Source organism: Mytilus edulis, chromosome 2, assembly GCF_963676685.1.
Source record: "Mytilus edulis chromosome 2, xbMytEdul2.2, whole genome shotgun sequence".
In the NCBI taxonomy this organism is placed as follows: domain Eukaryota; kingdom Metazoa; phylum Mollusca; class Bivalvia; order Mytilida; family Mytilidae; genus Mytilus; species Mytilus edulis.
This window is the reverse complement of record NC_092345.1, coordinates 67,314,941-67,387,029: the sequence shown is the minus strand read 5'-3', so window position 1 is coordinate 67,387,029 and position 72,089 is coordinate 67,314,941. Positions and strand designations below refer to the sequence as shown.

At 34.2% G+C, this 72,089-nt stretch overlaps 2 protein-coding genes and 2 long non-coding RNA genes across 4 annotated transcripts; 3 read left to right on the top strand and 1 right to left on the bottom strand.

Moving 5' to 3' along the window:
- Window positions 1-3,311: 3,311 nt before the first annotated feature.
- LOC139510643 (uncharacterized) lies at window positions 3,312-10,858 on the top strand. Its single transcript, XM_071297193.1, has 6 exons — window positions 3,312-3,407; window positions 4,489-4,629; window positions 4,879-4,989; window positions 7,698-7,896; window positions 9,935-10,052; window positions 10,620-10,858. Exons 1-6 carry the CDS (start codon window positions 3,348-3,350, stop codon window positions 10,774-10,776), a joined length of 786 nt encoding a protein of 261 aa, XP_071153294.1. The 5' UTR covers window positions 3,312-3,347; the 3' UTR covers window positions 10,777-10,858.
- Window positions 10,859-23,487: 12,629 nt separating this feature from the next.
- LOC139510978 (uncharacterized) lies at window positions 23,488-29,010 on the top strand. The gene has a single exon (XM_071297539.1). It carries the CDS (start codon window positions 23,488-23,490, stop codon window positions 29,008-29,010), a length of 5,523 nt encoding a protein of 1,840 aa, XP_071153640.1.
- A 5,316-nt stretch (window positions 29,011-34,326) lies between these two features.
- LOC139512737 (uncharacterized) lies at window positions 34,327-50,381 on the bottom strand. Its single transcript, XR_011662327.1, has 3 exons — window positions 49,561-50,381; window positions 35,800-35,916; window positions 34,327-34,905 (listed from the first exon to the last, which is right to left on the bottom strand). It is a non-coding gene; the product is annotated as an uncharacterized lncRNA (long non-coding RNA).
- A 1,503-nt stretch (window positions 50,382-51,884) lies between these two features.
- On the top strand, window positions 51,885-55,479 carry LOC139512736 (uncharacterized). Its single transcript, XR_011662326.1, has 4 exons — window positions 51,885-51,937; window positions 52,866-52,916; window positions 53,324-53,377; window positions 54,408-55,479. It is a non-coding gene; the product is annotated as an uncharacterized lncRNA (long non-coding RNA).
- The last annotated feature ends 16,610 nt before the right edge of the window (window positions 55,480-72,089 follow it).

Below are 72,089 nucleotides of genomic sequence, written 5' to 3'. Positions count from 1 at the left end.
TCTTTTAATAGACTAATACTGCGTTCACACGTTATTCAAATTCGATTCGCATTTACTAATTTGAATTAGTTCAATTCGCATTGGAAACGTTTTACGTCCTAGGTAACGTAAATTCTAATACAAATTGAAATGAGCGTACAAATCGCTTTACTGTCCTAACGACTTTTAATTAATTAATTGATTTTAATTTAAATCGATTCACACATCAGTAAGTGTCCATACCACCGTTCAATTGGAATTATTGCGAATTAACTGATTCCAATTAAAGAAAACACATTTCTAATGCGAATTAGCTATTTCGAATTCGATTTGAATTAAAAAGAAAAGAGGAGTGTTTGAACGCGATTAACGAAATCGATTCGATTTGAATTACGTGTGAACGTGTCATGAGATCATACACGGTGTATCCCTGTTCTGTCTTGTTTGTCGAGAGAAACGCCAAATGCGTGCTTTTTTATCGGATACTTTGTAATTGAAACTGGCCTAATTTGTTATGACGACAAATTACAAACTTATGGTATCTCATTTTGCCCGTGTTTTAGTCTGATAAGTTGCGTGCTTTCTAATTTGAGAAACAATAAAGAAAGACTCAAAGTAATTTGTTTCGTAACTGAACATGATTTGTTTTCCTTACACTCATTGTAATGGTCTGTAAAAAGTCACGACTATGACTCAATACACTTAAATATGGAGCAAAATCTTAGAGGAGACCTCCATATAAGATTTGCCGAAGCTACCAACAGTTTAAAGTAAAACAAATTATGTACAGGTATACAAAATACTTTGAGTCTTTTTCTTAAATTTAAAAGCACAAGACTTATTATAAGACTTAAGAAACGGACAAAATGAAATGCTGGAAGTTTGTTATTTACCATCATCACAAAGTAGTAGGTGGCGGCGTTTGAATTACACAGTATCAGATCAAAGCCCAAATATATGCAAAATCATTGTTTTTAATAAATGCCTCTACCTCTTGATGAACAAAATCTGACAACTCGAGCAACACATTAAATTTCGATGAAAAAATATTCTTAAAGAAGAAGCTATCATTTTGTTGATTTCTATGATAGGAATTCATTTATTTATAAATCATACTGAAAATAATCGGCAAAAATAGTTTTTTAACCGGAGACTTGCATATGGAGCCTCGAAATCTGCAACACGGAAAACTAGGGAGCGGTATTGAGATACCAGAGCACTGCCAACGTCTGCATTGCTTGTTGTTAATAGTAATGGTCGATTCCTTTCGTGCAATACATTGTTTGGTACTAACAGTTCTTTTGATACTTGAACTTACCTTGATCTTTTTTCTCCGCTTCAAAACCGCCGCCCCATTTCAAACATTAGATTACAGATTGTGTTAGATTAATGACAATAAAGATCTAAGTTAAATCACTTGATAATTATAGTTAATACATATCAGTAGAAGAGGGGCGAAAGATACCAAAGCGACAGTCAAACTCATAGATCTAAACTAAACTGTCAACTAAAGAATAAGCATCACGAACCCCCATCAAATAGTGGGGATAATATCATGTGCTCCGGAAGGGTAAGCATATCCTGCTCCACATGTGGTACTTGCGTGTTGCTCATGTTAATACAAATCCGGTAAATAGTCTAATTCGGTATGTCACATTCGTGAAAAGAGAAAGGGATTCATTGATTGTAGTTATGACACAAGGATCATATCTGATATCAGATTGTTTGTGTTGAAAATAAGCGTTTTGTTACAATAAGCGATCAAAAATAAACAGTTTTAAAACCTTTTAATTTAAAACACATTATTTAAACGATATACTAGTATTTGAATAAGACCCTCAACATATTGCAATTACAAAAAAAATACTAGTAATTGTTCTACAAGTTCTGATGTACAACAATTTTGGTTTTGTTTTTAAATCAGACCTCAAATTTTCAACTGGAAATTTAGTTTGTTAACGTAAAATTTCATGTAGTGCTTATGAAAACATTACAGGCGTATTACAGATTTGAAAAGATCTTAAACTGGGACAACATATTGACAATCATGCGATTTCTTCGAAAAAGTAATGAAACGTCAGGATGTGTATACTTAAAACAATACTTAAGATATTATTAAATTATATCGCCCCCAAAATGTTCACATAGGAAATTCGATTTCGATATTTCTCCGAACCAATTAAGTTATCAAAATTCTTTGTATACTTTGAGAACTTTTCAGCATTTGGTGGGAAAATCCAGCAACTACGTGTGTAGGAGTCCTTTACCGCAGTATAAATACAGTTGCAGACCCAAATTTAATAGACAAAGTCGACAATTCTTTAAGGTAAGTGACAAAAATTATATCATTGATTGTTTTCTTTTATCGATTAGTTAAGCAAGGGAGAACTGATATTAGAGTATTAAAAGGTGAATAATATTTCTGATTTTAAAGAATTATAGTTTAATTAAGATTTTACAAAAATGAAAACATACTAACAGAAACCAATACTTGCAGTAATTACACCTTATGTAAGAATCCGGGGTTTTGATTGGTTAATAGCCAGTGTATTTTTCACCAATTTACTGTTATCAAATGAATATCGTTCATTTTTAACGCCGCCGGGGTATTTGCTAAAAGGATATGCTTTTTTTACCCTCTCTGCCGTGGTATTTGCCAAAAAATACTCTATCCGACTGGACGCTTGTAACGCCACGATCATCAATGCGTTTTAGTACATTAACATTCGGTGTAATTAAACAGATATATCATGTTATTGAGGGGTATTTGCGAAAAATACCAGTCTTGAGAATGAATTTCCCTCGCCTTACGGCTCGTGAAATTTAACATTCTCTCGACTGGTATTTTTCGCAAATACCTCTCCTTAACATGATATATCTGTTCAAAATAGCATGAAAAATATAAATTTAAATGCAGTTTATTATTTTTTTTTAATCAAAAATTCTTAGTTATTAAAACAAGTTCATAACTTGATGGGGTTGATTTTGCGATTGGCAAATTGTTTAGACATTGGTCTATTGTTTGAAACTTTCTGATGACTGAATATGTCTTTTTTATATTGTTGGGTTGCTGTCTAGTTTGAGTCAGCTCGCACTATGTTATTAAAATAGCCTTGATAAGATTTATTTGAGATGTGAACTACATAAATCACTTGGTCTTGCAACCAAGGCAAATTAATTGTCCACAAGAGAACAGGACTGCATGGTCCTCTTGGATTAGCTTTGACGGAGGGATTGCAATCTTAGTTTAAATGAACTTACAACATGATTTTATGACATGAAAATATGTTTACGCACTGTTTTTCATAAATCAATTCGTTTATTTCTTTTATAGAGTATTTTAGGTAAAGATTGAACTGAACATAACAATGTTTAGTATGAAGATATGTGTGATGTTGTTGGTGTCATTTGTTACAGCATTTGATTTGGTATGTAACTGTATAATGTAACACACATATGTCACAGATATATTCACCAGTAATTAAAACTATTGATTATTTTTCTGGCTCAACTGACCAATCGGTGCAATTACATAGTATGCATCTGTAGCCTTAATTAATTTATTTTAAAAATCCGAAATTAACATAAATATTCCTTCACGCACTTTATAGTTAAAAAATGTTTTAATCCATATATAATCAGCAATTCACTAAAATACTTTGAAATGATATGGAAACTTTAAATCTCATTCAGACTGAATATCCCCCCCCCCCCCCACCCCGAACATTACCATCACATGACATGTAGTATAACTTTACTTCAATGTCTGCATTTTGAAACGTACCTAGATTTTTTCATTCTTTTGCGAATTAATGTTTTTGATAGAATAATTGAACATGATTTAGATTTGCTACATTTCATAAAATATTTGAGGAACTTTTTCGTTCGTTGTATTTTGCATCACAAAAGTTTCAGATTAATGTATACATGGTGGCTATATGGTCATTTTTATAAATAAATTGTTTGCAAAAATATGAATTAATCGAAATAATAAGGATTTTATTTTCCAAGGCATAGATTACCTTAGCCGTATTTGGCACAACTTTCTTGTTCAATGCTCTTAAACTTTATACTCGTTTGGCTCTCTTATTTTTTTTAACTGAGCGTCACTAATGAGTCGTATGCCGTCGAAATGCGCGTCTGGAATATCAATTTTATAATCCTGGTACTTTTGATAACTATTGACATGAATGACGTATTTCAAAGATTTCATAAAAAAATTTCTTTTCTAAAGCGATTATAATTGGAGAGAGAAAGAAACCAACGGGACTTTCATACTCATAAGTCGAAAACAAACGGACAAACCTTTGCGATAAAAAAAACCGAGGATAACCATTGATTTTTTTTGTCGTGGGGTTGGCGTTACAATTGCGTTTTCTGAAACTTTTTTTTTCTCAAGTGTACTCTCTGCGATTTTGATTTTACTATTAGCATTGCAATGTAAATATTCAAAATGACAGATCTTATGTTGAGACAAATTTTTTATTTTAATATAATTTTTGTTTGCAGAAATTTGATTACCAGATCAGTGAAGGGAAAGCCAGATTTGTTGAAAATATAGAAACTAATCTAGGAAAGAATATAGTTAAAATTCATACTCCAGCACATAACGATGTTCTTGAATCATACCTCATGCAAGATTTCCAAAAGGTTTGTAATGAAAATTGGGTAGGTCAGACATATCATCGAACAATAAATATGAAAACACACGAAATTGAAAATCTGAAGAATAACATTTAATTGGTAGGATAAAATAAGATGCCAGATATATATCATTGTTGTTTAACACTTAATATCCGATGATCAGATGGTTATCTATATTTTAAAACATAATGAGATGAGAATGAGTACTGTATTCCGCATATATTACATAACGCTAAATTTATCTTTTAATTAAAGGGAAAGCAAATACGATGTCTTCCATCTTTACGTCAATGTAGACTGAGGGATATTGATAGAAAGACTTCCTCTGATGCTGGCAAAGTTACAGAGTCATTTGTACACAGCTGGGTATGCATTAGACTCATTTTAACATGGATATTATTATGAATATAATGAAAAGGACAAAGAAAACATCAAATTCTAGTATGCAAAGATTTACAGACAACACCATAGCTAATAGAAATAAAAACCGCAAACAACCCCGAAAACGTTACACAGAAATAAAAAAAAAATCCTAGTACTAATCTAATCAAAACCGGAATTTGGTTCGGAGTTGCTCCAGAAAGGTAAACTGTTTCAGCTCCGAATCAAGATAAGAAGACACATATTAAACAAATGTAAATAAATGATAAGGAGCTGAGATTTGATGAACAATCAAATATTAGCTGCAAAGTATAAATTACGAAGTATATTCAGTCAGCAAAGAAATTGAAATGATCAAACTCTTGATTGTTCAAATATTACCAGGATTATAAGTTAGTACGCCAAACGCGCGTTTCGTCTACATAAGACTCATCAGTGACGCTCATATCAAAATAGTTATAAAGCCAAACAAGAACAAAGTTGAAGAGCATTGAGGATCCAAAATTCCAAAAAGTTGTGCCAAATACGGCTAAGGTAATCTTTTCCTTGGACAAGAAAATCCTTAGTTTTTCGAAAAATTCAAAAACACAAATGTATCGAGTAATGTATTTTCATATGTTAATGGATGTTACGACAATTTAATTACAATGGAATATAAAGCAAAACGTATATCTGAATACAAAAGAAGTATTTTGCTTAAAATATTGAATAGCAACACTCCTAGTTATGTCTCGCGTACGACAGATAGTAGAGGGGCATTGTGTTTTCCAGTTTGTTGCGTCTTTCCATCAGTTCTTTGGCAGGTTAAAGTAAAGTTAAGTTAGTCTGTGATCATATTAACTCGAAACCTAGTTCCCTAGTTCATTATTAGGTGAACCGTTCAATATGTATGCCAAATATGAGGTTTTGAGCAATTTCTGACAGTTCACTGAAAGATTGAAAAAGAAGGACAAAAGATACCAGAGGGACAGTCAAACTCATAAATCGAAATAAACTGACAACGCCATGTCTAAAAATGAAAAAGACAAACAGACAAACAAAAGTACACATGACACACCATATAAAACTAAAGAATAAGCAACACGAACTCCACCAAAAACTTGGGGTGATCTGAGATGCTCCCGGGAAGGGTAAGCAGAATCTGCTCCACGTATGGCACCTGTCGTGTTGCCCATTTTATAACAAATAAGATAAATAGTGTAATTCGGTAGGTCACATTCATGAAAGGGAAGGGGGTTGTAGTTACAACGTAAGGAACATATCCGATATCATCTGTAAAACAGTTATTCTATAACGGTCAACCAACTCGTGATGGCGCCCGTAAAATTTACGAAGGGATGATTTCAACTTCACAATTTTGAACTCTTGGTTAAGTAGCTTCGTTGTGAGCAGCAACCCTCTATCAAGAAGTTCATGATAGGAAATACAAGCACAGAAATATCGTACTTGTATTGGAGTGTGATAATGCTAGTGAGCATGGTGTCTTACGGGTACATTTCCTAGGACCTTATATATTCAAGAGTTCCCTAACATAATTCACCTGATAGATTGTTGATTCTTACAATGGTTCTAAATGGTAAAGCTAAAGTGCTCTCTTCGAAAGTCATTACTTTGTACAGCGTTGCGAAAATTTCATGCTACTGATATGACTCCGGATATGTCCGGCATTTTGTCACAATCCCCTCCTCTCTTCTAGTTTATGAAATAACTGTTGCCGAATTATCACATTGTTTAAACTGGGAATCATGTAGACGAGGAATGACACTTGTAAAACAATATCTGCTTATCCTTATGACATAGGAATACACGACCAATTTTTGTCTTTAAAATGTTCATATTGCTTTCTTTCGCTTAAAGTTATTGCATGTTACCTTCCTATATGTTGATAGTTATCAAAGGTACCAGGATTATAATTTAGTACGCCAGACGCGCGTTTCGTCTACATAAGACTCATCAGTGACGCTCATATCAAAATATTTATTAAGCAAAACAAGTAAAAAGTTGGTTGAAATTGTCTTGTGTATTCTTTGTCATGAAAAAAAAGCCGATGTGTCGTTTGAAATTAGAAATGTTTCATTTGATAGTGTCTGCGGTCTGTTTTCTTATTACCACATTGATGTATAATAAATGCTTTTCAGTAGAGTACGTTTATTGGCGGGGACCACCACATCTCTAACATTTTCTTTTTTATTCAGCTGATATAATATTTTTTATGCCCCACCTACGATAGTAGAGGGGCATTATGTTTTCTGGTCTGTGCCTCCGTTCGTCCATCCGCTTCAGGTTAAAGTTTTTGGTCAAGGTAGTTTTTGAAGAAGTTGAAGTCCAATCAACTTGAAACTTAGTACATTTGTTCCCCATGATATGATCTTTCTAATTTTAATGCCAAATTATAGTTTTGACCCCAATTTCATGTTCCACTGAACATAGAAAATGATAGTGCGAAGTTCAGGTTAAAGTTTTTGGTCAAGGTAGTTTTTGATGAAGTTAAAGTTACATCAACTTAAAACTTAGTACACATGTTCTCTATGATATGATCTTTCTAATTTTAATTCCAATTAAAAGTTTTGACCCCAATTTTACGGTCCACTGAACATAGAAAATGATAGTGCGAGTGGGGCAGTCGTGTACTATGGACACACTCTTGTTGTTAATAAATTCCAATCAACTGATAAAGAGTTTTTTTGTTTCAGAACAAAGGCACAAATAGTATATCAAGCATAAATGCTACAGTGATAAGAGAGATGTATTATGTTGACGGCGAAGAAGTAGCAAACACTGTTTCACTTGGGGAGGACTTAAGGAAATTTTATGAAAGCTTTGAATACCCTCTTTACATGGAAAAGAATATACCAACTGACGCTGTAGTACTCAATATAACCAATACTTCTGGTATGTTTATATCACAATGTAACTGATAAAATTTAATTGGCACGTCAATATAATGACATAAGTATTGGAGGTTAATATCAACTTTCTTAAATACTTCTGATAATATGTTAAACTATAGACTATCATATATTTCAACCTCACAAATCCTTGAAACAAGATGTGTAAGTTATCGCGCTTTCCTTATTTTTTGTATTTCTGATCGTGGCTAACAAATCTAATAACAAGAATCAGTGCTGGTTTCTCTAATATATTATATTAGTTTTTTTCGTGTATTGTTTTTTGCATAAATTGTGCCGTCAGTTTTCGTGTTTGCATGGTTTCACATTTTTACATTCCTTTACCATGCGGGGGTTTTGCTAAATTTTTTAAAAGTATAATATACCGAACTCGAAAGTTAATTAGACTAGAGACTCTCAAGAGCCTGTGTCGCTCGCCTTGGTCTATTTGCATATTAAACAATGGACACAGATAAATTCATGACAAAATTGTGTTTTGGTGATCAGGATGTGTTTGTAGATCTTACTTTACTGGACATTGTTCTTGCTACAATTATCTATAATGGCCCAGTAATTACAGGGGGAAATATATTCTTAAAATTTACCAAAAAATACAAAAAATTATGAAAATTGTTTAAAAATGTCTATAAAGGGCAATAACTCCTTAAGGGGTAAACTGACAATTTTGCTGATTTGACTTATTTGTAGATCTTACTTTGCTGAAAATTATTGCTGTTTACAGTTTATCTCTATCTATTATAATATTCAAGATAATAACCAAAAATTGCAAAATTACCTTAAAATTACTAATTCTGGGGTAGCAACGCAACAACAGGTTGTCTGTTTTGTCTGAAAATTTCAGGGCAGATAGATCTTGACCTGATAAACAATTTATTCCTGTCAGATTTGCTCTAAATGCTTTGGTTTCAGAGATATAAGCCAAAATCTACATTTTACCCCTTTGTCCTATTTTTAGCCATGGCGGCAATCTTGGTTGGTTGGCAGGGTCACGCCACACATTTTTTAAACTAGATACCCCAATGATGATTGTGGCCAAGTTTGGATTAATTTGGCCCAGTAGTTTCAGAGGAGAAGATTTTTGTAAAAGATTACTAAGATTTATTAAAAATGGTTAAAAATTGACTATAAAGGGCAATAACTCATAAAGGGGTCAACTGACCATTTCGGTCGAGTTGACTTATTTGTAAATCTTACTTTGCTGAACATTATTGCTGTTTACAGTTTATCTCTATCTATAATAATATTCAAGATAATAACAAAAAACGGTAAAATTTCCTTAAAATTACCAATTTAGGGGCAGCAACCCAACAACGGGTAGTCCGATTCATCTGAAAATTTCAGGCTGATAGATCTTGACCTGATAAACAATTTTACCCCCCATGACAGATTTGCTTTAAATGCTTTGATTTTTTAGTTATAAGCCAAAAACTGCATTTTACCCCTATGTTCTTTTTTTAGCCATGGCGGCTATCTTGGTTGGTTGGCCGGGTCACCGGACACATTTTTTAAACTAGATACCCCAATGATGATTGTGGCCAAGTTTGGTTAGATTTGGCCCAGTAGTTTCAGAGTAGAAGATTTTTGTAAAAGTTAACGACGACGGACGCCGGACCCAAAGTGATGAGAAAAGCTCACTTGGCCCTTCGGGCCAGGTGAGCTAAAAAGGAGAAGCCCACTCCAATTGACACAATCAAATGTTATTAAAATGTTACACGTTGTTTATGACCATACGATTATCTATAATTGTTAACTTCTACGTCATTTGGTCTAGGATGGAGAGTTGTCTTATTGGTAATCATACCATATTTTGAATTTCTTATTTCTATTATCCATGAAACAAGATATTATCACACTTGATTTAACTTTTTCCAAACGTATTTTCATTTTCTCTATTTTGCTTAAGTCAATAAGAAATATTTATTCACAACCATGTGCATATATAAGACTCACAATCAATTATTAAAAATGCATAGCAAATGTGAAAGATTTTATTATTTTACAAAGGCCTGCAATAATTTCAGGAAGACGGTTCAAAAGGACAATCACTCCACTGTCCCCTTGTGACAACGGAGCAGTACCTCGAATAGTTTATGGTATGGATAACGGGAGATCATGCAACTATCTTAAGATATGTGGAGAGTAAGTATTATTGTCAAAGTTTTGCTGCACACAGAGAAAAGGAATCAAATTCTACACCTCTGCATTCATTAACGGTACATTACATCTCTTTCTTTCATTTTCAACATCTTCTTTCAATGAAATATTAGTTAAAATTGACGAAACACATGTTTTGCGTAATGGCATATACAATTATAACTGTTACATTATATAATCCGATATCGTTGATGAGTGTAACAGCTTCGATTATATACGATTACTGAAATGGTCTATAGGCTAATTTTGTTGAATACAGGTATTAAATCGATTCTTTAACAATTCTTCCAACAATTCAAAAGTCCCGTGAAAACCTCTGTCAATTCAACAAGATTCGTACTTTCATCATTGGAAATGTATTTTCACTGTTGAATTCTCCTTTTTTCATTTTTATCACAAAAATCTAGTTGTTCATTGTAATCCTCAATTTCTACAATTGTTTCGGTCTAATTAATTTTATATCTGAATAAATGAGATTTCTCATATTTGTTTTGATATTTTTTTTAATATCGATTGTGAATGTATTATTAATAATCTTTTTTTATGTTTTAGTATTATATCTGTAAACAACAAGATGGTATTCTCAGATTGTGGAAATCTGCACATTGAATCGCCGCTAGCATATATGTGTTTATGCTGCCCCGAGATTACAAAAATCAATCCATACGGAGGTCAGTGTCAATGTTCAAAGATGGGACAGGCACATTAGAAAATCTATGATAAATGTGTACTGTCTGCTTTATATGGTGCATCATTTGAATAGAAAATAAACTAGTTGAAGCATTTAACAAGTCCTTTTTGTTCATTCTTTTTTATTATTGTTATTACTGATAAAAGGAACCAATTTTTGGTTTAAAAAAAAACCATTTAAATGGATTCGGTAAATTGAAACTGAGAAAGATTGATTGTTGATTGCTTAAAGGGGCACTAGCTGTCAAATTCATTGTAACCGATTTGACTCAAATTCTCATATTTGGTTTATAACAATGTAAAACATTTATCCAAACTATCAAAAGTCTAAAATAAACAGTTTACAGAGCATGGGGTAGATAATATATAGGTTCGTTTCGTGTGTATTTTAGTCCAGACGCCATCTAATTAACTATCGATTTGACCTCAGATGACCATATAAGCGATGTAAACAAAAATAAAGATACGAATAGATTAAACCAACACGTGCAATTGCATTTTTATAGGTCTGTTTGATTTTATTTTATAGATTAAAAATAGATGTTTCTCATTGTTTTTAACCATATAAGAATGCTTTTATGTGCATCGAATTAGTAATCAAATGATTTACCGTAGTTTCACTTTCATTGTTGACATTCTGTTTCTTTAAATAACCAGTACACGTACACTGCATGCGTTGTCAATCTCTAGCTAGGGGTTAACTTGAAGTTCACATGAATACCGGTTAGAATGATGATGACGTTTTCACTTGCAAGTGAATCAGTCAAAAATTATGTTTAATCGCTTATTTCAACAAAATTAAAGGAAATTGATTCCTAAAAGCAAATTATTATTTCATTATTCCAATTTGATTAATGATTGATTTAAAAAAAATCATACTTTATTTTTTTATATATATCGTAGCTAGTGCCCCTTTAAGGCATCATGTCAAATAGTTTATATATGTCAAGAGTAAGAACAGAACAATAAGTAATACAATTTGAAGTTTGAACACGGTAGGAGAATCTACTGCCTCTGGGTTACTGTTGAAAATCTAACTGCCATATTCCTGACTTGGTACAAGCCATTTTAAGAATAAATGGTTGGTTAAATCTGGTTAAATGCTATGAGTCGTGTCACCATTTTTTTATTTGGTTATGATGTTGTATTTGTACGTAATTCTGATCAGATGTTGTTAAATGGCTTATCGTTTGTAAGTTTGTAGTCTATTTTATTCAAATGGGTCAAAGTTGTAACAAGAACTCTGCCTTGAAGTGTGACTCAAACTCGAAGTCCAACTCGAAACTCAATGCTAACTAGAACTTTAATTCTAAGCATGACTTGAATTCGAAAAATAACTTAAAGTTTAATGACTTGAATTCGAAAACTAACTAAAAGTTTAACTCAAACAGTAACCCGAACTTTAATTTGAACACTAATTCGATGGATGGTCACACTCATTCAAGGCACATACAACGTGGAAATCTATCTAAAAATAGAACAGATTTTTTCCGAATTGGTCATGTGGTTTTACCTGATCAAGTAATGGGATAACCATATCAAATCAAAGAGCTGATAGCTCTGAGGTGGAAGAAGGTGAATAAAAGGTACATTGAATTACTATAAAAGTAGCCCCACTTACCCAGCCTGCTTTGTTCCATTATCATTGACGTATTATTTTTTTTCCTTCAAACAAGAGTGTGTCAAAAGTACATGGATTTCCCATCCGTACAATCATTTTCTATGTTCAGTGGACTGTGAAAATTAGGTAAAATCTTTAATTTGGCAGTAAAATTAGAAAGATCATATCATAAGGAACACATGTGTACTAAGTTTCAAGTTGATTGGATTTCAACTTCATCAAAAACTACCTCGACCATAAACTTTAACCCGAAGCAAAACGGACGGACAGACGAGAAAACGTAATGCCCATAAATGGGACATAAAAATAGTAAGATTTTTTACATACCCACCAACTTTTGAAAGTTCCTATGGGGGTTTTTAGTGCGAGACAATATTAAAGGTTACAATTTTTAGCGAGGTATTTTGCACGATCTGGATTGTCTAGAAAAAGTGTCATCATTTGTATGATGAACTTACATGCCTTTTTCTTAAGTCTGTTTGCATGATTGTAGTTATTAAATCGGTAGAAAAGATGAACATGCATGTAGCTAGCAGACCAGGGTTTATTGTCTTGTGTAAGAATATTAGATGCTTGTTGGAATTTCCGATTTTGAATTATGCACAAAGACCTTTTACAGGTTGGGAACAACACTCCAAATGAGGGGCAACCCTCATTGCAAGCACATTACAACCCACTGTAAAAAATGAGCACCTTTATATTCATATTTTTGTATGGAACTTTTCCCCAAGAACTATGCATCTATCAAGTATTAAATGGTCAAAACATGTCAAAAGATTTTTTTGATATTTCTAAACTTGTATCTTCTTTATTAACTTGACCCCTCATTTAGAAAAGTTGTTTTAAATATAATGAATTTTACCACTTTTTTTTTTTTTTAGAACGGTAAAATGACCCCTTGTTTTAGGGACAGGCCCTCATTTAAGGGCACTCATAATGGGGGAGGGGGGGTCCCAACCTGTTTGTTGGTCTTTGTGAAAAAAGAAAAGTGCATTTAATTGAATACAAACATAAAATATATTACTATTTATTATATTTATGGTAGTGCTGCATCATTGAGTTTTGTCAATCAGCCATGCTTTTATCCTTAAGCTGTGTAAGAACCTGCTTGCAGATGAAAATTGACATTCCATGTTCACGATGAAAACAGCAAAATCTAGCATGTTAGAATAATCTTCAGAGAAAATGTTTTTGATTGGCTTATTTTTGGAATAAATTAATTTTGTAATCAATTCTTTAGCTACATACAAAATTGCCAGTATTTTGAGACATGTAGCCAGATTTACATGTTTGTCAGTTTGTAATACATGTTTTTAATGTAAATTCATGGTAATTCATCTTTCTACAAATTTTCAGAACATTTGAAGCATTTTGAAAATTTTGAAATTTTTGATGTTTCCATGGCAACGACAGCCATTTTTGAAATTCCAACTTCAAATTCTGCTTCTTATAAAACTTCACAGTAATGATGAGCAACATTGGTTTATGTGGAATTTGGCGTTGGAATTTCGAAAATGTCTGCCGTTACCATGGAAACAATGCAAAACAGGTCAAAATGCTCCAAAAACTTCAGGGTTTGGTGAATAATTTTGGTATGCCTTAATTTAGAATCATCTAATTTTCATACAATACAGTTTTCAACTATACTAGAACACACCCGTGATATCGCGGGTCCGTGACTGATATATAACTATGCGTATATCTTATTTTAGTATTGGTATTGTCATCTGATAAAGTCATGCCGATTATAACATGTATAAGGTACACAGTTTTCTCTGCTTTCAAAATCTTTCTGTTTAAACCCGTCGACCTGGAACCTTCAATTATTGGTAATATTAATAATTTGGAAAACAAAAGGGCCTGGAATGGAGTATTTTTTACTCAACAGTATACAGCAAAATTCTAAATACACTGTTTGGTGGTGCGCCTGTCAGATGCGGAACGTACAGATAAGGTAATAGGTAACAGGTGAATATACTATTGGTATCGGTGTCGGACTCGATCCGGAACTTCTTAATTATTGGCAATATTAATTACGTGGAGAACAAATGGGCCTAGAGTGGTGTAATTTTTAATCAACACCATTGTAGTATATTAGTTATATATAAAGTTGAATTCTTTGATTCATCGATTTTACGTGATGACGGCTGACAAATTGGACCTCGAAATTTTAGTATTATAGATACAGGTTTTGAATTATTTTGACAATCATTGGAACTACAATGTTACCATGGATACAGCAGCAAAAATTAAAAAAAAAATTCAAAATGCTTTAAACTTAATGAAACTTCACAATAATGTTGACTGTCATGTGTTGAAGCAGAATTTGAAGTTGGAATTTCCAAAATGGCTGCCGTTGCCATGGAAACATCAAAAATTTCAAAATTTTCAAAATGCTTCAAATGTTCTGAAATTGGTATAAAGATGAATTACCATGCATATATGTAAAAATCACTGTTTAAAATTGTTGAAATGGCTGCCACTTAGTGGCAATGGGGGGAAGGGTGACATTTGCTATTGCTTGCAATGGCAAATCTAGTTATTATGTCACCCGATCGACAATGTCGGGTGACATATTGCTTTTCCTCTGTTTCTTTTTTCCCTATTTAAGTCACCAAAACGGAGTTTTTGGCGACTTATTGTTTTTGTCCCGTTTCTTATTATGGCACCCTCAACGGAGTTGGGGTGACATACTGTTATTCTACGTTTCTTTTTTTTCTTATTATGGCACCCTCAACGGAGTTGGGGTGACAAATTGTTATTCTACGTTTCTTTTTTTTTCTTATTATGGCACCCTCAACGGAACCCTCAACGGAGTTGGGGTGACATATTGTTATTGTTCGTTTCTTTTTTTTTCTTATTACGTCACCCGATCGACAATGTCGGGTGACATATTGCTTTTCCTCTGTTTCTTTTTCCGTATTATTATGGCACCCTCAACGGAGTTGGGGTGACGTATTGTTATTCTACGTTTCTTTTTTTTCTTCTTATTATGGCACCCTCAACGGAGTTGGGGTGACATATTGTTATTGTTCGATTCTTTTTTTCTTCTTATTATGGCACCCTCAACGGAGTTGGGGTGACATATTGTTATTGTTCGATTCTTTTTTTCTTCTTATTATGGCACCCTCAACGGAGTTGGGGTGACGTATTGTTATTCTACGTTTTTTTTTTTTCTTATTATTATTATTATAACTCAACGGAGTTGGGGTGACATATTGTTATTGTTCGTTTCTTTTTTATGGCACCCTCAACGGAGTTGGGGTGACATATTGTTATTGTTCGTTTCTTTTTGTCTTATTATGGCACCCTCAACGGAGTTGGGGTGACGTATTGTTATTCTACGTTTCTTTTTTTTTCTTATTATGTCACCCTGACGGAGGTCGGGTGACATATTGTTATTGTACGATTCTTTTTATGGCACCCTCAACGGAGTTGGGGTGACATATTGTTATTCTACGTTTCTTTTTTTTATTATTATTTTTCTTCCACTATTTTTGTCCGGAGCAGTTCTCAGAATAGAATGGACCAAAGTTGATGGAAGTATGGTATAATGTTGACCACCATGCGAAGTTGTACCTCTGACTTTGGAATGGTCAAGATGGCCACCGTTACCATGGAAACAGAAAAAATGCGAAAAACATCAAAGTGTTCTTAATTGAAAAAAACTTCACAGGAATGGTAACTGGCATGTGCTGATTTACAGTTTGACTTCGGAATTTTCAAAATGGCCGCCGTTACCATGGAAACTGCAAAAATGTCAAAAAATTCAAAAAGCTCCAAAATTTATGAAACTTTAAAAAGATGTTAATTTGCAAGTACAGATGCACTCTTTGACTGAGGAATTTTCAAAATGGCTGCCGTTACCATGGCAATGGGGGAAGGGTGCCATCCGTTATTGCTAGCAATTACAAATCTAGTTATGGCACCCTCAACGGAGTTGGGGTGACATACTGTTATTCTACGTTTCTTTTTTTTCTTATTATTTTTCTTGCACAAATTTTGTCCGCGCGAGTTCTTGGAATCCAATGGACCAATGTTGATGGAACTCTTCTATAATGAGGACCCCCATGTGAAGTTGTGCACCTTGCTATGGAATGGTAAAAAATGGCCGTCGTTTCCATGGAAACAGCACAAATGCGAAAAAAATCAAAGTGTTCCAAATTGGAAGAAACTCCACAGGAATGTTCACTGGCATGTGCTGATTTCCAGTTTGACTTTGGAATTTTCAAAATGGCTGCCGTTACCATGGAAACAGCTAAAATATCAAAAATTCTAACTCTTTCGTTATAAGATCCAACTGGATGAAACTTTATGAAAATGTTCTCCAGTATGCCAAGATGTCAAGACAATATTTGGATAGTTCAAAATGGCCGCCGTTGTCATGGAAACTGGGGCCAAGTTTTGCATTGACCCTATGGAAAAATGCATAAAATCAGCATTTTCTCAGAGAATAGTGCACCAAAGTAAATGAAACTGTATCGATATATAACATGACATGTGGCAATGAGATGTCTGCTTTTAGAATTTTGGAATTATCTACTGTAACCATGGTTGCAGCACAAATGTTCAAAATTTCCAAAAAAAATAAAGTGCTGCAAACTGGATGAAACTTTACATGAATAGTGACTGACATGTGCGGAATTGCATTTTGAAGTTGGAATTTCCAAAATGGCCGCCGTAACCATGGAAACAGCAAAATTGTCCAAAATTTCAAAATGCTCCAAACTTAATGAAATTTTGCAAAAATGATGACTTGCAGGTGTAGATGCACTCTTTGACTTTGGAATTTCCAAAATGGCTGCCGTTCGCCTGGCAATGGGGGAACGAGGGTGCCATTCGTTATTGCAAGCAATTACAAATCTAGTTATGTCACCCGATCGACAATGTCGGGTGACATATTGCTTTTCTTATGTTTCTTTGTTATTATGTCACCCGATCGACAAAGTCGGGTGACATATTGCTTTTCCTCTGTTTCTTTTTCCCTATTATTATTATTATTATTATTATTATTATTTTTCTTCCACCTAATTTTGTCCGGCAGTTTTCTCAGAGCTAAAGGAACCAATCTGAATGATAGTGCACTATAACAAGGAACCCTGACTTACCTGTTGCTTTCCGGTATTGGAACTAAAAAAATGGCTGCCATCACCATGGAAACGAAAAAATGGTGAAAAAATATAATTTTAGAGTTAAGGGAATTGTTTGAGAATGCTTAAGCTTAAAATCTTTAGATTTTAATACAATGTAGGTGCTCACTATACACTGGTTTTGGGATGATTTTGGCAATCATTGGAACTGCTATGTTGCCATGGATACTACACCAAAAATTTCCAAAATATGGAAATGCTCTAAATTTAATGAAACTTCACAGTAACGATGAGCAACATTGGTAGAGGTGGAATTTGGCGTTGGAATTTCAAAATGTCTGCCGTTTCCATGGAAACAATGCAAAAATGGTCAAAATGGTCCAAAAACACCTGAAAGTGGCATTTACTTTCTTAAAAGGGTAGGTCAAATCCATTGAAACTCTGATGGTATGTTCCCTCCCATGTACCAATGTGGTATCTGCCATTAGAAATTTGGAATGGTCTGTGTAACCATAGAAACCAGCCAAAATGTCAAAAATTTCAAAAATTTCAAAATGCTCAAAAAGTAATGAAACTTACTATGATTGTTGACTGTCAAGTCTGCATGAAACTTTTGAAGTCGGAATTTCCAAAATGGCTACTGTTGCCATGGAAACTGGAAAAATGTTAAATATTTTCAAAATGCTCCAAACTTAATGAAACTTAATAATATTGTAAACTGGCATGTATAGATGAGACTTTTGACTTTGAATCTTTCAAAATGGCTGCCGTTGCCATGGAAACGTTTTGTCATGTTTTTAAAAATGATCTAAATGTACTGAAAATTTACAGAAAAATGTATACAGCCATGCAAATATGTGCATTCACTGTTAAAAGTGTTTGAAATGGCTGGGAAGAGTCTTTATGGGGAACTCATACCCAAATTTTCTTTTACGGCATTATTTAGATTTTCCCCGTTCAGCATGGATCACAGTTAATTTATCTACTAACCTTCATTATATCTCCTTTTTCAGCATACTTATATCGGGCAGATGCCCCCCAGACCTGGCGGGAAAGCCAGGGTCAGGGGAACCCCTGCCCAATATTTTTTGAGGGGTGTCTATAAATATGTGTAATAGGCATTTCCAGCAATTTGCAGGCCCTTAGGGTCACTATTAAACTTATCTTAAGTCTTGATGGGTAACTACCCAAATTTTCTTTTTCAACATTATTTAGATTTCCCCGGTCAGCATGGATCACAGTTAATTTATCTACTAACCTTCATTATATCTCCTTTTTCAGCATACTTATATCGGGCAGATGCCCCCCCAGACCTGGCGGGAAAGCCAGGGTCAGGGGAACCCCTGCCCAATTTTTTTTGAGGGGTGTCTATAAATATGTGTAATGGGCATTTCCAGCAATTTGCAGGCCCTTAGGGTCACTATTAAACCTTATCTTAAGTCTTGATGGGTAACTACCCAAATTTTCTTTTTCAGCATTATTTAGATTTCCCCCCTCTAAATATTCCTTATATATTCCTTTTCGTCTGGTCAGAATGAGGAATTTACTGTTGTCACCTTGGTCCTCCTTCTTACAAAGTTCAACTCTTGTCGTCTTTTTGGCTGTACCGGATGATTAGAATACACAGCCATGTCTAGTCAGGATCAGAATTTTATTGTTGTCACTTTGGTCCTCCTGTGTAAAGACGTTAAATTGTTATTGTCTGTTTGGCTGTATGGGATGATTAAAATACACAGACACGTTTTGTCAGAACAGGTAATTCAATTGTTGTCACATTGCACCTTTAAGAGTTAGGATGTAAAACACTTGTCTGTTTGGTTATACGATGTAAAACCCTTGTCCGTTTGGCTGTACAGTATGCTTTCAATACACAGCTACGTCTGCTTAGAATGGGGAATTTAATTGTTATCAGGTTGATCCTCCATCATGGGAAAATAAACCCTTGTCGTCTGTTTGGCTGTATGGGATGTATAAGTACACAGCCACGTCGAATCAGAATGGGAGATTTTAATTTAGTGTCACTTTGATCGTGCTCCGTATGGACGTGATACCCTTGTCGTCTGTTTGGCTGTATGGGATGATTAAAATACACAGCCATGTCTAGTCAGGATGAGAATTTTATTGTTGTCACTTTGGTCCTCCTGCGTAAAGACGTTACATTCTTGTCGTCTGTTTGGCTGTAAGGGATGCTTAAAATACACAGACACGTTTCGTCAGAACAGGTAATTTAATTGTTGTCACATTGCACCTTTAATAGTTAGGATGTAAAACCCTTGTCTGTTTGGTTATACGATGTAAAACACTTGTCTGTTTGGTTATACGATGTAAAACCCTTGTCCATTTGGCTGTACAGTATGCTTTCAATACACAGCTACGTCTGCTTAGAATGGGGAATTTAATTGTTATCAGGTTGATCCTCCATCATGGGAAAATAAACCCTTGTCGTCTGTTTGGCTGTATGGGATGTATAAGTACACAGCCACGTCTAATCAGAATGGGAGATTTAATTTAGTGTCACTTTGATCGTGCTCCGTATGGACGTGATACCCTTGTTGTCTGTTTGGCTGTAGGGGGATGCCTAAATACACAGCCATGTCTAGTCAAAATGGAGAATTCAATTGTCACTTTTATCTTCTTCCTTTAGAAAACTTATATTTTCGTCGTCTGTTAGGCTGCACGGGATGCTTAAAATACATAGCCATGTCAAGTCACAATAGGGAATTAAATTGTTGTCACTTTGGTCCTCCTCGGTAAAGACGTGAAATTCTTGTCGTCTGTTTGGCTGTACGGGATGCTTAAAATACACAGCAACATCTGGTCAGAACGGGGAATTTAATTGTCGTCATTTTGCACCTTTAAACGTTAGGATGTAAAACCCTTGTCTGTTAGGCTGTATAGGATGTTTTAAATACATAGCCACGTCTGGTCAGAATGAGGAATTTACTGTTGTCACCTTGGCCTTCCTTCTTTTCAAAGTTCAACTCTTGTCGTCTTTTTGGCTGTACGGGATGATTAAAATACACAGCCAGGTCTAGTCAGGATCAGAATTTTATTGTTGTCACTTTGGTCCTCCGGCGTAAAGACGTTAAATTTTTATCGTCTGTTTGGCTGTATGGGATGATTAAAATACACAGACACGTTTTGTCAGAACAGGTACTAATAATTCAATTGTTGTCACATTGCACCTTTAAGAGTTAGGATGTAAAACACTTGTCTGTTTGGTTATACGATGTAAAACCCTTGTCCGTTTGGCTGTACAGTATGCTTTCAATACACAGCTACGTCTGCTTAGAATGGGGAATTTAATTGTTATCAGGTTGATCCTCCATCATGGGAAAATAAACTCTTGTCGTCTGTTTGGCTGTATGGGATGTATAAGTACACAGCCACGTCGAATCAGAATGGGAGATTTTAATTTAGTGTCACTTTGATCGTGCTCCGTATGGACGAGATACCCTTGTTGTCTGTTTGGCTGTAGGGGGATGCCTAAAATACACAGCCATGTCTAGTCAAAATGGGGAATTCAATTGTCACTTTTATCCTCTTCCCTTAGGAAACTTATATTCTCGTCGTCTATTTGGCTGCACGGGATGCTTAAAATACATAGCCATGTCAAGTCACAATAGGGAATTAAATTGTTGTCACTTTGGTCCTCCTCGGTAAAGACGTGAAATTCTTGTCGTCTGTTTGGCTGTACGGGATGCTTAAAATACACAGCAACATCTGGTCAGAACGGGGAATTTAATTGTCGTCATTTTGCACCTTTAAACGTTAGGATGTAAAACCCTTGCCTGTTAGGCTGTATCGGATGATTAAAATACACAGACACGTTTTGTCAGAACAGGTAATTCAATTGTTGTCATATTGCACCTTTAAGAGTTAGGATGTAAAACACTTGTCTGTTTGGTTATACGATGTAAAACCCTTGTCCGTTTGGCTGTACAGTATGCTTTCAATACACAGCTACGTCTGCTTAGAATGGGGAATTTAATTGTTATCAGGTTGATCCTCCATCATGGGAAAATAAACCCTTGTCGTCTGTTTGGCTGTATGGGATGTATAAGTACACAGCCACGTCGAATCAGAATGGGAGATTTAATTTAGTGTCACTTTGATCGTGCTCCGTATGGACGTGATACCCTTGTCGTCTGTTTGGCTGTACGGGATGATTAAAATACACAGCCATGTCTAGTCAGGATGAGAATTTTATTGTTGTCACTTTGGTCCTCCTGCGTAAAAACGTTATATTCTTGTCGCCTGTTTGGCTGTATGGAATGCTCAAAATACACAGACACGTTTCGTCAGAACAGGTAATTTAATTGTTGTAACATTGCACCTTTAAGAGTTAGGATGTAAAACCCTTGTCTGTTTGGTTATACGATGTAAAACACTTGTCTGTTTGGTTATACGATGTAAAACCCTTGTCCGTTTGGCTGTACAATATGCTTTCAATACACAGCTACGTCTGCTTAGAATGGGGAATATAATTTTTATCAGGTTGATCCTCCATCATGGGAAAATAAACCCTTGTCGTCTGTTTGGCTGTATGGGATGTATAAGTACACAGCCACGTCGAATCAGAATGGGAGATTTTAATTTAGTGTCACTTTGATCGTGCTCCGTATGGACGTGATACCCTTGTCGTCTGTTTGGCTGTATGGGATGATTAAAATACACAGCCATGTCTAGTCAGGATGAGAATTTTATTGTTGTCACTTTGGTCCTCCTGCGTAAAGACGTTACATTCTTGTCGTCTGTTTGGCTGTAAGGGATGCTTAAAATACACAGACACGTTTCGTCAGAACAGGTAATTTAATTGTTGTCACATTGCACCTTTAATAGTTAGGATGTAAAACCCTTGTCTGTTTGGTTATACGATGTAAAACACTTGTCTGTTTGGTTATACGATGTAAAACCCTTGTCCATTTGGCTGTACAGTATGCTTTCAATACACAGCTACGTCTGCTTAGAATGGGGAATTTAATTGTTATCAGGTTGATCCTCCATCATGGGAAAATAAACCCTTGTCGTCTGTTTGGCTGTATGGGATGTATAAGTACACAGCCACGTCTAATCAGAATGGGAGATTTAATTTAGTGTCACTTTGATCGTGCTCCGTATGGCCGTGATACCCTTGTTGTCTGTTTGGCTGTAGGGGGAAGCCTAAAATACACAGCCATGTCTAGTCAAAATGGAGAATTCAATTGTCACTTTTATCTTCTTCCTTTAGAAAACTTATAATATTTTCGTCGTCTGTTTGGCTGCACGGGATGCTTAAAATACATAGCCATGTCAAGTCACAATAGGGAATTAAATTGTTGTCACTTTGGTCCTCCTCGGTAAAGACGTGAAATTCTTGTCGTCTGTTTGGCTGTACGGGATGCTTAAAATACACAGCAACATCTGGTCAGAACGGGGAATTTAATTGTCGTCACTTTGCACCTTTAAACGTTAGGATGTAAAACCCTTGTCTGTTAGGATGTATCGAATGTTTTAAATACATAGCCACGTCTAGTCAGAATGAGGAATTTAATTTTGAATTGTTATCAAGTTGATTCTCTTCGGAAAGATGTAAAACTCTCGTCTGTTTGGCTATATAGGAAGTATAAGTTCACAGACGTCTAATCATAATGGGAGGTTTTATTATTGCCACTTTCATCGCCCTCTGTAAGGACGTACAATCCTTGTCATCTGTTTGGCTGAACAGGATGTTTAAAATACACAACCACGTTCAGTGAGGATGGGTAAGATCAAATAATTTTTTGTAAATCTTGAAATTTATACAAATTAAAATTTATGAAACATGCATGAAAACCAAATGCAGATTGAAATATTCATCCAAATTGAAACAAAAGCGTCTTTAGAGTAAAAGCCAGATAGCTTGCAGTTTAAGGTTTTTTGTTGTTGCTGAATCATACTATATATGATCAGTAACTATTTATTGTAACATTAATATCATTTTAAAAACAATCAAAACTCTCTGTAGAGAACACGTGTTTATTAAATGCAAACCACTGATATGGATTTGCAACAAAGTATACACACGCTGAACGATGAAATATTGTTACATTCTCAATATGTACAGGAATTTCACTTGCCATTAGAATATCATGATATGCAAACCACTGATATGGATTTGCAACAAAGTATACACACTCTGAAGGATGAAATATTGTTACATTCTCAATATGTACAGGAATTTCACTTGCCATTAGAATATCATGATAATAAAACTGATTCTATAAGCAGTTGTTGTTATTCTACTTTACATACATCTGACAAGTATAAACTCAACAAGGCTGTATCAGCACTTAAAGACGAAGTATGTTATCAGTCTACTATCATTCGTGATTTTAACCTGCCATTCAAAGACTTGGTTGACGAACGGGAATTACAGCAAAAATATGAAGCTCGGCTTGATGTCAGTAGAATTACACCAAACATAGAAAAATGTTCGAAACCTCAAAAGAAGAGTAAGCAAAACAAATCTACAAGAATGTCTAGAGTAAAAGACAAAGAACGAAAAAGGAAGCAAAGAAATTTGAAAAAGCAGCTTGAAATTCCCTGTGAAACGTCACAACCTATTGATGAGGATCTTTATGAAACAAAATGGCAGAAAATGTATACTGAAAACGTTTCTTATAGAGAACACAAAAAATCATACAGTGAAGAGAAATACAATTTAGATCTACAAAATAAACAAGTAAAGATAGATCAAATTAAAACTAAATATAGACAGGATATAAAATTTCAGCAAGAAGTGAGGGATAGAAGTAATAAGAAATATCAGTCTGATACCAAGTTCAAGGAAGAAGTGAAGGATAGAAGTAAAATGAAATACCAGTCTAATGAAGAATTTCAAAGAGCAGTCAAAGAAAGGAGCAAAACTAAATATCATTTAAATAAACCATTCCAAACTACCTTAAAAGAAAGAAGTATAACCAAATATCTCCTGAATAAAAAATTCAAACAAGCAGTGAAAGACAGAAGTAAATCCAAGTACCATGCAAATGAAGAATTTCAACAGACAGTGAAAGACAGAAGTAAATCCAAGTACCATGCGAATGAAGAATTTCAACAGACAGTGAAAGAAAGAAGTAAATCCAAGTACCATGCAAATGAAGAATTTCAACAGACAGTGAAAGAAAGAAGTAAATCCAAGTACCATGCAAATGAAGAATTTCAACAGACAGTGAAAGAAAGAAGTAAATCCAAGTACCATGCAAATGAAGAATTTCAACAGGCAGTGAAAGAAAGAAGTAAAACGAAATACAGATTGAATATACAATTTCAAAAAGCAATGAGTAAAGCAAGTAGACACAAGTATGCTTTTGATAGAACATTCCGAGAACAGAAAAAGACTTTGACTCGATTGAGGTATAGACAGAATGTGCTTCTCAGAGAAAAATACAAACGTAGACTACGTCAACAGTACAAATATGAGATGCTAATAATGCGACAAAAAAAGATATCCATGATACTACAGAGACGTTTAAACAAAAAACAGTATCGTGATGATATTGCAAATTATTTTCGACAGCAAGTTAGAGATGGGCCAAGATATGTATGTTCAGTTTGTCACAAGTTTAAGTTCAGAAAACAGGTTGTTGTATGTGACAAACTAAAATACTCAAAAAAAGGTGATAAAAGCATAGCAATGGCAAATCAATGCATAACTCAGCAATTCCATACCACTTGTTCCGATCAATGTCAAAGCAGCTGTGAAACCATATTTCATAAACAATGGATTTGTTTTACCTGTCATTACCACCTTCTGAAAGGACAAATGCCAGCCGATGCCTTTGCCAATGGTCTACAATTGCCACCTATTCCAGATGAACTTAACTCCTTAAATAAGTTGGAAAAACAACTAATCTCTGTAAGGATTCCCTTCATGAAAATTATACAGCTACCAAAAGGAAATCAGAAAGGATTTATAGGCCCATGTGTTTCAATTCCAACTGACATTGAGAAGACCACCAATGTTCTTCCTAGATCTGAAAATGAAGCTGAACTCATCAGATGCAAACTTAAAAGGAAACTTGAATATAAAGGTTATTGTCAGTATGAATTTGTTAGTCGAAAGAAAATATGCAAAGGATTGGAATATTTACAGCAAAACAATCCATATTATCATGATAAATTACTGAATGACAAATGGATAGAACATATTCCTTCAGATTTTAAAGATCTCGTTACTGAAGAGGCAGAACTTACTGAAGTTTTACCAGAGGAACATGCTAAAGATGACAAAAATCACGACGATGAAGACATTTCATTTAAAGACAAAGGCTTACCCTCAGACACTTGCCTTCAACCTGTTGATTTAGGACAGGAAATTCTCGACCAACATTTCGAAGACATCTTTTGTGTTGCACCAGGTGAAGGCAATACACCTGTCAGCATGTTGCAAGAACATGGCAACGAAGCAATGTCATTTCCTGTTCAATTTCCAGAGGGATCTTTTGGATCATATGATGCAAAGAGACTAGTTCCACTAACAAGATCAAGATATTTCCATGCTCGCCTTTTTAACGCTGACACCCGATTTTCCGGTGACACATCATACATATTCTATGCCCAGTACCTTTCAGAACTTGAGCAGGTCATATCAAAAGTCTCAATAGCATTGCGCAAAAGTAGTGGAAAAGATAAAACGGGAAATATTATTACAGCAAGAATGCTTACAGATAAAAACCAACTTAAAAGGCTGTTAACAACTGATCAAGGATATAAATTTATGACACCAATCAGAGGTACACCTCCATATTGGCAGGCAACACTCCGTGATTTAATGGCTAGTATACGCCAACTAGGAATACCTACCTGGTTTGCAACCTTCTCTGCGGCTGACTTCAGATGGAAAGAAACACTCCAAGTACTTCTTGAGCAACAAAAAAGCACACAATCTTTGGAGGATCTTGACTGGACTGGTAAATCAGAACTATTACAGTATAACCCAGTAATGAGCGCTGTGATGTTTGATCACAGATTTAATACATTCCTTAAAGAAATTCTAATAAAAAAATATATCATTGGTAATGTTAAGGACCATTTTCATAGGATTGAGTTCCAACAACGCGGCTCTCCACATGCCCATTGCCTTTTTTGGATTAAAGATGCGCCATTACTCGACACACATGATGACAAGGAAGTGTGTGATTTTGTTGACAGTTACGTAACTTGTGATTTACCTAGTGAATCCGCTGACCCTGAATTGCACGAAATAGTGAGCAGTGTACAGCAGCACAGCAAAAAACACTCTAAATCATGTGCAAAAAAAGGGACTGAATGCAGGTTCAATTTCCCACGACCACCGTCAACGAATACATTTATTTCTCGCTCTTCAACTCAATCAGGACCTTCAGTACAAAAACCATCAAAAGAAAGAATTTCCTTTGCAAAAGACATACTACTCAGGCTATGGAAGACTGTCAACAATACCAATATAGAGAATATTACAACGGAAAACCTGTTTATTGCAGCTGGAATAACTCAGGAAGAATTTGAAACTGCTTCAAACGTTCTGACAAAGCGAACTACTGTTACTATAAAACGTAAACCTGCTGATATATGGATCAATCAGTACAACCCTACCTTATTACGTTGTTGGAATGCAAACATGGATCTGCAGTACATTACTGATGCTTATTCATGTGTTATGTACATTATCTCCTATATTTCAAAAGCAGAGAGAGAAATGGGCTTAGTCTTGGAAAATGCCAGAAAAGAAGCAGCAGAAGGTAATTGTGATGCTCAGGATGCCATGAAAAAAATCGGAGGGGCATACTTCCGCCAGCGGGAAGTGAGCGCACAAGAGGCTACGTATAGGGCATGTGGTCTTCATCTGAAGGAGTCATCAAGAAAGGTTCAGTTTCTTCCTGTAGGTGACAATCAAGTGAAAATGAGCTTGCCGCTCAATATCATACAAATGAAGGCCAATCAGTCAGATCACAGTATCTGGATGCATTCGTTGTATGATAGATACAAGGCTCGCCCAGTAAGCTTTCAGTTTGATATTCTCTGTTATGCTTCATTTTCATCTGATTATCGTGTTCTGTCACCTTCTCAAATTCCGAAAAAAACTTCACAATATGTATTTGAACTGCAGAATGATCTTGGATACATTCGAAAACATTCTCGAACAGACTCGGCCATTGTAGCATATCCAAGATTTTCTAAAATCAAGAATCCGGAGTTATATTTTAAATCAAGCCTACAACTTTTTTTACCGCATAGATTTGATGACCAGTTAAAACCTCTCAAATTCAAAACCTATCAGGAAATGTATTTAAATGGAGCAGTTTCTCTTGACTCATCAAAGGAACCACAGCAAGTTAAAACTATTGTCGAATCAAACAGACATTTATTTGAACAAAATGCAGATGAATTAGATGAAGCGCAGGATTTATTAGAGAAACAAGGACCCCTTGAAGATGCATGGGCATTGATTGCGCCAGAATCGGAGGCTGAACGTTTAGAAGCACAGGTGGAGAAGGAACACCTTGATGATGAAGATGGTTCAGAAATACCAGATTTAGACATTTTAAACAAAAAAGTCAGAAAAGGAACAGATTTTGAAGTTAGGCAAAGCATATTTACTTGTCAGCAAATACAACACCTATTGCGACAACTAAATATAGAACAGAAAAGAGTGTTTTATCAGATCAGACAGTGGTGCCTAGATAAAGTGAATGGCAAAAATCCACACCCTTTTAAAGTTTTTATCAATGGGGGTGCTGGTACAGGTAAAAGCCACTTAATTAAGTGCTTGTGTTATGAGACAAACAAAATTTTATCTCCACATGCACCTAATCCAGATGATATTGTTGTTCTTATCACTGCACCAACAGCAACTGCTGCTTTTAATATTGGTGGAACAACTCTTCATCAAGCCTTTTCACTCTCAAAATCACTGCCGTTTCCTTATATTTATAAACGAGATGATGAAATAAACAAGCTTCGCACTAAACTTCAGAACCTTCAAATATTGATTATTGACGAAATATCCATGGTTGGTCAACGTGTCCTCCTGTATATCAGTGAGCGACTTCGTCAAATCAAGCAAAGTGGAAATGCTCTTTTTGGGAACATATGTGTCATTGCAGTGGGAGATTTCTACCAGCTTCCACCTGTGAAACAAAAGTGTCTCTACGATCTGAGACCAGAACACTTTTTCCCATTATGGAGTTTAAATTTTTCACTGGTAGAATTAAATCAGATCATGCGACAGAAGGAGGATTCTGAGTTTGCTCAATTATTGAATAGGTTACGTGTCAAGAAGAAAACTGAACATCTGCTCCCTCGTGATCTATCTGTATTAAAATCTTGTATGCAGCATTCAGTTCCATTAGATAGTTTGCACATTTTTGCTACTAACAAAGAGATTGATTCTCACAACAGCAAGATGATAGACAAAGTATGTGAAGAAACAGTAACAATAATCCGAAGACAGGTGAGCTTATTCTCAGACCTGCACCATATGACAGTACACATGATTATTTATCACCACAATTGCTTATTGGACCAAACGCCCGAGTAATGCTTACAAGAAATATTGATATTACAATAGGTTTGGTCAATGGAGTAATTGGAACTGTCATAAGCATATTACCTGGCCAAAAAGGTTCGTCATTGCCGCATGCTATTAAAGTGCTGTTTGACAATGAAAACATTGGACGGAAACCTATCACATCCTCACATTCCACAGAACATATACCAATTGATATTACACCAATTGAAGAGAGCTTGAGGAAAAATGCTGTCAGATATCAATTTCCATTACAGTTAGCATGGGCCTGCACTACCCATAAAGTGCAGGGAATAACCACTGACAAAGCAGTTATCTCAATGAAGAACATTTTTGCTGCTGGAATGGCTTATGTTGCTCTCAGTCGTGTGAAATCAAAAGATGGTCTTCTTTTACAAGACCTGGATGAAGACAAGATCTACTGCACTGAGCAGATATCAACTGCACTACAAAGGATGCCTAAGTATTTAGTCGAACAACATTATGATCAGAACTTTAAGCAAAATCAATTACGTATATTGCTACATAATATTCAAGGGTTAATTCCACATATTGAAGACCTGCAGGCAAATAGTGATATTCAAAATGTGAATTTTATTTGTTTGACAGAGACCTGGATGGAATCAAATTCTGTTTCACCGAATCTAACCAATTTCAATCTGATACATAAACCAAGATCTTCCTCATATTCATCAGCAAAAGGTATTTTTGAAGACCTCAGCAACAAAAAACATGGTGGTGTTGGTATTTATGTTCGAAATCAGCAGCAGTATACTCAATTAACATTTGAATCTTGTAATATTGAATGTGTTGGTTTGAGAATTGAAAATATCAAAACCAACATAGTTGTCATTTATAGACCAGAATCATATACAACATCTATATTCTTGGAACAGTTACAACAGCTTCTTGTAGCCATACCACAAGACGATGGATCAACAATAGTTCTGGGAGATTTTAATGAAGACATTCTAAAATCTAATTCAGCAATAGAGATGTTCATGAAACAATTTGGATTCATGCAAATAATGCATAACCCAACAACTGATGGAGATACCCTCATTGACCATGTATATGTACGCGGAAAATTGCAAATTTCGTTGGACACTATACAAACATATTATAGTTATCACAACATGGTGCTATTGCAAATTCCTGTTGATTAAATAGCCTTAAAATCAATCCAGTTTCTCTATGATTATCAACTTATTCCATGCTGCATCGCATATACGAGGCTTATTCAAAGTGGCAAAGTCCCAGTTTCAGATTCAATGGTTTGAGTACACTTTATCGTGGTCGAAATGTAAATAGTCTTTTGGAAACCATTGTTCATTTGTTTTAAACGCGTGATGGAATGGATGAATGATTTGAGTTCACTTTATCGTGTTTGAAATGTAAATAGTCTTTTTGAAACCATTATTCATTTGTTCTAAACGCGTGATGGAAAAGGTGAATGATTTGAGTACACTTTATCATGTTTGAAATGTAAATAGTCTTTTTGAAACCATTGTTCATTTGTTTTAAACGCGTGATGGAAAAGGTGAATGACTTGAGTTTACTTTATCGTGTTTGAAGTGTAAATAGCCTTTTTGAAACCATTGTCTATTGTTTTTAACGGCTGCTTGAAAAGTTGAATGATTTTAGTTCACTTTATCATGTTTGAAATGTAAATAGTCTTTTTGAAACCATTGTTGATTTCTTTTAAACGCGCGATGGAAAAGGTGAATTATTTGAGTTTACTTTATCATGTTTGAAATGTAAATAGTCTTTTTGAAACTTTCGTGCAGTGTTTTAACGCCTGCTTGAAAAGGTGAATGATTTGAGTTCACTAAATTGTGTTTGAAATGTAAATAGTCTTTTTGAAACCATTGTCAAGTGTTTTAATGGCTGATTGAAATGTGTCTGATTTTATTTCCCTAATCTTGTTTGAAATGTAAATAGTCTTTTTGAAACCATTGTCCATTTTTTTTAAACGCGTGAAGCAAAAAGGTGAATAATTTCAGATCACTTTGTCGTGTTTGAAATGTAAATAGTCTTTTTGAAACGATTGTTTTTTTGTTATTATGGCTGCTTGAAAAGCTGAATGACTAATAATCTTTTTGAAACCATTTTCGAGTGTTTCAACAGCTGATTGAAATGTGACCGATTTTATTTCCCTAATCTTGTTTGAAATGCTTGAAAATGTGAAAGATTGGAGTTCATTACATCGTATTTGAAATGTAAATAGTCTTTTTTAAACCATTGCTCATTGTTTTAACTGCTGCTTGCAAATGTGAATGATTTTAGTTACCTACTAGTGTTTGAAATGGTAATAGTCTTTTTGAAACCATTGTCCATTTTTTTTAAACGCGTGAAGCAAAAAGGTGAATAATTTGAGATCACTTTGTCGTGTTTGAAATGTAAATAGTCTTTTTGAAACGATTGTTTTTTTGTTATTATGGCTGCTTGAAAAGCTGAATGACTAATAATCTTTTTGAAACCATTTTCGAGTGTTTCAACAGCTGATTGAAATGTGACCGATTTTATTTCCCTAATCTTGTTTGAAATGCTTGAAAATGTGAAAGATTGGAGTTCATTACATCGTGTTTGAAATGTAAATAGTCTTTTTTAAACCATTGCTCATTGTTTTAACTGCTGCTTGCAAATGTGAATGATTTTAGTTACCTACTAGTGTTTGAAATGTTAATAGTCTTTTTGAAACCATTGTCCATAGTTTTAACTGCTGCTTGAAAATGTAAATGATTTGAGTTCCCTACTAGTGTTCGAAATGTAAATAGTCTTTTTGAAAACACTGCCCATTGTTTTAACACCTGCTTGAAAATGTGAATGATTTGAGTTCACAAAATTGTGTTTGAAATGTAAATAGTCTTTTTGAAACCATTGTCCGTAGTTATAACTACAGTTTGAAAATGTAAATGATTTCAGTTCCCTACTAGTGTTTGAAATGTGAATAGTCTTTTTGAAACCACTGTCCATTGTTTTAATACCTGCTTAAAACTGTGAATGATTTGAGTTCACAAAATAGTGTTTGAAATGTAAATAGTCGTTTTTGAAACCAGTGCCCATTGTTTAACTGTTGCTTGAAAATGTGAATGAATATATTTCACTTCATCGTATTTGAAATGTAAATAGTTTTGTTTAATTATTGCCCATTTTTCACTGCTGCTTCAAAATATGAAAGTTTCCAGTGCCATTATTGTCTTTCAAATGTACAAAGTCGTTGTGTAACCATTGCCCTTTGTTTTAACTGCTGCTTGAAAATGTAAATGTAATGAATTCCCTTATAGTGTTTAAAATGTAAAATAGTCTTTTTGAAACCATTAACGCGTTCTATTTGAAAAAGAGAAAATCTATTTTATTCTCTTTTTAGTGTGGTTTCAAGTTCGGTAAACAAAAAGATTGTCAACGTTTATTGTAAAAAACATCTTTATTTGAAGAAGCGAGGCGATTCAGTTGCTAAAAATTAGTGAAAATTTATCCAGAATTACACCTGATGTTAACTTTATATTCATGCAGCAACAAAGAATGATGAAACTCATTGAAATTTTTCCTCATCTATTATCATAATGAATTTAAAAATAAATGAAAATGGGGAAATATCCCCGGAATAAAATGACCTTTAGACTGGGGAAATATCCCAAGAAAAAAGACCTTCAGACTGGGGAAATATCCCCACTTTTCTTCAAATATAATTATCATGATTATAAGTTTGAGAAGTATGTGTAAGTAACTGTAATTAACATCATGAATAAAGTGGGGAAATATCCCCAAATTAAATATGACTTTCAATATGGTGATAAAAGAATACGAAATGGGGAAATTTCCCCATTAAATTACAAGTAGTGGGAAAACATCCATACAGGAAGACAACACATACGTGAACACTTAACAATATTGGGGAAATTTCCCCACATGAAAATAATCTTTAAAACAAGCTGTGTAATTGGTCATTTTCTATGTCGAAGAAATAAAAAATTGAATGGAATGGGGAAATGTCCCCATTATGTGTATTTATCCATTTCTACAGCATTTTGCAAAGATTTACTTTCCGTCTAAAAATGTCAATCTTGAATATAAAAATGACGAACATTTATCAGGTGAAGCTTGGAAAAGCAGTGTGATTCTCAATGCACTTTTCGACTGATTTTTTTTTATATTGCAAACAAGTCAAGCTAATGAAAATACTGCTTTAAATTCTTTTTGCAAAGTTAGATAGCGGGCCTTAGATTTGAAGGTCATAATTAACACTAACTAATGTACATGTGCAAGACTTTAAATGACTTTGAAACATTCAAATACGAAATAAAAGACGAATCTTGGTGATTCGCACTGTCCAGTGGGAAATAAATATGCATATTCAGGACAAGAACAAGTTAATGTAACATGAAAAATAACTTTACTTTTCACTTGAACCACACGCAGAGTCGGATTTTCAACAAGCTAATTCATAAAGGAGGAGTAAAAGATACCAGAGGGACATTCAAACTCATAAATCGAAAGTAAACTAACGCCATGGCTACAAAAGAAAAGACAAACAATAGTGAGGAAGAAACGTCAAAGAAATTAAAACCTACAAGCAACAGGCATCCCACCAAAAGCTTGGGGTGATCTCGGCAACTCCGAAAGGGAAGAAAATACTGCTTCACATGTGACAACCGTCACGTTGTTCATAAGATAACAGTCCACCGAAACGGACATAGCATTATCACTTCGAGCCAATCAATCCTTTGATCAAACTCCTTCATGCTGCGTGCTAAGCGGAGAAGCAACAAATACAAATTCTAAAGTCTCCGTTTTCATCCAGCTGGGTTCCAAACTACGACCTCTCGCATTCGGGGTGATCACGCTACCACGTATTCGTGTATCCATCAAATTAAAGGAAAGTAAACGAGATAGAAATCAATGTTTTTTCAAGAGAAAACATAATTACAAACTGTTTAATGTCAGTACAGCACAAGTAGAAAATTTAAACTCTTGAAAATTACATATTAAAGCATGCACATTATTTTGAATAAAACATAATTGTACTGTTGCTGTTGAAACCATATGTTGTTCAACTGCTAGGTAAAATAGCCACAACAAATATGATACCTCATGTATATGACAAATCAAATCAAAAAAGAAAATGAGTTCTATTAGTTCCTGTATTATAGAATAAAATATCTGTTTCTTTTGACATATATAGCCATATACATATGAGCTATATATGGTGCGTCTAGTTGTCATGTTCTTCGTATTTCCTGAAAATACATAAAAAAACAACGATTGATTTCGACCTTAAATGTTGTTAGTTGATGATTAAAGAAAAACAAATAAATATTATAAAGTAGTCAATTACCGATTTCAAGTTGAGTTTGCTAATAAAACGTCCAGATGTTTTGCTCAAATGAAAAATATTTAATTTGAAAAGAAGATAAATATTTAGTTTTCTCTTTAGCAAGCAAAGACAACGCGTTTGACATTTGATCCGTGAAGAGACATTTCCAGTCATTAATTCCACTTTCAATTTTTTCGATAAATATTTTGTCAAAAACTGGCGTGGATACTTTTGGTACACCCTTTGGCAATTCTACTTCACCTTTATCGTTCAACATGAACATTCCACTTGTTGAAATCTTCCAAGGCCCCGCATGATTGGATTTGTAACACAGTTTAATCTTATTAGATACTTCATCCATTGTAAATCTATAATGTAATGGCTTGATATGTTTCCGTACATCAGCAATAAATGGTTGAAGCCAGTTCCTAATATTGTATTGCCAAATTAAGTTGCTTGGATTTGGTAAGAGATCCAAAAGCTCAGGGATTTTTTCTGCGTCATTTCGACGGAGGGAATCTACTATTTTGCTGAAAACCGGCGTCAATATCCTCATGTGTGTGTCCAACATACAGAAAAGAAAGGTGAACCTGCAAAAAAAAATATTTTCATAAAAAATTCTATCAAATTTTATATTGATTTATATTTTAAAACTGTCCGCATTACGATTCTTGTATGTGCATTCTTTTGCTAATTGTTTTGACATTTCTCTGAAGCAATATTGCGACAGTCATGATAGTGGATGTATGTGGAGTATTTATATATTACACTTGATACATTATTTCAGGGACGGTGTTCCATATCATGAATTCAGTTAGTCTAAAAATACGACGGGTGTCCCTCGAGGAGCTGTTAACCGAGTTTTCCGGTGGTATTGGAGTTACTTTATATTTTTATGTAATGGTTTGTCTTAGTTGTTTTACTGTTGAATATTGAGATGATTTATTTTAATCGACTTTTCATTATGATTCTCCGTCGGTATATTTTCTCGCTTTATTATATCTTATTCATCGTGTTCATTTGGATACAGTTATTCATGTTAATACATAATGATACGACCCTTATAAAAATGGTAGGAGGAATCACCGATCAATTCAGTAGGAACAAGAATGTGTCCTCAGTACACGAATGCCCCACTCGCACTTTCATTTTCTTAAGTTTAAATTAGAAAATTAAAATTAGAAAGATTCTATCATAGGGAACATGTGTACTAAGTTTGAAGTTGATTGGACTTCAACTTCATCAAAAACTACCTTGACCAAAAACTTTAACCTGAAGCGGGACAGACGGACGAACGGACGGACGGACGAACGGACAAACGGACGCACAGACCAGAAAACATAATGCCCCTCTACTATCGTAGGTGGGGCATAAAAATACGTGTGTCCATTGTCATGATTGTATTCCCTGAATTTTTTTAGATAGGAATTCTATTATCTAACAGTAGTATGATTACTGTGGGCTATAAGATATCAAATGTTTACCTCTTGAAATACTTTCATGTGCACCAGTAACTCGCAAAACGATAAAACATATTTATTTTTGTTTTCCCGCCAGCAGTTGTCCGCTTGAATATACAATACTGGAGGCAACGTTCCACCCTGCAAAAATTATAATTCAAACCTTAAACATGTTATTTTATTTATCTTGCTCATTCATTACTTGATGTGTCAAAACAGGAGTTTGTTGTCCACTAAATAGCTGTAGCTGACTAAAATAATTGAAAGTATATAATACTGCCTTAGCAAGTACAGTATGTCCAATGAACATACACACCAATATGTGTTATTCCTCCCTACCGTGTTGCTTTTAGTTGTTTTGTCATCGTAGTTGTAATGTTTTCCCCCTTCTTGATGTGGTATGGTATATGCTATATTTGTAACATAACCGAATTAAACTTCGATATTAATTATGAAAAGACAAAATAATGGTTGAAATCCATGTTGCTTTTTGTATATCAAAATACATTGTATTAAGAATGTCCCAGACACCCGCAGAAGTCGACTTAAACACATACGTATGCATGTAAGCACATATAAATTTTTCATAGATTTTATATTCAATTATAATGCAAAATATTCTATAAGAATACTAAACCACCGAGGCTGTACCATTTTAGTAGGCTTGACTTCTAACAGATAACAAAAAAAAATGATATTTCTTTTTTTATGTCTCTTCATGATTAACCATGAACTTAATATGTAGTTCATCCTTAAAGTGGAAAAGTAAAGATAATCGGTTTAATAGATATTACTATCTAGTAATAGCATAATTTAGTCAGTCGTAATGTGAATCTTTTCAGTCAATATAATTATGTATGCGCAAAACTGATAATCTGTGTATCGCACTATTTCGGATCATTTCTACTGAGGGCTATTTGAAATTTTCTAGTTTTAATTGTTCTATATTTAATTTTGCATTGTTGTTTTGTAATATGTATAGCTGATTATGGACATTGATTTTACTCATTGTTGAAGGCTGTGTGGTGATCTATAATTGTAATTTTTGGTGGTATTGATCTCTTGTCACATTCCAGCACTCTGCAATGGTGGTTTCTATAAATTTATCATTTATGATTATGAAATACATGCTTTTCTATTTCAAATAAATCAATACAAGTAAAGGCAAAGGCAGAGATAATCGTGTGTAAAATAGCAGAACAAATGTGTCGTCAAATAAAATAATCATTGTAAATGACATTAAAACAATGACATGATTAAACAATTCCTAAATAATTAAATTAACCTATACTGAGCCAAAAAAGTTTAGCAACACTTTTTTTTTTAATTTTTTTTGGTTGTTTCTGGATTTTTTTTTAATAAACATCATTGATATAATCCTTAGTATTACCTGTATTTTTAAGCAGTCGTACTTTTTTCCAGGTGATTGATTTTGCGCCATTTTAGCTTTGCGCGTGTAATTGATGTTTTACCTTCTGTACCTGTACTTTTAAGACGAAATTTAATTTGTTTTTGCACTAACGTTCAGAAACACACCATTGGTAAGAAAAACACATAAACGTTTGAAAAAATTGCATGGGGCGTCAACCAGGCCTCTCCGAAAATGACCGTCAGATGGCTCTTGGAATGGTTGATGCTTGCATGAGTGTTACTGACGTAGTTGATCGATTTAATGTGCATAAGTCAACAGTTTATAGACTAAAAAACAGTTATCAACAAACAGCACTGGATAGGTCAATATGTCGTAGACCAAAAACAACCATCGTCAAGGGAGGAGCGCTACATTCGCTTTACGTCAACACGGGACAAGTTTTTTGTGGCCACAACAGTAGTGCATTGACTAAGGGCAGCTGCTGGTGTGCCTGCCAATACTTAAGTGATGCCATGAAAGCATGGTCGAGAAATTGATTTTGAATAACACAATACTCAATTCCGCTTTTTGACCCTCTCGCGCTCCATACAAAAAATATTCTAATGAATATGCGTGTTAAACATACATTTTGCTTCTCACATGTCATAATTCATAAAAACAAATATGTAACCCATAAAAAAACGACAACCACTGAATTACAGGCTCCTGACATGGAACAGGCACATACATACATAATGAGGGGGGGGGGGGGGTAATCATGTTCGCGGGATCATAATCCTCCCCTAACCTGGGACAGTGGTACAACGGTACAACATGAGAATGTATTTTGTGACTTTTCAAAAGTAATCCGTTTTTTCTTCTTTATCCTGTTAACGAGCCCAAATATATTTATTTTATTTTATTAAAGAAAACCGATATGCAATGACTTTGTAAACTATGCTCAACAGCAAAATAAACTGACCCATCGCCATTTTTTTTTAGTACATGTCTTAGGCAGCAACCATTTCATTTTCGGGGGGGGGGGGGGGGGGGGGGGCAAACAATTGATTTTCCCATAAAACGACAAGACAAGACAAACTATTTTATTTTCTCAGTCATAAACGTGTACAATAGTACTGTAGCCTTTTTTCTCTCTCGAGCCTTTGAATGTTGATTTTAAGAACGAAACCGTATTAAAGAAAATTGTAGTGTTTTAGTAAAAAAAAATATAGGTTGCTGTTGCTTTTTTTAACGCAATTTGTACTTAATAAAAGTATCTCCCATGCCTATCAATTATGCAATAAAAAAAGTATCACGCAAAAAGTAGAAAATTCTTTTGAGGCCTATTAGGTCTGAGTAAACTATGTTAATTTTCTTTTTATGACAATGCAGAGTGAACGAAGCATCTAGTAATAAAACATATCGGCTGCACACATCGATCAATTAGATTAATCATAGTTTTAATTTTGAATACCATATTATCTTCATAAAATGTCTGTGCCAAAAAAAAATCGTTTTATAACCCCAGCTTCATAGTGCGTGATTTATGACAACTTGCCGCTGGGTGCGTAAATATTAACACCGATGTGAAGTGCCTACTTCTTAAAGCTTTTATATAAACAAAATAATTAATGCTTTTGTACATTTTGATCGGAATAGGTATATTAATATTTCTATCTGTTATTAAAGGATTAACCACGATTATTGAGGGAAATTCTCTCGTTGTGAAAGTAGTTACTATCATGCGTGTTAAGGAATTTTTGATTCTCGGACTATCATTTTTTTCGACATTCGATTTTTATCTCAATATGAACAATTTTGTTTTTAAATCCTGTTATTTTCAATGGGAACCCACAATAATTATTTAAAAAGTTCTTGCCGCCTCCACCTCCACAACATTCGATTTTTATCTTAATATGAACAATTTTGTTTTTAAATCCTGTTATTTTCAATGGGAACCCACAATAATTATTTAAAAAGTTCTTGCCGCCTCCACCTCCATAAAAAATGAATGGTCAATGTCTAATATAAAATCATTAATAAAATGATATCGTAAGATATGCTTTAAGTTTACTCGGAGGTGGAGAGGGGGCACTTACTATGCAATGAGTGACAGGAATGGGCCGCTGGAATAGGTTAAAATTTCTTGCTACATGATATATAATAGTTGATAAATTCAAATATCAATTATGGGTTCATATTATCACTTGCTTGATAATATCAGAAGTATCTGAAACAAATCAGATGCCAGTATTTATTTTTAATGCGGTTAAACCACAGTCGACTTGTAAATGCATTAGCTATTTGTCAAACTAATTAATCTCTATTATTCTAATGTAGTATTTCCACTGATGCTAGTCATAGATGCTATAAATCCGATTATTTTGACATTTGCACCTAATTACCATATCCAAAGGTTTGTATACATGAAACACTATACCATTGATCAGTGGCAGATCCAGAATTTTTCACAAGCCGGGGCCCACTGACTGCCTAAGAGGGGGCCCGCTCCGGTCCTGCTTCAGTAATTCCCTATATCATAATCAACCAAATTTAGCATCAGTAGTCAGAGCTCATGTTTTGTCTGTTATTGTGTATATATAAGCCGACCCTAAACAAAATTTACTTACTTAGTACTTACTTTTCTTAATCTTACGTATACATGTATATGGGTTATATTTAGTTTTTAAAGATCATTAAAACCGAATATTTTTTTTTGTTTCGATTTGTTTTGTTGTAATAATTCACTACGTCAATTGATAAAAAGCATCAATATAAATACAAACATGTTTAACCCGCCGCATTTTTGCGCCTGTCCCAAGTCAGGAGCCTCTGGCCTTTGTTAGTCTTGTATTATTTTAATTTTAGTTTCTTGTGTACAATTTGGAAATTAGTATGGCGTTCATTATCACTGAACTAGCATATATTTGTTTAGGGGCCAGCTGAAGGACGCCTCCGGGTGCGGTAATTTCTCGCTACATTGAAGACCTGTTGGTGACCTTCTGCTGTTGTTTTTTTATTTGGTCGGGTTGTTGTCTCTTTGACACATTCCCCATTTCCATTCTCAATTTTATTTCACATATTTAGACGTTATAATAACCCCTATCTAATAATTTCACTTTGACATTAGTTACATCGTTTATTGATTTGTTATGGCCACTTATATTTCTTATTTGCCGTATTGCTTCACCTATAATAAATCCTCGGAATACCTGCTGTGATTGACAGCTACTTTTGTATTTCTGTGTGTATAGATATAATAATTAGTTTCTTTAAAATGTATTTCAAGGTCAAGAATGCCAGGTGTTGTAAATTATCAATTTTTACAGCGGATGAGGGCATTCCGGTGTATTGCTATCGCCTAGATTTCCATTACGTAATATTCGTTTTGGTTTTTTGAACCGATCTATAAACATGATGAAGACATCATCAAGTGCAAACTTATATTCCTTATCGCTTGTTAAAAATCCATTTCTTCAATGAATACTCATCACATACTTTTTTTAAAAAGATAAATTAATAATATTAAAATGTTTTGTTATACGTATAAACATTTAGTGAAAAATCATTCAAAATAAATATGCACACGCATGCGGTAGAATATCTCAAGAACGTTTGCAATCTTAAGCAACGATAACTCAACCATGCACTAGCACTGCACTATTATTAATATAGAAGAATAGAATGATATACAATGAAAATACACGTAACTGTAATATACAAGTATTAATATACTATATAACAATAATATACCTGAGTAATTATACGGATTTGTATCACGTACTTCAATATAATAGTCATTACGGTGAGGATGAATTCCCTGTCATTAATTTATCTACGCACGAACTTGTCCAAGAAAAAAATTATATCTGCACATAAAACCTCATTTTCAGGTATAGATATGGGGTTTTTTCTGAGACAAGTGCTTCTCGGACCATTCACAAGAACTTGCGGTCATCCGATTTTCAGTATTTCAGTACTTTGGTTTCATTCTTCGAACAGAACCCTGCATAACTGGATAATTTTGGGTCAAGGGAAAACGTTACGTAGCCCTAAGCAATAAACCATACAGGCCTCATTTCGTAGCATATTATGTTGAAGTAGATTTCATATTATAACTTAAATATTTTAGTTAAATACAATGACGATGATGGCGGCCTAAGGCTCTTCGCGGTTTTATTTTGTATTTGTTTTTGTGCAGTAGTGTTGTGTTCAATTGAAATAACATATATTGTATACTGAGCATGTTTAGTGAGAATATAAAAAAGAAGATGTGGTATGATTACCAATGACACAACTATCCACAAAATACCAAAATGACACAAACATTAACAACTATAGGTCACCGTACGGCCTTCAACAATGAAAAAAGCCCATACCGCATAGTCAGCTATAAAAGGCCCCGATAAGACAATGTAAAACAATTCAAACGAGAAAACTAACGGCCTTATTTATGTCAAAAAATTAATGAAAACAAATATGTAACACATAAACAAACAACAACCACTGAATTACAGGCTCCTGACTTGGGACAGGCACACACATAAATAATGTGGCGGGGTTAAACATGTTAGTCATGTTAGTAACTCCGGAAATAATTATACTGAATCTGATCGTTCATGTAAATCACGAAACAAGACATTGAGGAATTAGCAGATGGGAATTTGTTGGGATAAACTTCAGATTTTGCGGTCATTAGTTATCTCGTACATTACTTAATAACTATCATGCAATCATTGGTCATTTTATTTTCTCAGGAGGATTGATTACTACACAAATTGTCTGTTCACTACTGCATGGCTATGTAAATATTTCTAAATTAATAAACTATGGCATGAGAAATAAATCATACATGCAGAATACTTGCAGTTTTAATAAGTTAAATATTGTTTCTAGATAAACATTGTGGTCAAATCTATAGAGACAAATAAACTTATGACGCTTGAAAATAAAAAAAAAATCGCAAAGGCTTCAACGGAATAGTGATTTCTGCTGTCATTTTGAAAGCGTAATGTTGACTGTAAAATTGAATCCATGCATTTATCTGTAAAATACCGAATTACCAAAAGGATCAAACCATTTCTGTATTTACTATTTCATGACTTTGGAGATTATATTTTATCAAAGTAGCATTATATACCATGGAGTTTACAAAAGTATAATGTTAAAAAAAATTACCTAAACTTACTAAAAACGTATAATGTGTTATTTGTTCTTATTAATTTTGTTCACTATTTCTCCTTTAACAAACTAAAAGCACGAAAAGAGGCTTATAAAGATAGAAATATATATATTGTATTCAAACATTTATTATTCAACAAAAATTTAGAGTCCTGGGGCCTGGTTTTCGAAAGTATCATAAGATATGTCATAAGATATATCTTAGGACATATTTTGTGATCATCTTATGACTATCGTATGATATGTCATAGGATGTAAATCAAAGCTGTCTTAAGAGAGTCGTAGCTTTGGTGCTCTTATGACTGTCATAAGTGAACATTATTTTCTAATATTTTAAGTAATGATTAAAAAGTGATAAATATAAAAATTAAAATGAAAAGTATGAACATATTAATATTTACGAATATTTTATTTCTTTCATATAATGGACATGAATTTTTATATACAAAGGAATTGATATTTGACTTGAAAATTTGTTAAAAATTAGTTTGTGATAAATAATAAACTTGAACTTCGTTTTCGTGTATAATCATACTTTTTTTTAAATGTGAATACTTTTTAGATTCGGTACATCGAGTACCCGCTTATCGAAATGCCCGTGCACATACGTTGATATAGTTCTATCAGAGACATATATATGTCTCTGGTTCTATTAACTATACTAGGAACTAAGTACTATGTATATGTATTATACAAAACCATGACTATTAGAAAAGAATTCAAAATTATATGTCGCAGGAGATTCAAATTTTAGTTCACGTAGTTGAGAAAAATAAAATCCTTACTATTAAGCTAACTGAGATACACAACAAATATTTGTATTGCAATTAACATGAAATTAAACATGAAAAGTAATTAAAATTTTAGTTTACAATCATAAGACCATCATAAGTCATGTCGCGAGGGGTCTTAAGTTTACCACAAAAGTTATGACAATTCGTAACTTAGGACACTTTCGAAAACATATCTTACGACTATGACATGTCATAAGACCATCATAAGACATGTCTTAGTCATAAGATACTTTCGAAAACCAGGCCCCTGACTCACTAAATTTTGAGGTAAATCATGACTGAAAACTGTAACAATAGCCTTTTATTGAATTATCAATTGTTTAGCAATAAGGTCTTTAAGTTAGTCTAAATATGTATATCAATTAAAAAAAACATTCAGATTGTAGTTTGGTCATGAAACTACGGTGGCAGAATGCGAACATGAAAGAAAAAAAAATATGTTGTTCCCTCATGATACTATGTCGTTCCTTCAAGATGATATGTCCTTCCCACAAGATAGCTATCTCGTTCCCTCAAGATGCTATGTCGTTCACTTAAGGTACTATGTCGTTCCCACAAGATAGTTATCTCGTTCCCTCAAGATAATATGTCGTTTCCTCAAGATATTATGTCGTTCCCTCAAGATACTATGTCGTTCCTTCAAGATGTTATGTTGTTCCCTCAAGATGCTATGTCGTTCCCTCAAGATAATATGTTGTTCCCTCAAGATGTTATGTCGTTCCCTCAAGATACTATGTCGTTCCTTCAAGATGTTATGTTGTTCCCTCAAGATGCTATGTCGTTCCCTCAAGATACTATGTTGTTCCCTCAAGATGTTATGTCGTTCCCTCAAGTTATTATGTCGTTTCCTCAAAATACTATGTTGTTCCCTCAACATAGTTTTAACATTGTATTGATATTGCTATGTTGAGGGAACGAGATAACTATCTTGAGGGAACAACATAGCATCTTGAGGGAACGACATATCATCTTGAGGGGAAAACATCGTTTCTTGAGGGAAAGACATAATATCTTGAGGGAACGACATGATCTCTTGAGGGAACGACATATCATCTTGAGGGAACAAGATGACTATCTTGGGGGAACAACATAACATCTTGAGGGAACGACATATCATCTTTAGGAAACCAGATATTTATCTTGTGGGAACAACATAGTATCTTGAGGGAACGATTTGAAAGATCGTCGAGTCCAGTTCGTAAAATGTATGCATTTGTTTTTTGAATGAAGGAAAGCGTTTCCAACGAGTTTTTGCAAAGGAATTGATATTTGACTTGAAAATTTGTTAAAAATTAGTTTGTGATAAATAATAAACTTGAACTTCGTTTTCGTGTATAATCATACTTTTTTTTAAATGTGAATACTTTTTAGATTCGGTACATCGAGTACCCGCTTATCGAAATGCCCGTGCACATACGTTGATATAGTTCTATCAGAGACATATATATGTCTCTGGTTCTATTAACTATACTAGGAACTAAGTACTATGTATATGTATTATACAAAACCATGACTATTAGAAAAGAATTCAAAATTATATGTCGCAGGAGATTCAAATTTTAGTTCACGTAGTTGAGAAAAATAAAATCCTTACTATTAAGCTAACTGAGATACACAACAAATATTTGTATTGCAATTAACATGAAATTAAACATGAAAAGTAATTAAAATTTTAGTTTACAATCATAAGACCATCATAAGTCATGTCGCGAGGGGTCTTAAGTTTACCACAAAAGTTATGACAATTCGTAACTTAGGACACTTTCGAAAACATATCTTACGACTATGACATGTCATAAGACCATCATAAGACATGTCTTAGTCATAAGATACTTTCGAAAACCAGGCCCCTGACTCACTAAATTTTGAGGTAAATCATGACTGAAAACTGTAACAATAGCCTTTTATTGAATTATCAATTGTTTAGCAATAAGGTCTTTAAGTTAGTCTAAATATGTATATCAATTAAAAAAAACATTCAGATTGTAGTTTGGTCATGAAACTACGGTGGCAGAATGCGAACATGAAAGAAAAAAAAATATGTTGTTCCCTCATGATACTATGTCGTTCCTTCAAGATGATATGTCCTTCCCACAAGATAGCTATCTCGTTCCCTCAAGATGCTATGTCGTTCACTTAAGGTACTATGTCGTTCCCACAAGATAGTTATCTCGTTCCCTCAAGATAATATGTCGTTTCCTCAAGATATTATGTCGTTCCCTCAAGATACTATGTCGTTCCTTCAAGATGTTATGTTGTTCCCTCAAGATGCTATGTCGTTCCCTCAAGATAATATGTTGTTCCCTCAAGATGTTATGTCGTTCCCTCAAGATACTATGTCGTTCCTTCAAGATGTTATGTTGTTCCCTCAAGATGCTATGTCGTTCCCTCAAGATACTATGTTGTTCCCTCAAGATGTTATGTCGTTCCCTCAAGTTATTATGTCGTTTCCTCAAAATACTATGTTGTTCCCTCAACATAGTTTTAACATTGTATTGATATTGCTATGTTGAGGGAACGAGATAACTATCTTGAGGGAACAACATAGCATCTTGAGGGAACGACATATCATCTTGAGGGGAAAACATCGTTTCTTGAGGGAAAGACATAATATCTTGAGGGAACGACATGATCTCTTGAGGGAACGACATATCATCTTGAGGGAACAAGATGACTATCTTGGGGGAACAACATAACATCTTGAGGGAACGACATATCATCTTTAGGAAACCAGATATTTATCTTGTGGGAACAACATAGTATCTTGAGGGAACGATTTGAAAGATCGTCGAGTCCAGTTCGTAAAATGTATGCATTTGTTTTTTGAATGAAGGAAAGCGTTTCCAACGAGTTTTTAAATCTAAATTATTTTTAAACAATCTATAGCTCCATTCGATCATATTTTTCATCTCGATATCCCTTAATTTTATTCAATATATATATTTTCAAAATACAGAAAAGAAGATTAAGTTTTGTTGAATCGACCATGAGTATAGTATGTGACATTTTTTTCTCATTGTTAAAGACCTACGGGTAGCCTGTAAATCCTTACGACCGCTTTATTGTAATGCTTTTGCGCCACTTTGCACACAATGCAGTGATTTTTTATGTTAAATCTACGCAAAAAAAAAACAAACCCAACATTTAACTTAGAATAACTATTTTATAACACTAATTTTAAAAAACGTGCATACATAAAAGTAATAGTTATGAAAAAAAAACATGTCGTCCTATATTTATTCTTTACATGTAATATCTTCATCAGTCGTTCTGTTCATTTTTTTTAAATACTGTGCCATGTCACACATCAGATCTAGACTAATTACTATAAAACATCCCAAAAAGTAATTATGCTGTTTTACCATGATATTATATAGATAAAATTTCTCTGAAAAAAGTTTAATACCGTAAATAATAGTTAGTTTTCTTACGCTTTTGTTTTGTATGTGTTTGATAGCTAGCACAGTATTACATGTATTATGCATCATAGATGGTTGTTTAATGGAAATAGTTTTAAAGTCGAAAATAGTAAACCACTCATACATACACTAGCTTTCATTCATTTTATAACACGGATATCATTTAATATTAAACGTTTCCGGGCAGTTGAAGAATCAAACCACATGGGATCTTTCTTGTGTAGCTGAATAAAGGAGTGGTGTAGTGCATACACCTTTCAGATGATGTAAAATGTAAAACCAATTGACAAGTCGATTACTAGTTATTGTATTGATATATGTCAGAGATAATATAGTTTCTAATGAACGAACGAATCATTGTAAATGTAAAATTACTGATCTTTATCTGCGATGAAAACTCAAGTTAAAGCTTGTAGTAAAAATTATAACAACATTACCACATCTCGCGTCTGAGACAGTAAACATATTATGATACAAACACAAGCTATTTTATCGTAATCATAAATAAACAATTATGTATACTAGTATACAAAAATCTGGAAAACCAGATAGGTTCATTATACATGCACCTAAACTGGCCATTCGTTAAAGAGCGGAACAAATGAATACCATGTAATACTCTATGCTTATTCGTATTTATACATTGATTCATAAAAATCGTTTGTAAGTGAGTAAAACGTTTTTTAAGCGTCTTAGAATGTTTATTCATGTTGTTTTTAGGATTTTTGCAAGATATTCGGAATCCTCTGGGTTTTTTTTATGTACTTTCCCAAAATATTTTGCCCGCTAACCCCTACTTTTATATATTTTCATAATGTTATTACACAAAGTTCTATTTAAAAATCTAATAAAATCCTTGTTATTTTTTTAAAAGTTTTTGTAAGAAAAAAGGTGCAAATGTTAAATGTATGAAAAATATAGAGAGAATGATTTCCCGCCAAATTTTCAATGCCCTTTTTTTTATATTAGCTCACGGATGATTTTGGCAGTCTAATTGTTTTACCTTTATTCCTCCTTTATTCATAACCATTCTTATTTTTATTTTAACTGTTGCTGTGTGCAAATTAAGGACAACCGATAGACAAATGCAATACCATCAATAATTTAAGACCTCATTAAAGATTAAAACAAAATTAAATTACATTAGACACATTTAAAACTTGACGGTGTCACCGTCAAGTTTTTAATGTGTGGAAATGTGTCCTATCGAATAAATAGAATAGAAGAGAAGAGAAGAGAAGCAGTGGTGGATCCAAGGTTTGAACCCCCTTTTTTTGGACGATCAATGCATTTGAATTGGGACATGTAGTTGGACCCCCCCCTTTTTTTGTCGTGGGTCATGAACCCCCCTATTTAAAATGGCTGGATCCGCCCATGAGAAGTTTAAATCGGGGTTACATGAACATTACAAACATAAGCTTGGCAGTACTAGTAGAGTTTCGTATCAACATTGCTACCTTTCCAATTTAAAAACATTAGCATAATAAATATCTTTATCACGCTTAAGGACTATAGTCAACTTCATGTGCTATATTTGACTTTTTAAGATATACGCATTTAAAAGATGATATATTCTAAATGTACACACGTTTTAAGCTCTTAGATAGCAAAATTATTTTGTGATGACTTTAGCCATTATTAAAAGCCCTGTCAGTAACTTTTGCAATTTAGCAATTTTAGACAACATAGACATTCTATCGTCTTTATTCATTGCAATGGGAAAAAAGAAAATGTTCTGTACCGTTGACAGTACTAGAATCACATACTATACATATGTATTCTGCGTGCAGAGGTATCAGGATGCATCTGTCTAGTTATATTTGTAAAATGTTAGGGAGCGACCATTTGATTTTTATGGGGGGGGGGGGGGGGGGGGGGGGGGGGGGGGCTAGGATGAAAAATCTTGTCCTGCATTTTTTTTTAGTTTTAATCTCTGTCCTGCCTTTTTATTTTTCACTTTATCCGGTCCTGCTTTTTTTTTTCTTAGTTTATCCTGACTTTTTTTACATAAATTGTCATCCTGACTTTTTTGCAAGTGTCTCATCCTGCCTTTTTTTTTTTAACTCAAAACTCCTGTCCTGCCTATTTTTTTCAAATTTCATCCTAGCACCCCCCCCCCCCCCCCCCTCCCCCCCATAAAAATCAAATGGAGGATCCCTTATCTAGTATATGATGCATCTGTCTAGTTCTATTTGTAAAATGTTATCTAGTATACGAATAAATACGTTGCCTTGAAGGATACTTAATAATGGACAGCTATACAGTATAAACTGCTACTTTTTTGTATTTCAAAAACATGCAACTAAACGTTAAGCATGCAATTATCAGTTAATCGATCAACGTTTTTAAATAAAGTTAAACGGTGTTTGTATATTCGCTTATATTATATTTCCTTTATCCTGCAATCAGCCAACTATTGTACAAACAACAGGTACACTAATATTTTTGTTGTTGCTTTATTTCTACTTGTTCAAATTAATGTTCTGTTGTCCGACTTCCATATTGAACGAGCGGTAATGCGGATATTCCTTTTTTTACGTAACAGTTAATTTTTGGGGTCCGCGTTAAGCTACATGTCAAATTCTTTGAAAAATAAGGGACAATTTTTTTAGATTTTATACAACTAAAATTTCAAGTGAAAGGTGTAAATTTCAGGATAAAAATAATATACGTTTATTTTCGGAGAAAACAAATATAAGTACTTGCTACGAGTCTGAGAAAAGCTCGGCGAAGTTAGTTTTTCGTCATGTTTCGAATGCTCATACACATAAGTTGAATATTTTCCGACAATGTACATATATCATATATCTATCACACTCGGGGAGAAAATAGATACATGCGTGGAATGAAAAATGTGCTGAAAATACACGTTTGCAATATTGGAAATTCCTTTGTGGTTTTAAGGAATGGTAATACTTGTTTTACGCACTTGAACGTAACCTTTATTGCTTATTTTCATAAAGTGTATATCATATTATGCGTACATTCGCCATGATAACGATTTTAATTTGAAAATAAGTTGAAATAAAATTATACATACCTGTCCCTTTTCTGTCTCATCTTCGCTGTCGCTAAATACGGCATCGGATATCATAAGCATTGAAAGAAATAAAAAGAACACATTTTAAATTAGGAAAACCATGGTGGAATTATAAAATCGACGATTATTTCAAAGTACACATCTAGACCGATGTGGGCGTGTCAAATACCGGCTGTTTTCAAGAGAAGGGTCAAATTTTTACTGTGATTGACATGCAGGCTAGGGTGAGAAGTATAAATTAGTGTGAACATATTATTAATTAAACACTCATTGGTAGGATATTCATTATGGCAAGTTGGGACATTGTATTAAACAGTGGTGATTTTTATCTTGTGCTTGGACGTTTCAAATGGGGAAAAATAAAATATATCATACCTGGAAGATTAGGATTTTTTTTAAAAGGTACTGTAGCTTAAGTTAACTTAGTCTTGGCTTATGCCAATGCAGAAAAAAATGAGAACGATTTTTTTTTATAATTTCACATTTTTCTAATTTAAAATTACATTTTTCAATACATTTTGTAGTTTTGATTGACAATTATTTTTAGCGTTTGGGCAATCAAAAGCTGACATCCACTATAATATTATAGCCAAAAGTGATGAAAGTTGCATTAAACACCAACAAGTAATCAATAAATCTTATAATTTCAACAGTTCATTAAAATTCACTTTCAAGAAAGTACATTTTGCTTGGTTTCAGTTATTGTTTTAGAAATGTTAAAGACTTTAAACGTCATTATCCACCAGGGTGCGATAATGACCGGAAATGGTTCAGTACTGGTCATGTGTTAACGAGAAATTTTATTTTTCTTAATTGACGAATTTAACAGCTTTTCCCATCACTTTGCGTCCGTCGTCCGTCGTCGTTAACTTTTACAAAAATCTTCTCCTCTGAAACTTCTGGGCCAAATTAAACCAAACTTGGCGACAATCATCATTGGGGTATCTAGTTTAAAAACGTGTCCGGTGACCCGGCCAACCAACTATATAGGGGTAAAATGCAGTTTTTGGCTTAAAACTCAAAAACCAAAGCATTTAGATCAAAATTAATCTGTTTATCAGGACAAGATCTATCTGCCCTGAAATTTTCAGATGAATCGGACAATCCTTTGTTGGGTTGCTGCCCCTGAATTGGTAATTTTAAGGAAATTTTGCTGTTTTTTGTTATTATCTTGAATATTATTATAGATAAAGATAAACTGTAAACAGCAATAGTGTTCAGCATAGTAAGATATACAAATAAGTCAACATGAACGAAATGGTCAATCGACCCCCTAAGGAGTTATTGTCCTTAGTAGTCATTTGTAAATTTTTACTAACATTTTCCACTGAAACTACTAGGCCAAGTTCATTATAGATAGAGATAATTGTAAGCAGCAAGAATGTTCAGTAAAGTAAGATGTACAATCACATTTCCATCACCAAAACACATTTTTGTCATGAATCCATCTGCTTCCTTTGTTTAATATTCACATAGACCAATTAAGGTGAGCGACACAGGCTCTTTAGAGCCTCTAGTTTCATTTTGTTTCAAAATAGTCTACAGTTACTATAAAAGATACATTAAAAATAATAATGAAGGCATCATATGCATTACCGAAAAGATCAAATCTAGAAGTTTAGTTATAGCACTATATACATGATATATAATAATGACTTTTGCGTTATAGCCAATTATTTTAACATCTAAAATAGATGTAGCAAGAATGATCAACAATACGCAATTTGCACATAAGTTACAAATACTCAAATTATCAGTAACAGGATGAGTTTTACCAATATTTTACGTTTTTAAGAAAATGCGAATGCGAAAGCTATCCACCAGAGTTCAAAGCATTAAATTGGTAGTAAGCTAACTTTTCCTATAATCTTGAAAACTACAATAGCTAGAAAAATTTAAAAGGTGAAACAATTTTTAAGAAAAGGAAGATATTAATTCATTTATGTTGTTGTAAAATTGGCATTGATGCAATTGTTCTTTTAACTATATTTGACTACAAATATTTGCCTTGAAATGGGTAAATACGTTTGCCCTTAAAATGTCCGATGTAATTGCGTCCTAGATTTTGGCGTCCTAAATACATGATATACATCAATTCGCAAAGCATATATTTTTTTCTAAATATAACTGAATGCGATCAGGTTCAAGGCTTTATGGTTTTTGTTTATACTAATCTTTATTGCAAAATTACACCTATAAGGGTCAAGCAATACATTTCGTTGACTTATTTGAATATTTCAGGTTTTAGGAGTGGATGGAGAGGTTCAAAGTGTTCAGCTTAAAGATTTCGATACACAGAAATCCTTATTTAAAGACCAGTTCAAAAGGACTTTATTTTCAAGATCAACCTTCTTAAAGGCGTGGAATCATATCCGTGGTAAGACTTTTGTTCATGTTGTTAGTCATTGAACATGTAGAAATTAAATGGTAGCTTCCTTAGTAACACAAATAGATAAAAATAAATAGATTAATTTAATTCTTGAATTTGACAGCAATACAAGAAAAAATAAAATGACCTGGGATTTAGTAAGCTTAATATATATCTAAGATAGCTACATAGTTTGATGAAAATCCAAGTTGATTTGAAAAAGTTATCAAAAAAATTAAAGATGCCTATCTGAATTTATATAATAATTTTAATTTTTACCTAATGTAAAATTAAATTCTTTCATTTCACAGCAATAAAATAAACTACCTAATAAGCTTGAATTTTGTAAGATCAATATTTAATTTAGTTAGATGGGCTGATTTACACCAGTCAAAACTAAATTTGAAGGTCAAGACTAGTCGAGACAGGTCGAGACTAGTCAAGACAGGTCGAGACAGGTCGAGCATTGGTCAAGACCCTTTCAGACTACACAAAGATCATCAAGTACTGAATCAGACTAATTAAGTAAAGTAGAGACATAGTCGAGTACACTAAATAAAATTGAGAAAGGAAATGGTGAATATGTCAAAGCGACAACCACCCGACCATAGAGCAAACAACAGCCGAAGGCAACCAATGGGTCTTCAATGTAGCGAGAATTCCCGCACCCGTAGGTGTCCTTCAGCTGGCCCCTAAAATATGCATAATAGTACAGTGATAATGGACGTCATACTAAACTCCGAATTATACACAAGAAACTAAAATTTAAAATCATACAAGACTAACAAAGGCCAGAGGCTCCTGACTTGGGACAGGCGCAAAATTGTGTAAAGTACAGTTAAGTACAGTCGAGAGAATGTCGAGACTAGTCGAGTAAAATGTGTGCTCGATGTAAAAATGTGACAGTTTTTATCAAAACAAAATATTATTTTGATAGGAAACAGAGATGACAATTGAGCTCGAGTCAAGAACTTTACATGCAAACGAGGTAAGTTGAGGATGAACTTAGGTGAAATTAAATAAAGCAAGAATTTAAGATTGTTACTATTACCCGGAAGAGCATTAGATAAGCCTCAAAATAAGCTAAATACATTGAAATGTCATGGAGCTCATTTCGAGATATTTGATTTTTAAAAGATGGCCGGATAAGGCTGACTCGAACTCTGTGTATACATCTGTCTGACAGGATTTATCTGACCTTCACCTCATCATGCTCATTGTCATCATATTTTAAAATGTCAAGTTTATGCGATACTTGTAGTTAGAGCTTATTCTTTAATAATTTCCACATGAAATCAGTGATTAGTGAATCGGACGAGACGTTTCAGTATGTGTGGTTAGTCAATTAAACAAAACACTGATTACTTTGATTTACAAACTCAATTATTTTCAAAGGAAATGAAGATACCTGAGAATCAGATAAACATCAGATCATTGGAAGTAACAAATGTGAGTATGAAGTATGAGTATGTTTTATTTGTTTCTGCTAGTCCCATGTCGTGGATTATGAAATAATTTACTGAAACTTAGATTACAAAATTGTAATGCCTTCGGCAAAGTGAATCAGTGAAATATATAACATGTGTATGCAATGTAGTTTTAAGCTATCAACCGTTATATTTCTGTCTTCTCCGCAAAATATCAACGAGCACCTAAAACAAAAACATATATTTATATTATTTTTAAGTTTAGATTTGCACGTTGTGTTATAATTCAGCTTTCTTTGGAAAACCGGTTGGGATCCAGTTCGCGGAAAAGGTGGGGAGGGGGTGTAAACCTGGAACATCATGATACATTTGCATTTTTTGTGAACTTCAAAAATAATCTAATAATTATTTCCAGTAATGTGTCATTGCTGGAATGATTTCACACTTAATTGAAATATTTGTTTGTTTTTTACTTGACGTTAAATTGGGCCACATTTGTACATGTTAAATGTCTGTCCCAAATCAGTAATTTAGTGGTCGTTTTGGTTGCTGTTTGTGATCTATGAAGCATTTCTATTTATCGGCCGTTGATATTCACGTTTAAATTTGTATGCCCCACCTACAATAGTAGAGGGGCATTATGTTTTCTGGTCTGTGCCTCCGTTCGTCCGTACGTCCGTTCGTTCGTCCGTGCGTCCGTTCGCTTCATTTTAAGTTTTGACCACAATTTCACGGTCCACTGAACATAGAAAATGATAGTGCGAGTGGGGCATCCGTGTACTATGGACACATTCTTGTTTGACATTATGTTAAATCGTATTTTTTAAGCTTACACTACGGCATATGATTGCTTATTGTTGAATATTGTACAGTAAAATATAGCTGCTTACATCCAAATCAATTTACGTCTATGTGATATTGTCACTAGAAATCATACCACATCTTTGTATTCCTATTTAGTTTAAAACATATCATTTTAATAAAATTAAAAGCAGCATTCAAACAGAGGTGAAATTCTAAAGAAGATTACATTGTTTAAATTTTTTTATCAGGATTTCGCAATGAACGAAAAAGTAATGGGCTTCTGGAAACTGGAGAAGAAATGGTATAATGCAACAGTCCTAGAAAAAACTAGATCAGGTAAACCATGATATACATTAAAGAGAGATTACAAAAGAACGATGAGTAATGAGTTGATTGATTGTCAGGTAGTTTTTTTTTTTTTTTTTTGTTTAAGGCCACATTGTGCACTCTAGGCTATATCATAGATATAGGAAGATGTTGTATGTGTGCCAATGAGACAAGTCTCCATCCATGAATTTTTTTTATAAAAGTAAACAATTATAAGTCAAGGTATGGCCTTCAACACGGAGCTTTGGCTCATACCGAGCAGCAAGCTATAAGGTGTCAGACCACCAATTACTCCCTCAAATTTAGAACGTAAAAGTAGGCCTACTCGGGACAAAAAATAGTGCATTTGATGTCATTGTTTACTTAAACTACACAACAAATTTGCAGAAATGAAACTTTTGGTGAAAGAGAAATATATTAAGACCATTTTGAGCCCAAATTTACTTGTCTATGAGTTGAAATTAAAAATTGAGGATTAATGCGCTCCATAGTATACTAATTTAAGATTTCAAGAAAACCAGGGGTTATTTTTAGTGGTACATCCATTCGGAAGGTCTCTTCTTTCTTATATGGCTTTAAAGGTATGTCGAAAATTGGAATGAAGAAAGGTGATACCTGTACAATTCAGGACATACCTGGTTTGTAAGAGGTTAAACTTAAGATAAAAAATTTAGAAATCTATGAAAATTGCAAAATTTGGTTGAACAGATAGGGACTTTTAATTGGTGGTCTGACACCTTTTATAACGGGCCCAAAAAAATTACTAGTGTAAAACAATTCAAACAGGAAAACGAAGAGCGGTCTAATTTATATAAAAATGACCGTTTGCATTTATTGGCTGAGAAAATTGGCGTATCTGGAGAGAACACAGAGCATCACATGTCCAATCAACAGAAACAATGCACATATCATTCGAAGTAAAAGACTCACTAAGGAGTCAACATTTCGATAAAGTCTAGGGAAACATCATATGAAAGGAAAGATGTATATATGTTTGATCTAATTGTATATACATAATTTGTGTTTGGTTTTCTGTCCCTTTGATTGGATAGTCTCTATTTTACAGGTTACAAAGTCGTATTTGCAGACGACAAAAGACATCGAGATGAATTCAGCTGAAGGTGTTTTGTTTAACAAAACACTTTCATATATATATGAACTTACAAGAAACTCACAAGTCATCTGATAATGTTCTCAAAACAGGATATAATAAACAATATCAACAACAAAAGGAAGGTGTATTTCCTTGTCCTTGAACAAAAGACATTTAACATCAGTCAAATGATCCTATATATTTATACATGTATACAAGAATGAACAAGGTTATATATGTTATTTAATCTATATTGGGACATTATCATGGTATCTTAATGACAAAAAAACAAACATTCACATAATTAGCTTGTTTGGTCTGAATGTGCTTGTAATTTAATATGACAAACTGTATGTAGAATAAGAAGTAATTATCACACCATCAATGAGACAACATCAACGACGAAAATAAATAGATGAAAAAGTATGCAAAAATCATCAACAACAGATAGATGTGCGTAGAATCGCCAAGTGTGTTACAACATTATGCACATAAAGCTGTTCAATATAGTTGCAATATTAAAATATGTAACAATGTGTCATAGAGCACTTTTTATAGTAATTAGTAAACACAATCCTAGCATATTAAAATTTATGATGATGTACTTGTGCAAGTTATTGAGTTTCATCATTAACAGAATTACTTTTATAAATTCACTAAAACATAACCACCGTTTACATACAGGATAGATATTTTCTGAACATCAACAGCTTCAGGAAAACTATTTGAAATTTGAAAATATCGATATTTGGTATAACAAATTGATTGGAATTGCTTTTTAGTAGTGCGGTCGGTAGTGTCTGCTTATTACATTTTAAACAACCATAGATTTAAATTCCTTGTTTGTGTGCGTTTTGTGGTTTTTGTGGTTTCGTAAGAATATAACAATCCCTTGTGTTTTTGTGGGTTCTTGTTGCTTTGTCTTTGGTTTTCTATGTTGTGTTTTTACTATTGTTTGTCTGTTGGTCTTCTTTTTAAACCATGGCGTTGTCCGATTATTTTCGACTTATGAGTTTGAATTTTCTTCTGGTATCATTTGCCTCTCTTTTAAGGAGGTCTGTTCCTAATGATGACGATTTAAAGTAAGCTCCTCGTGTTTAAAAGCAATCTGTATTCAAAACATTCTGCCTTCTTCATACGGATAACCACAAAATATTCAAACATTTTGTCAGGAATCTGATGTTCAGTAGATGTCGTTTGTTGATGTGGTTCATAAGTGTTTCTCGTTTCTCGTTTTTGATATAGATTAGACCTTATGTTTTCCCGTTTTAATGGTTTTACGCTAGTCATTTTGGGCCTTTTATAGCTTGCTGTTCGGTAGGAGCCAAGGCTCCGTGTTGATGACCTTTTTATACCTATAAAGTTGGTTTTTTTTACAAATTGGGACCTGGATGGAGAGTTGTCTCATTGGTACACATTTGTTTCATAAGTAGTCAACTGTCTAAACACTGTCTAAATTTCACGACTTGGGATGACAGTTTTAGTACATACAATTATTTGATTTGCCGTAAATTTGAATCGTATGAGATTATGGGGAAATTTCCCCAATTTGAAGTCAACAATATACATGATGAGATTATGGGGAAATTACCCCAATTTGTAGTCAACAATATCTAATATGAACATGATGAGATTATGGGGAAATTTCCCCAATTGATAGTCAACAATATTTTCTATGATTTGAACGTAATGAGATTATGGGGAAATTTCCCCATTTGATGGTCAGCAATATTAAAGCTTGTATTTTCCAATTAATAATCTTATCGTGGGAATTTCGGCATTCTGATGTTTTTGGTTGTAGATGTGAATGTGGGGATATTTCCCCATTCTAATGTTATTGGTTTTATATGTGTAGTGTATGTGGGGATTTTCCCCACTGGTACGTTTTTCAATTCAAGAATACTAGTTTTCTTCATTGAGTGGGGAGATTTCCTCAAATTTGATAAAATCATGTAAGCTCATTTCCATTAACTTATAGATTTGTTGACAAAAAGTGTTTATTTCAATTCACATCGTCAACCGAATTTGAAACCACCAAAAAAAGAGAATAAAATAGAAATTCTCTTTTTCAAATAGAATGCGTTCATTGCTCTTTGTTTTACCGACTGCTTTAAAATGTAAATGTAATGAATTCACTAATAGTTTTTAAAATGTAAATAGTCTTTTTGAAACCATTGCTCATTGTTTAACTGCTACTTTAAAATGTTAATGTCTTTGAAATGTAAATAGTATTTTATAAAACACCATTGCCCATTGTTTTAACTAATGCTTGAAATTTTGATTTTTTTTTCAGTTAATTAAATCGTGTTTAAAATGTAAATAGTCTTTTTGAAACCACTGCCCATTGTTTTAACACCTCCTTGAACATGTGAATTTTGTGAGTTCACAAAATTGTGTTTGAAAAGTAAATAGTCTTTTTGAAACCATTGTCCATAGTTTTAACTGCTGCTTGAACATGTGAATGATTTGAGTTCCCTACTAGTGTCTGAAATGTAAATAGTCTTTTTGAAACCACTGCCCATTGTTTTAACACCTGCTTGGAAAAGTGAATGATTTGAGTTCAAAAAAATTGTGTTTGAAAGTCTTTTTTGAAACCATTGCCCATTTTATCAACTGTTGCTTGAGAATGTGAAAGATTATATTTCACTTCATCGTATTTGAAATGCAAATAGTTTTGTTGAACCATTGCCCAATTTTTCGGACTACTTGCAAATATGAAAGTTTTCAGTGCCATTATCGTCTTTCAAAAGTGAATAGTCGGTTTGTAACCATTGCCCTTTGTTTTAACTACTGCTTCAAAATGTAAATGTAATGAATTTAAAATGTAGATATATTTTTTTAAACCATTGCTCTTTGTTTTAGCTACTTCTTGAAACTGTAAATGTAATGAATTCACTAATAGTGTTTAAAATGTAAAAAGTCTTTTTGAAACCATTGCTCATTGCTTAACTGCTACTTTAAATGTGAATGAATTGAGTTCATTAAATAGTCTTTGAAATGTAAATAATCTTTTTTAAACCATGAACCATTGTTTTAACTGCTGCTTGAACATGTGAATGATTTGAATTCACAAAATTGTGTTTTTTTTTGTTTTTTGTTTTTTAAACCATTGCCCATTGTTTTTAACTGCTGCTTAGAAATGTGAATGATTTAGGTTCACTTATAGTCTTTTTGAATTCAGTGTCTTTTAATTTTACTGCTGCTTCAAAATGTTGATAACTTCAGTTCACTAAATCTTGTTTGATGTGTAAATAGTCTTTGTTGGAATCATTCTCCATTGTTTTAACTGCTATTTAAAAATGTGAAGGTTTTCAGTTCCCTTAATATCTTTGAAATGTAAATAGTCTTTTTATAATTACTGTCCATTGTTTTAACTGCTGCTTAGAAATGTGAGTAACTTCAGTTTACTAAATCTTGTTTGAACTGTAAATAGTATTGGTTCAAATTATTGCCCATGGTTTTAACTGCTGCTTTAAATGTGAATAAAATGTAATGTTTTGAGTTCCTTATTTGTCTTTGAAATGTAAATAGTCCTTTTGTAACCATTGCCCTTTGTTTTAACTACTGCTTAATATGTGATTAACTTGAGTTCACTAAATCTTCTGTGAAGTGTAAATAGTCTTTGTTGAAATATTATTAACTGCTAACTATAAATAAGATTTTTACTTTGGAGTTTCAAAAACGGCCACCGTTGCCATGAAAACTGCAAAATTGTCAATTTTCAATTTCCAAACATGCTTTTAATGTTATGAAAGTTTAAATACTGTATACCCATGCATACATATGCATCCCCTGTTAAACAAATTTAAAATAGCTGCCGCTTAGTGGCAATGGGGGAAGGGTGACATCCGCTATTGCTTGCAATGGCAATTCTAGTTATTCTTATTCTTCCAATGATTTTTGTCCGGCAGCTTTTTTGGAGACAATGAAACCTGACTCTTGATTATAGTAAACTATAATGAGGAACAAAAAATTTCGAGTTGCAGTGGGTCTGAAGACTATTAAAAATGGCTGCCGTTACCATGGAAACGGAACAAATGTGAAAAATTCCACTTTTTGGTTTTGGTTAATTATTTGGAGATGCTTATACTTAGAATCATTATATTTTGATACATTGTAGGTGCCCACTATATACTTCTTTTGGATGATTTTTGGCACTCATTGGAACTACTATGTTGCCATGGAAACCACACCAAAAATTTCCAAAATATTAAAATGCTCCAAATTTTATGAAACTTCACAGTAATGATGAGCAACATGGGAAGATGTGAAATTTGGCGTTGGAATTTCGAAAATGTCTACCGTTACTATGGAAACAATGCAAAAATGGTAAAAATGCTTCAAAACCCTTAAAAAGTGGCATTTACTCTCTTAAAATGGTAGGTCAAATCCATTGAAACTCTGATGGTATATTCCCTCCCATGAACCAATGTGGTTTCTGCCACTAAAATTTTGGAAAAGTCTTTGTTACCATAGTAACCAACCAAAATGTCAAAAATTTCCAAAATTTCAAAATGCTCCAAAATTGATGAAACTTAATAGGATTATTGACTGTCAGGTCTGCATGAGATTTTTGAAGTTGGAATTTCCAAAATGGCTACCGTTGTCATGGAAACTGCAGAAATGTCAAATATTTTCAAAATGCTCAAAACTTAATGAAATTTAGTATTATTGTTAACTGGCATGTACAGATGAGACTTTTGAGTTTGGAATTTCCAAAATGGCTGCCGTTGCCATGGAAACAGAAGAAATGTGAAACTTTTGACAATCCTCTAAATGAACTCAAAATTTACAAAAAGATATATCGCAATTCATAAATCTGTATTCACTGTTTTATTATTTTGAAATGGCTACAGCTTAGTGGCAATGGGGGAAGGGTGACATCCGCTATTGCTTGCAATGGCAATTCTAGTTATGGCACCCTCAACGGAGTTGGGGTGACATATTGTTATTCTACGTTTCTTTTTTTTCTTTTTATTATGCCACCCTCAACGGAGTTGGGGTGACATATTGTTATTCTACGTTTCTTTTTTTTCTTTTTATTATGGCACCCTCAACGGAGTTGGGGTGACATCTTGTTATTGTTCGTTTCTTTTTTTTCTTTTTATTATGGCACCCTCAACGGAGTTGGGGTGACATATTGTTATTCTACGTTTCTTTTTTTTCTTATTATGGCACCCTCAACGGAGTTGGGGTGACGTATTGTTATTCTACGTTTCTTTTTTTCTTATTATTTTTATTTTTCTTCCACGCTTTTTGTCCAGTCCATATCTTGGCACTGTATAATCCAATGGTGATGGAACTATACCATAATGTTACCCAGCATACGAAGTTTTGCGAACTGGGTATGGCACCGTCAAGATGGCTGCCGTTACCATGGAAACGAAACAAATGTGAAAAAAACCAGTTTTTTGTTTTGGTGAACTATTTGAATACCATTTAACTCAGAATCATTATATTTTAATACAATGTAGGTGCCCACTATATACAGGTGTTGGATGATTTTTGCGCTCATTGGAATTACTATGTTGCCATGGAAACTACTCCAAAAAATTCAAAAATCTCAAAATGTTCCAAACTTCAGGAAACTTCACAGTTACGATGAGCAACATTGGAAGATGTGGAATTTGGCGTTGGAATTTCCAAAATCGCTCTTGTTACCATGGAAACAATGCAAAAAGGTCAAAACTTTGAATTTTCACAGAACATTCTAGAACATCAATGTTTAATTTATTCTAGAGACATTAAATGGTATATGATTGTGGAGGGAAACAGTTGCAGCGGGGGTTTGACTTTGGAATATTCAAAATGGCCGCTGTTACCATGGAAACAGCAAAAATACCAAAAACTTCAAAATGCTTCAAATTTATTGAAACTTATAACAAATGTTGCTCAGCTAATGTAGACTTGACTTTTGAGTTTGGAATTTCCAAAATGGCCGCTGTTACCATGGCTACCGCTCACCTGGCATTAGGGGAAGGGTGCCATCCGCTATTGCTTGCAATCGCAAATCTAGTTATGGCACCCTCAACGGAGTTGGGGTGACATATTGTTATTCTACGTTTCTTTTTTTTCTTTTTATTATTATTATTTTTATTCTTCCACACATTTTGTCCATACTATTTCTCAGAATTGGTCAAACCAATGTTGATGGAACTGTACCATAATATGAACCGCCATGTTAAGTTGTGCAAGAGACATTGGAATGGTAAAAAATGGCCGCTGTTACCATGGAAACAGAACAAATGTGAAAAAATCCAGTTTTTAGTTTCGGTGAACTGTTTGGTTATGCTTTAACTCAGAATCATTATATTTTAATACAATATAGGTGCCCATTATATACAGGTGTTTGATGATTTTGGCACTCATTGGAACTACTATGTTGCCATGGAAACTACTCCAAAAAATTCAAAAATCTCAAAATGTTCCAAACTTAATGAAACTTCACAGTAACGATGAGCAACATTGGTAGATGTGGAATTTGGCGTTGGAATTTCCAAAATCGCTGTTGTTACCATGGAAACAATGCAAAAAGGGCAAAACTTTGAATTTTCACAGAACATTCTAGAACATAAATGTTTAATTTATTCTAGAGACATTAAATGGTATATGATTGTATATGATTATGGAGGGAAAAAATTGCAGCGGGGGTTTGACTTTGGAATATTCAAAATGGCCGCCGTTACCATGGAAACAGCAAAAATACAAAAAACTTCAAAATGCTTCAAATTTTCGGACACTTACAACAAATGTTGCTCAGCTAATGTAGACTTGACTTTTGAGTTTGGAATTTCCAAAATGGCTGCCGTTACCATGGAAACAGCAAAAATACAAAAAACTTCAAAATGCTTCAAATTTATTGAAACTTATAACAAATGTTGCTCAGCTAATGTAGACTTGACTTTTGAGTTTGGAATTTCCAAAATGGCCGCCGTTACCATGGCTACCGCTCGCCTGGCAATAGGGGAAGGGTGCCATCCGCTATTGCTTGCAATGGCAAATCTAGTTATTTTTATTATTCTTCCACACATTTTGTCCATCGTGTTTCTAAGAATTGAGTGATCCAATATTGTTGGAACTATAACATAATGAGGACCCCCATTTGAAGTTGTGCACCTTGCTATGGAATGGTAAAAGATGGCCGCCGTTTCCATGGAAACAGCACAAATGCGAAAAAAATCAAAGTGTTCCAAACTGGTAGAAACTCCACAGGAATGTTCACTGGCATAAGCTGATTTCCAGTTTGACTTTGGAATTTTCAAAATGGCTGCCGTTACCATGGAAACAGCTAAAATATCAAAAATTCTAACTCTTTCGTTATAAAATGCAACTGGATGAAACTTTATGAAAATGTTCTCCAGTATGCCAAGATGTCAAGACAATATTTGGATAGTTCAAAATGGCCGCCGTTGTCATGGAAACTGGGGCCAAGTTTTGCATTGACCCTATGGAAAAATGCATAAAATCTGCATTTTCTCAGAGAGTATTGCACCAAAGTAAATGAAACTGTATTGATATATAACATGACATGTGGCAATGAGATGTACGCTTTTAGAATTTTGGAATTATCTACTGTAACCATGGTTGCAGCACAAATGTTCAAAATTTCCAAAAAAAATAAAGTGCTGCGAACTGGATGAAACTTCACAGAAATAGTGGCTGACATGTGCGGAGTTGCATTTTGAAGTTGGAATTTCCAAAATGGCCGCCGTAACCATGGAAACAGCAAAATTGTCCAAAATTTCAAAATGCTCCAAGCTTAATGAAATTTTACAAAAATGATGACTTGCATGTGTAGATGCAATCTTTGACTTTGAAATTTTCAAAATGGCTGCCGCTCGCCTGGCAATGGGGGGACGAGGGTGCCATCCGTTATTGCTAGCAATTACAAATCTAGTTTTTCTTATTCTTCTTCCACACATTTTGTCCGTCGTGTTTCTCGGAATCCTATGGACCAATGTTGATGGAACTTTACTATAATGAGGACCCCCATGTAAAGTTGTGCACCTTGGTATGGAATGGTAAAAGATGGCCGCCGTTTCCATGGAAACAGCAAAAATGCGAAAAATATCAAAGTGTTCCAAACTGGAAGAAACTCCACAGGAATAGTAACTGACATGTGCTGATTTCCAATTTGACTTTGGAATTTTCAAAATGGCTGCCGTTACCATGGAAACAGCTAAAATATCAAAAATTCTAACTCTTTCGTTATAACACTCAGATGGATGAAACTTTATAAAAATGTTACCCGGTACGCTAAGATGTCAAAACAATATTTTGATAATCCAAAATGGCCGCCGTTGTTATGGAAACTGGGGCCAAGTTTTGCATTGACCCTATGGAAAAATGCATAAAATCTGCTTTTTCTCAGAGAGTGTTGCAACAAAGTAAATGAAACTGCATTGAGATATAACATGACATGTGGCAATAAGATGCCTGCTTTTAGAATTTTGGAATTATCTACTGTAACCATGGTTGCAGGACAAATGTTCAAAATTTCCAAAAAAAATCAAAATGCTGCAAACTGGATGAAACTTTACAGGAATAGTGACTGACATGTGCGGAGTTGCATTTTGAAGTTGGAATTTCCAAAATGGCTGCCGTAACCATGGAAACAGCAAAATTGTCCAAAATTTCAAAATGCTCCAAACTTAATGAAATTTTACAAAAATGATGACTCGCATGTGTAGATGCACTCTTTGACTTTGAAATTTTCAAAATGGCTGCCGCTCGCCTGGCAATGGGGGACGAGGGTGCCATCCGTTATTGCTAGCAATTACAAATCTAGTTATTATGTCACCCGATCGACAATGTCGGGTGACATATTGCTATTCCTCTGTTTCTTTTTCACTATTATTATTATTATTTTTCTTCCACCTAGTTTTGTCCGGCAGTTTTCTCAGAGCCAAAGGAACCAATCTGAATGATGGTGCATTATAACAAGGAACCCTGACTTTCCAGTTGCAGTGCAACTTTGGAACTAAAAAATGGCTGCCATCACCATGGAAACCGAAAAATAATGGAAAATTTCAGTTTTTGGTTTTGATGAATTATTTGGAAATGTTTTAACTTAGAATCATTATATTTTGATACAATGTAGGTGCCGGGCATATACTGGTTTTGGATGATTTTGGCAATCATTGGAACTGCTATGTTGCCATGGATACTACACCAAAAATTTCCAAAATATGGAAATGCTCTAAATTTTTGGAAACTTCATAGTAACGATGAGCAACATTGGTAGATGCGTAATTTGGCGTTGGAATTTCCAAAATGTCTGCCGTTACCATGGAAACAGTGCATAAGTGTCAAAATGCTCTAAAAACCTCAGGGTTTGGTGAATAATTTTGGTATGCTTGAACTTGAAATCATCAAATTTTTACACAATGTAGTTGTCCACTATATACAGGTTTTGAATGATTTTGACAATCATTGGAACTCTTCTGTAACCATGGATACAGGACCAAATATTTCAAAAATTTCAAAATGCTCCAAAATTGATCAAACTTAATATGATTGTTGACTGGCAAGTCTATATGAGACTTTTCACTTCGGAATTTCCAAAATGGCCACCGTTGCCATGGAAACTGCAAAAAATTCAAAATTTCTCAAAATGCTTTGAACTTAATGAAACTTGATATTATTGTTAACTGGCAAATACAGATCAGACTTTGGACTTCGAAATTTTCAAAATGGCTGCCGTTGCCATGGAAACAGCAAAAATGTTAATTTTTTTAAAATGCTCTGAATGTACTGAAAATTTACAGAAAGATGAATTGCCATGAACATATGTGCATTCACTGTTAAACCATTTTGAAATGGCTGCCGCTTAGTGGCAATAGGGGGAAGGGTGACATCCGCTATTGCTTGCAATGGCAATTCTAGTTATTATGGCACCCTCAACGGAGTTGGGGTGACATATTGTTATTGTTCGTTTCTTTTTGTCTTATTATATTTATTCTTCCACACTTTTTTGTCCATGCTATTTCTCGGAATTGGCTTGAACAATATTGATGGAACTATACCATAATGTAGACCACCACATTCTATAGTGCAGTGGGGTATGGCACCATCAAGATGGCTGCCGTTGCCATGGAAACGAAACAAATGTGAAAAAATCCAGTTTTTTGTTTTAGTGAACTGTTTGGATATGCTTTAACTCAGAATCATTATATTTTAATACAATGTAGGTGCCCACTATATACAGGTGTTGGATGATTTTGGTACTCATTGGAACTACTATGTTGCCATGGAAACTGCACCAAAAATTTCAAAAATATCAAAATGCTCAAAACTTAATGAAACTTCACAGTAACGATGAGCAACATTGGAAGATGTGGAATTTGGCGTTGGAATTTCCAAAATATCTGTTGTTACCATGGAAACAATGCAAAAAGGTCAAAACTTTGAATTTTCACAGAACATTCCAGAACATCAATGTTAAATTTATTCTAGAGACATTAAATCGTATATGATGGTATATATGATTATGGATGGAAAAAATTGCAGCGGGGTTGACTTTGGAATATTCAAAATGGCCGCTGTTACCATGGGAACAGCAAAATTATGAAAAACTTCAAAATGCTTTAAATTTAATAAAACTTAAAACAAATTTTGCCTAGCTTATGTAGACTTAACTTTTGAGTTTCGAATTTTCAAAATGGCCACCGTTGCCATGGAAACAGCAAAAATTTTCTGAATGGCTGCCGCTGGCCTGGCAATGGGGAAAGGGTGCCATCCGCTATTGCTTGCAATGGCAAATCTAGTTATGGCACCCTCAACGGAGTTGGGGTGACATATTGTTATTCTACGTTTCTTTTTTTTCTTATTATGGCACCCTAAACGGAGTTTGGGTGACATATTGTTATTATGGCACCCTAAACGGAGTTTGGGTGACATATTGTTATTCTACGTTTCTTTTTGTTTTTTTTATTATTTTTCTTCCACACATTTTTGTCCAGTCTGGAACTCTCATATGAATGGCCACAAGAAGATGGAACTATACCATGTTGTTAACCACCAAATGAAGATTTGCTTTTTGGGGGTGGCACTTTCAAGATGGCTGCCGTTACCCTGGAAACGGAACAAATGTGAAAAAATCCAGTTTTTTGTTTTGGTGAACTTTTTGGATACTATTTAACTCAGAAGCATTATATTTTAATACAATGTAGGTGCCCACTATATACAGGTGTTGGATGATTTTGGCACTCATTGGAACTACTATGTTGCCATGGAAACTACTCCAAAAAATTCAAAAATCTCAAAATGTTCCAAACTTAATGAAAGTTCACAGTAACGATGAGCAACATTGGAAGATGTGGAATTTGGCGTTGGAATTTCCAAAATCGCTGTTGTTACCATGGAAACAATGCAAAAAGGTCAAAACTTTGAATTTTCACAGAACATTCTAGAACATCAATGTTTAATTTATTCTAGAGACATTAAATGGTATATGATTGTGGAGGGAAAAAATTGCAGCGGGGGTTTGACTTTGGAATATTCAAAATGGCCGCCGTTACCATGGAAACAGCAAAAATACAAAAAACTTCAAAATGCTTCAAATTTATTGAAACTTATAACAAATGTTGCTCAGCTAATGTAGACTTGACTTTTGAGTTTGGAATTTCCAAAATGGCTGCGGTTACCATGGCTACCGCTCACCTGGAAATAGGGGAAGGGTGCCATCCGCTATTGCTTGCAATCGCAAATCTAGTTCTACGTTTCTTTTTGTTTTTTTTATTATTTTTCTTCCACACATTTTTGTCCAGTCTGGAACTCTCATATGAATGGCCACAAGAAGATGGAACTATACCATGTTGTTAACCACCAAATGAAGATTTGCTTTTTGGGGGTGGCACTTTCAAGATGGCTGCCGTTACCCTGGAAACGGAACAAATGTGAAAAAATCCAGTTTTTTGTTTTGGTGAACTTTTTGGATACTATTTAACTCAGAAGCATTATATTTTAATACAATGTAGGTGCCCACTATATACAGGTGTTGGATGATTTTGGCACTCATTGGAACTACTATGTTGCCATGGAAACTACTCCAAAAAATTCAAAAATCTCAAAATGTTCCAAACTTAATGAAAGTTCACAGTAACGATGAGCAACATTGGAAGATGTGGAATTTGGCGTTGGAATTTCCAAAATCGCTGTTGTTACCATGGAAACAATGCAAAAAGGTCAAAACTTTGAATTTTCACAGAACATTCTAGAACATCAATGTTTAATTTATTCTAGAGACATTAAATGGTATATGATTGTGGAGGGAAAAAATTGCAGCGGGGGTTTGACTTTGGAATATTCAAAATGGCCGCCGTTACCATGGAAACAGCAAAAATACAAAAAACTTCAAAATGCTTCAAATTTATTGAAACTTATAACAAATGTTGCTCAGCTAATGTAGACTTGACTTTTGAGTTTGGAATTTCCAAAATGGCTGCGGTTACCATGGCTACCGCTCACCTGGCAATAGGGGAAGGGTGCCATCCGCTATTGCTTGCAATCGCAAATCTAGTTATGGCACCCTCAACGGAGTTGGGGTGACATATTGTTATTGTTCGTTTCTTTTTTTTCTTTTTATTATTATGTCACCCTGACGGAGGTCGGGTGACATATTGTTATTGTACGATTCTTTTTTTCTTATTATTTTTATTCCACACTTTTTGTCCGGCTTAGTTCTCGGAATTGAATGGACCAATGTTGATGGAACTATAACATAATGTTAATCACCATGTGCAGTTTTGCACCTTACCTTGGAATTAAAAAAATGGCTGCCATTGCCATGGAAACAGCAAAAATGTGAAAAATAGAAATGTGTTCCAATTGATATGAAACTTCTATGATATTAAGAGAGTCATGCACACTTCAACATGTTACATTTTTTTTTCAACTGGGGGGTCTCTAGACATAATTTGAGGGGGGTGAATTTTTCATGGAACATTCCAGAACATAAGTGTTAAATTTATTCTAGAGACATTAAATGGTATATGATGGTATATAATTATGGAGAGATCAATTTGGAGAAGAAGTAAGACTTTGGAATTTTCAAAATGGCAGCCGTTACCATGGAAACAGCAAAAATATGAAAAACTCCAAAATTCTTCAAATTTAATGAAACTTAAAACAAATGTTGCCTAGCTAATGTAGACTTGACTTTTGAGTTCGGAATTTTCAAAATGGCCGCCGTTGCCATGGAAACGGCACAATTGTTAAGAACAGAAAAACGTACATAAAGCTATGAAAACTGAAAGAAAGATCTTTTGTTATGGATATATCTACATTTACTGATGGAACATTTCGAAATGGCTGTCGTTTAGTGGCAATTGGGGAACCAGGGTGACATCCGCTATTGCTTGCAATGGCAATTCTAGTTATTATTTTTATTCTTCCACACATTTTGTCCATACTATTTCTCAGAACTGGTCATACCAATGTTGATGGAACTATACCATAATATGAACCGCCATGTTAAGATGTGCAAGAGACAGTGGAATGGTAAAAAATGGCCGCCGTTACCATGGAAACAAAACAAATGTGAAAAAATCCAGTTTTTTGTTTTGGTGAACTATTTGGATACTATTTAACTCAGAATCATTATATTTTAATACAATGTAGGTGCCCACTATATACAGGTTTTGGATGATTTTGGCACTCATTGGAACTACTATGTTGCCATGGAAACTACTCCAAAAAAATCAAAAATCTAAAAATGTTCCAAACTTAATGAAACTTCACAGTAACGATGAGCAACATTGGAAGATGTGGAATTTGGCGTTGGAATTTCCAAAATCGCTGTTGTTACCATGGAAACAATGCAAAAAGGTCAAAACTTTGAATTTTCACAGAACATTCTAGAACATCAATGTTTAATTTATTCTACAGACATTAAATGGTATATGATTGTGGAGGGGAAAAATTGCAGCGGGGGTTTGACTTTGGAATATTCAAAATGGCCGCCGTTACCATGGAAACAGCAAAAATACGAAAAACTTCAAAATGCTTCAAATTTATTGAAACTTATAACAAATGTTGCTCAGCTAATGTAGACTTGACTTTTGAGTTTGAAATTTCCAAAATGGCCGCCGTTACCATGGCTACCGCTCACCTGGCAATAGGGGAAGGGTGCCATCCGCTATTGCTTGCAATGGCAAATCTAGTTATTTTTATTTTTCTTCCACACATTTTGTCCGCGCGAGTTCTCAGAATTGAACCTACCCATGTTTATGGAACTCAACTATAATGAAGAACCCCACTTGAAGTTGTGCACCTTGCTATGGAATGGTAAAAGATGGCCGCCGTTTCCATGGAAACAGCACAAATGCGAAAAAAATCAAAGTGGTCCAAACTGGAAGAAACTCCACAGGAATGTTAACTGGCATGTGCTGATTTGCAGTTTGACTTTGGAATTTTCAAAATGGCTGCCGTTACCATGGAAACAGCTCAAATATCAAAAATTCTAACTCTTTCGTTATAACATCCAGCTGGATGAAACTTTATGAAAATATTCTCCAGTATGCCAAGATGTCAAGACAATATTTGGAAAGTTCAAAATGGCCGCCGTTGTCATGGAAACTGGGGCCAAGTTTTGCATTGACCCTATGGAAAAATGCATAAAACCAGCATTTTCTCAGAGAGTAGTGCACCAAAGTTAATGAAACTGTATTGATATATAACATGACATGTGGCAAAGAGATGTACGCTTTTAGAATTTTGGAATTATCTACTGTAACCATGGTTGCAGCACAAATGTTCAAAATTTCCAAAAAAATTAAAATGCTGCAAACTGCATGAAACTTTACAGGAATAGTAACTGACATGTGCGGAGTTGCATTTTGAAGTTGGAATTTCCAAAATGGCCGCCGTAACCATGGAAACAGCAAAATTGTCCAAAATTTCAAAATGCTCCAAACTTAATGAAATTTTACAAAAATGATGACTTGCATGTGTAGATGCACTCTTTGACTTTGAAATTTTCAAAATGGCTGCCGCTCGCCTGGCAATGGGGGACGAGGGTGCCATCCGTTATTGCTAGCAATTACAAATCTAGTTATGTCACCCTGACGGAGGTCGGGTGACATATTGTTATTGTTCGATTCTTTTTTATTATTCTTATTCCACACTTTTTGTCCAGCTTAGTTCTCGGAACTGAATGGACCAATGTTGATGGAACTATAACATAATGTTGATCACCATGTCTTGTTGTGCACCTGACTTTGGAATTAAAAACATGGCTGCCATTGCCATGGAAACAGCAAAAATATGAAAAATTTCATGGAATATTCCAGAACATTAGGGTTAAATTAATTCTACAGCCCTTAAATGTTATATTATGGTATAACATTATGGAGAGCACAATATGAAGCAGCAGTGTGACTGGAATTTTCAAATGTTGCCATGGAAACTGTTCTAAAATAGCAAAATTTTGAAAATTCTTCAAAAATGTATGAAACGTTACAGAATGTTAACTTGTAAATCTATATAAATGCGGCATTCAACTTTGAATTTCCGAAATGCCTTAATGGCTGCCGTTACCATGGCTGCTGTTTAGTGGCAATTGGTGGACCAGGGTGACATCCGCTATTGCTTGCAATGGCAATTCTAGTTATTTTTATTATTCTTCCACACATTTTGTCCATCGTGTTTCTAAGAATTGAGTGATCCAATATTGTTGGAACTATAACATAATGAGGACCCCCATTTGAAGTTGTGCACCTTGCTATGGAATGGTAAAAGATGGCCGCCGTTTCCATGGAAACAGCACAAATGCGAAAAAAATCAAAGTGGTCCAAACTGGAAGAAACTCCACAGGAATGTTAACTGGCATGTGCTGATTTCCAGTTTGACTTTGGAATTTTCAAAATGGCCGCCGTTACCATGGAAACAGCTAAAATATCAAAAATTCTAACTCTTTCGTTATAACATCCAACTGGATGAAACTTTATGAAAATGTTCTCCAGTATGCCAAGATGTCAAGACAATATTTGGATAGTTCAAAATGGCCGCCGTTGTCATGGAAACTGGGGCCAAATTTTGCATTGACCCTATGGAAAAATGCATAAAATCAGCATTTTTTCAGAGAGTAGTGCACCAAAGTAAATGAAACTGTATTGATATATAACATGACATGTGGCAAAGAGATGTACGCTTTTAGAATTTTGGAATTATCTACTGTAACCATGGTTGCAGCACAAATGTTCAAAATTTCCAAAAAAATCAAAATGCTGCAAACTGGATGAAACTTTACAGGAATAGTAACTGACATGTGCGGAGTTGCATTTTGAAGTTGGAATTTCCAAAATGGCTGCCGTAACCATGGAAACAGCAAAATTTTCCAAAATTTCAAAATGCTCCAAACCTAATGAAATTTTACAAAAATGATGACTTGCATGTGTAGATGCACTCTTTGACTTTGAAATTTTCAAAATGGCTGCCGCTCGCCTGGCAATGGGGGGACGAGGGTGCCATCCGTTATTGCTAGCAATTACAAATCTAGTTATTATTATTT

What these genes read in the sequence shown, in the direction of transcription:
- LOC139510643 (XM_071297193.1), top strand. Translation starts at nt 3,348, where the DNA reads ATGTTTAGTATGAAGATATGTGTGATGTTGTTGGTGTCATTTGTTACA. An exon ending in TCATGCAAGATTTCCAAAAG is followed by an intron (nt 4,630 to 4,878) that starts GTTTGTAATGAA and finishes TTTTAATTAAAG; the next exon opens with GGAAAGCAAATACGATGTCT. An exon ending in CAATATAACCAATACTTCTG is followed by an intron (nt 7,897 to 9,934) that starts GTATGTTTATAT and finishes CAATAATTTCAG; the next exon opens with GAAGACGGTTCAAAAGGACA.
- LOC139510978 (XM_071297539.1), top strand. Translation starts at nt 23,488, where the DNA reads ATGGATTTGCAACAAAGTATACACACGCTGAACGATGAAATATTGTTA.